At 31.7% G+C, this 60801-nt stretch overlaps 5 protein-coding genes and 2 non-coding genes across 11 annotated transcripts; 4 read left to right on the top strand and 3 right to left on the bottom strand.

The window, feature by feature from the left end:
* The first annotated feature begins 4656 nt into the window (after nucleotides 1-4656).
* LOC132934293 (mediator of RNA polymerase II transcription subunit 10) lies at nucleotides 4657-6695 on the top strand. Of its 2 annotated transcripts, XM_061000578.1 has the most exons (5): nucleotides 4657-4767; nucleotides 4848-4995; nucleotides 5079-5162; nucleotides 5440-5630; nucleotides 5700-6695. In XM_061000578.1, the coding sequence occupies exons 2-5, from the start codon at nucleotides 4859-4861 to the stop codon at nucleotides 5939-5941; spliced, it is 654 nt and encodes a 217-aa protein (XP_060856561.1). In that variant the 5' UTR covers nucleotides 4657-4767; nucleotides 4848-4858; the 3' UTR covers nucleotides 5942-6695. The 2 variants fall into 2 exon arrangements, with proteins under 2 accessions (XP_060856561.1, XP_060856560.1); XM_061000577.1 differs by having other exon boundaries at nucleotides 5440-6695.
* A 5413-nt stretch (nucleotides 6696-12108) lies between these two features.
* LOC132933623 (wee1-like protein kinase 2-C) lies at nucleotides 12109-16244 on the top strand. Of its 3 annotated transcripts, XM_060999889.1 has the most exons (4): nucleotides 12953-13285; nucleotides 13364-13499; nucleotides 14394-14530; nucleotides 14809-16244. In XM_060999889.1, the coding sequence occupies exons 3-4, from the start codon at nucleotides 14408-14410 to the stop codon at nucleotides 15778-15780; spliced, it is 1095 nt and encodes a 364-aa protein (XP_060855872.1). In that variant the 5' UTR covers nucleotides 12953-13285; nucleotides 13364-13499; nucleotides 14394-14407; the 3' UTR covers nucleotides 15781-16244. The 3 variants fall into 3 exon arrangements, with proteins under 3 accessions (XP_060855870.1, XP_060855872.1, XP_060855871.1); XM_060999887.1 differs by lacking the exons at nucleotides 12953-13285; nucleotides 13364-13499 and adding an exon at nucleotides 12109-12819; XM_060999888.1 differs by having other exon boundaries at nucleotides 12953-13499.
* Nucleotides 16245-17586: 1342 nt separating this feature from the next.
* On the bottom strand, nucleotides 17587-21476 carry LOC132933625 (ras-related protein ORAB-1). Of its 2 annotated transcripts, none has more exons than XM_060999891.1 (6): nucleotides 21083-21476; nucleotides 20877-21015; nucleotides 20626-20746; nucleotides 20292-20339; nucleotides 18817-19044; nucleotides 17587-18640 (listed from the first exon to the last, which is right to left on the bottom strand). In XM_060999891.1, the coding sequence occupies exons 2-6, from the start codon at nucleotides 20888-20890 to the stop codon at nucleotides 18425-18427; spliced, it is 627 nt and encodes a 208-aa protein (XP_060855874.1). In that variant the 5' UTR covers nucleotides 20891-21015; nucleotides 21083-21476; the 3' UTR covers nucleotides 17587-18424. The 2 variants fall into 2 exon arrangements, with proteins under 2 accessions (XP_060855874.1, XP_060855873.1); XM_060999890.1 differs by having other exon boundaries at nucleotides 20877-21018; nucleotides 21083-21475.
* A 5390-nt stretch (nucleotides 21477-26866) lies between these two features.
* LOC132937667 (U5 spliceosomal RNA) lies at nucleotides 26867-26990 on the bottom strand. The gene has a single exon (XR_009663769.1). It is a non-coding gene; the product is annotated as a U5 spliceosomal RNA (small nuclear RNA).
* Nucleotides 26991-27804: 814 nt separating this feature from the next.
* Nucleotides 27805-27928, top strand: LOC132937666 (U5 spliceosomal RNA). Its single transcript, XR_009663768.1, has one exon. It is a non-coding gene; the product is annotated as a U5 spliceosomal RNA (small nuclear RNA).
* Nucleotides 27929-32638: 4710 nt separating this feature from the next.
* Nucleotides 32639-45755, top strand: LOC132937111 (uncharacterized). The gene is made up of 13 exons (XM_061003935.1): nucleotides 32639-33221; nucleotides 33505-34086; nucleotides 34163-34365; nucleotides 35522-36058; nucleotides 36451-36639; nucleotides 36753-36886; nucleotides 37598-37791; nucleotides 37900-38121; nucleotides 39011-40144; nucleotides 40675-40992; nucleotides 42620-43027; nucleotides 44429-44876; nucleotides 45002-45755. The coding sequence occupies exons 1-13, from the start codon at nucleotides 33140-33142 to the stop codon at nucleotides 45372-45374; spliced, it is 4824 nt and encodes a 1607-aa protein (XP_060859918.1). The 5' UTR covers nucleotides 32639-33139; the 3' UTR covers nucleotides 45375-45755.
* Nucleotides 45756-45892: 137 nt separating this feature from the next.
* On the bottom strand, nucleotides 45893-57985 carry LOC132937112 (uncharacterized). Its single transcript, XM_061003936.1, has 3 exons — nucleotides 56667-57985; nucleotides 49061-51226; nucleotides 45893-46342 (listed from the first exon to the last, which is right to left on the bottom strand). The coding sequence occupies exons 1-3, from the start codon at nucleotides 57121-57123 to the stop codon at nucleotides 46263-46265; spliced, it is 2703 nt and encodes a 900-aa protein (XP_060859919.1). The 5' UTR covers nucleotides 57124-57985; the 3' UTR covers nucleotides 45893-46262.
* Nucleotides 57986-60801: the final 2816 nt, after the last annotated feature.

Genomic DNA, 60801 nt, shown 5'->3' with positions numbered 1-60801 from the left:
TTACATTTTTGTTCATTTTTTAAATATTATAGTCTTATTAATTATTAATATACGCTATTTATTAATTAAATAACGTTATTAATTACTTTTAGTCATTTACACTATTTTTATTAATATTTTTAATTAATTGTTTTTATTTATGTTATTATACATTTTTTTATATTATTTTATTCATTATTAGTTTTAGATAATATACATTATTTTAATTAATTATTTTTAGAAATCTTTTTTGATAATTTTTAAGAAAAATAACTCAAACATAATGATTATTATTTATTATAACAAAAAAAGCAATTTATTAAAATAAAAAATTAGTTTTTTTGTATTTATTAATCATTATTTATCTTAAGAGGATGTCAGCGCACAAAATGAATCTGCGCAGAATCATTTTTTCTATGTTTCTAAGTAATCTTAGAATAAAATCACTCATTACAAAAAAGATAGAGAATAATATTTTTGAGGGAATGACTATCGATTTCTCTTATTATTGTTTCAAAACGATTTAAACATAATTTAAATTTACAACTTTTTTTTGTTTATTTTAAAGTCGAATACAAAGTCAAATAACAATAAAATATAAAACCGATATGTCATTCCCTCTAAAATATTATTCTCAATCTTTTTTGCTATGGGTGACTTTATTCTAAAATTACTTAACAACATAGAAAAATGATTCTGCGCAAATGCGTTTTGTCTATGTTGCGCGTATAAGTGAGTCGAACAGTTTAGCCATATGGGATAATATAGAGATCGGTCTATAGTTCTTAACGTCGGATTTGTCACCTGATTTATGTATAGGAGAAAGACAACTCATTTTCCATACAGAAGGGTAAACTCCTTCATCTAGTGAGCGTCGGAAAAGTAGCAGTAGAGGAAAGCTAATAGAATTCCGAATATTGTATAAGTAAATGCCAGAAAGCCCATCAGGGCCAACTGATTTTAAGTTTTTTAGCTTATCCAGATCTTCTTTAATATCTACGATGCTAATACTGGAGTTGCTTGGTAAATCTTGTTGGAGAAATGGCATATCGAATGCATTACTAGTATTGGATGTGTAAACAGAGTTAAAGTGTGAAGTAAAAAGATTGGAAACCATTTCGGGGCCGGTGCAAGAGGAGCCATTTAAGTGGACTAAATTTGGTATACCATTTTGTGATTTGCTCTTCCTAACGAAGTCCCAGAAGGAGTGAGGATTATATTTAAGAGCATTTCTTAGATTCAGACTTGAAGCGAGCACGAATATAAGAGAAATATGTATAATCGTTCTGGTTGCATGTTAATTTGTACTTAGCATGCACACGTTTTTTTATCAAATGCCAGCGCTTTTAGGTCTTTAGTGAACCAGGCAGGAAATTTGGAAGGAGTATAAGAGACTTTAGGTACAAATTGTAGTATACAGGAATGAAGGGCATCATAAAAAGAATTTGTGGCAGAATTTACATCGAAAGACAAAAACGTGTCATACCATTTGAAGGATAGTAAAAATTTGTTTATATCTGGATATGATGCTTGGTGAAAATTAAAAAATGTGTGAGAATTTATAGGTAAGGGTACAGCTGGCCCATATTATATAATAATTATTTTACTTTTATGTACCTACGTTTTAATAATTTTCTAGAAATGTAACTATAAAAAGGTGGGTAAGTGGATATCGCTCTGCTGTAATGTAGGTGACAAGTGGGTCACTGTAATGGATGGTGTTAAATTTGAATTCAATGATATAATATCATTGTATGAGAAAAACGAATCTTCGCTCAAAAAGAGTCAAATTATTTTCAAAATTTTATCGTCTATAGAAAATGATAATACAAAAATTCAGTGAAATTTTCAAGTATCTACAGTCATACGTTTTTTAATTACAACAAAATAAGAAAATCGTTACATGAGATATCGAGTGAATATCAAATGTTATAAAAATATGAATTTCAAACGCTCATAAAAATTTAATTTGACTTTCTTGTAGACATATTTTTTTTGGTAAAGGTAGACAAACTTATGAGGAATCTTGTATTATATTTTCAAATCTTATATTTAAAAAGAAAATTTTTTATGAATTTCTAACTCAAAATAATTTGCAAATTTTCTTCATTTTTACGTATTTTGTCAATATTTGAACTTAAAATGCTTATAAAAAAAATTGTGACTATGGATTTATAAATTTTTTCATCTGCCTTTGAAACAATAACCTAGGAGCTGTTTATTAAATTTTCAAGCTTTTTTAACCAACAATTAAAATTATATTGATATTTATAGAAAAAAAAACTAAGAAAAATGGAAACTGAAAATATCCGTAAACAGCTCAAAATAAGTCAAAATATTTGGAAAATGTTATGGTGTATAGAAAATGCTAATATAAACATTCAGTCAAAATTTCATGTACCTACGGTCATTTGTTTTAGAGTTGCACCAAAAATTAAAATCGATTTTCTGGAAAACAGATTTTGCATAAAAATACCCGTTTTTCCTTAATTTTTCTTTTGTTTTTCATGTCGCTTTTGAAAACTACTGGGAAATATTTACTTTTGACCCCCCAAAGTACCAACTAGATTCATTTTCATATCAGAAAAGTTACTGTTGAAGAAAATCCAAGTCTTTTTACTGTCCTAAAAGGTGATGACAAACACAAAAATAAAAAAAAAACACAAATCATTATAAAATCAATACATTCATCGCTTCGCTCAGAATCTAAAATGAACTTGATTAAAAATATGATATTTCACATATTTATTTGTTAAAAAAAAATTGTTTAGTTATTTTAAAGTGGCGCAATTTTGTAGGTACAAGATGGCCTAGATTACATAATGCCCTTTAATTTAGTTTTATGTGGTGCAACATACAACCTTAAAAATTGGCGTAAATTACTAAAATACATTTTTAGATGTGTCGCTAATTTCATAAACAATTTTTTTTGGGGGTGGTTTTTGGCGCAAATTGAATCCGTCCAAAATGAATTAAACCAACATCTATTGATCTCTTATAAATATTAATACTTAAATATACACTTTGACGCTTTATATACAATGTAAAGTATTCACTAACAAAGAAAAACACAATTTTCCTATGGAGAAATAATTGAACAATACTATTATGAATTATGATGCATGTAATAAAATAAATAAGATGTATAACTACATAAACAAATAGTACTCGATCACAAAGTATTTAAAATTTTCAATATATCCCAATTGTTAGAAAAGGTTGCTGCTCTAATGGATGTGTTAAATCATAGAACTTTGAATTCAATATAATATAATGTCATTGTATATGAAAAACGATTCTGAGCGTCAGCCTATGATATAATACTAAGTATATTTGATGATATTATTGTGAAAAAATAATTTATTTACCTATTTATGTGAAGCCTTGTTTTAAATTTGCAATCCTTAACTATAAAAGTTGAATATTTTATAACATTTAACTACGAAATTATTTTTAAATTTTAAGTTTGATAAATGTTGTCAAAAATTGAACTTTAAATTCATATAAAAAAAAGTTGTGAATGTATTTTAAATATTTTTAAACTACTATCGTAACAATATATCAGGAACCTTGTATTAAATGTGCACACCTTTCTACCCAATAAATAAAATTTTATTAACAATTATAGAAAAAAAAACTTACAACTGGCGATATCACTGACTAATGACTATAATATATTTATGTCCGTAAACAGCTCAAAAAGAGTCAAAATATAATTCAAAATTTGATGGTGTATAGAAAATGAAAGTATAAACATTCGGTAAAAATGTTCATGTATCTATACAGTTATTCGTTTTTATATTACAACAAAATAAGAAAATTGCTACATGAGAAATCGAATGATCAATCGAATATCCAATCTTGTAAAAGTTTAAACGGTTATAAAAAATTAATTTGATTTACTTGTAGACATTTTATTTTTGATAAAGGTAAACAAAGTTATGAATAATCTTGTACTACAATTTCTATCCTTAGATTTAAAAAGAAAATTTTCATGAATTCACAACTCAAAATAATTTGCTAACTTTCATGATTTTTTCCGTGTTTTGTCAAGGTTTGAACTTTAAATGCTTATAAAAAAAACTGTGACTAAGGATTTTAATATTTTTCATGTCTTTAAAACAATATAGTAGGAGCCTTGCATACAATTTTCAAGCTTTTTTGCCAAACAAATACAATTTTATTGATATTTATAGAATAAAAAACTAAAAAAAATGGAAACTGAATATTTTCGTAAACAACTCAAAATAAGTCAAAATATTATGGTGTATAGAAAATGCTGATATAAACATTCATTCAAAATTGCATGTATCTATACTATCATTTGTTTTAGAATGAGACCAAAAACCAAAATCGATTTTGCGTAAAAATTCCGTTTTTCCTTATATTTTTAACGCAGTTGTAAGACTGAGTGGAGACAACAAATATCCATGTAGCGTCCTCTTAACTTAACGTTTTAACTTTATTTTATTTTTTAACTCGTTAATGTTCCCCCAATCTTCTCCCCAAAAATTGGCTTTCTTAGTATTATTAGCTGTGGCCACAATATTTATAATTGTATAATACACTATGGCTAACTGGGCCCGATCAATAATGTTTGGCGGGGACGTAAAAAAGAAGATCTATGCCGCGATCATGGAAGTGAATATCTCACCAGCTTCGATGCTTATACCTATCAAATATTATTTGATAACAACAAAGATCAAAACAATGTCTAACCCTAAGTGATTAGTCGTCGTAGTATAGTCGGTCGGCGGATATGTTAAGTACTCAATATTAAAACATTTAGTAAGTATTACAGTTGACATTATTTACTACTATGATGTATGTCGTACGTAAATAATCGATCATCACCTCGTTTTAACCAGATATTGCGATAATGGCTTCGTCGAGTTCATCGTCGCCGTTGGAAGACTTGGAAACCCAGTTGGAAATGTTTGTAGAAAATGTACGGCAAATACGAATAATAGTCGCCGATTTCCAACCCCAAGGGCAGACAGTATTAAATCAAAAAATGTATTTAACATTTTTCGCTATTGATTATTATAATTTTCTGGGATTTTCGTTTGTTATTAATTTTTGTTTATTATTATATACAGTCAAAATGCCGTCACTGGCTTACAAGAAATTAACAAACTGAAATCCAACGTACAAGACATTCATGTACCTTTGGAAGTATTTGAGTGAGTATAATTATATTACTTTTGCGAGTATAGTTTAATAATTTCTACTGTAATCAGTATTACAGGCTTACATCGTATTAGCATCATTAAAATGATTGTTATTTATTACAAAAAGCATTAGGTTTAGTGTAGTTAATTCAATTATTTTTTTTAAATATGTAATATCTTAATCAGTTTTTTTACTGCATATAATCTGAGTCTTATTTACAGAACTAAATATAATCAATTTTCATGATATTTTCATATTTATTGCTTTTGTTTCTTTTTCACAAATTAGGTACATTGATAGAGGACGTAACCCTCAGCTTTATACTAAGGACTGTATAGAGAAGGCATTACATAAAAATGAACAGGTCAAAGGAAAGATTGATGCTTTGAAAAAATTCAAAGCCAATGTACTCACAGACTTGGGACAAACATTCCCTAATGAACTTAATAAGTATAGAGCATTACGTAGTAATTGTTATGGTACTAGCAGTGTTGTAGCACCACCGCCACCACCACCTCTGAATATGTTATCGTCTGTCACTTCATTAGGGGGACCAAATTCTCAACAGCAACAGCAAAGCTTACTTGGAGGATCGAGTTTATCAATTCAACAACAGCAGCAACAATTAAACAATGCTTCTTCCATAGTGTCCTCTGCCTCTTCTTGCTTAACTAACTCTCAACAGCAATCAAATTCCCCAAATATTACATCATTATTAGGCTGTGATGGTATTTCCACTGTATCTGTTGGCAGTAACAGTAACAATATCGGAGGTCCTCCAGGTACCTAGAATTAATTGTTTGTAGCTTTTAAATTGTGTATATACATATATTGTAATGAATAACTTCTAGATTAGAGATCTTAAATTGTGTTTTCGTGAATTATAAACTCGCTTATTTATTATTTTCTACCAATAAGGTTGGTAATAGTAATGAGTGAGGGACAATGTTGATAAATATAGTATTTTTTATATCAATATTAATTACTTGACTTTTTTGTAGTCATTAATTAGTTTAAAAGAAATTACTATTATAGATTAACAATATACAAATTGTATTCTAATTACTGACAGTTATAAATTAATTGTTGTAAACACAAAACAATTGTATAAGTTATTATTTTTTTAAATGTAAATTTAGTTAATTGAAATGTATGTGGTTGAAATATTATTTAATTAATTTAAATTTTTAGTTAATAACATTTTTTATGTGTCTAATGTATAAAATATTTTTGAATAGTAAATAAAATAAAATAAACTAAGTTTCTTTTAAATATGGTACAACCATATACTAGTATATATTATAATTTATAATATTAGTACCGTACCACTGCTTACGTGAGTGTGACTTTTCACTAGAACCTTTGCAGGTGATGTAAAATATTTAAGTAAAATTATTGAAATACTTTTTTAAGCATTGAATACATGGAAATTTTGAATATATAAATGTAATAAACAAATAATAATACCATTTAATTATTCAATAATATTTTTTTTTACTTATATCGGTAATATTTTTTAATAAAGGACAAATTATGGAGAAATATTTAGAATACTTTATTAATTTGAGTAGTACAGTATTCTTCAATTATTGGACTCATGGTTAATGAACATGTTCACCTATTGGACTCAAACAGGCTGGTCCTGATTTACATGTATACTTATGCATGATGGGGTCGATGTATATTTTTAAGGCCATATTTCATCCATTTTCACGATTTTATCGCTTATGTTTTGACAATTAAAACTATTTTCTCTACTTATCCCATCGAAAAGTATTAAAGATTTGAAAGTATTTTTTAATAAAGTAATTATGGAACAATATTTTTGAAAAGATAAAATATTTTATATTTTTCATGTTTTGTTCTTTATGAATGAAACTGTACAATTGATAAACATAAAAATATAAATAATAATGAATATTAATCAGTACATGGCCACATTAAAATTTTAATTATAACACATTAGTGTATAAGTATATATTTTAATTCTTGGACATTTTGCCTTATTGGGTCATTCGATTAATGGACTCATATTATACTTTGGTACCAAAGTGAGTCCAATAAGTGACGATTACTGTATTTTAAATACTTTTAAGAAAATATGATCGAATATTTACAGCACTATGTTTCTCCCTGAATTATCACATTAAACTAATAATTAATTTAGTAGTATTAGGGGTGGCCCAACCGCTACTTGTGTCTTAACATTTTTGCTAATATAATAATAGGTATTATCGTGCCCTTCATAATATTTTTAATTGTATTGTATGGTTTGCAATTTATTGCTGGATACCCCTGAAGTAAATAATAATATGGTCTTTGTACATTATAATAATAACTTATTATATTTTTCTCTTGATTTAATACATTACATACATTATAATATTATATATTATTATTATTTTTATTATTATTATTATTGATTCTAATATTTGTGTCAATTTAAAATTTAAATATATATGTAATAGTGATCATATTACTGTAAGCAATTAGTAACTGGCAACTGCTGTAATGCCAAAATGTTTAATTCTATTCAACCGAAAAAATAACTTTGCTGCCCGTTTTGAGTCGACAAAAGTCTAACGTTGAAACAAAATCAAGGCTAGGTAATAATGAGTTAAAAAGTTAAGTTACTTTTAACTAAGTTACATAACAACTTACTTTTTTATCTATGTTATGTAATAACTTTTAAGTTAATTCATTTAATTATCACGTTTAGTAATTTTTTTCCTGATTTAAAACCCCATATATTTAAAATAAAACCTATATTTAAAAAAAAAATAATAATCAGAAATACCAAATATTATTTATAAATTTAATTATAATGTATGTATTCTAAATAGCCACCTACTGAATTGTACTATCGAAGTATTTTTCACTATGTCTGGACTCAAATTAGTGATCAAAATAACATATATACTTAAATACAAATTTATATAAAATATGTGAAATCAGTAAATAAGGTATAAAGTATATTGTACATAATATATACTGTAGACTGTAGAGTAATAACTAAAAAGTTATAAGTAATAAATAATAATTTGTAATAATACTGTAATTGCATATTCACAAAATATGATATATTATATTATATAGATAAATAGGTAATAGATCATAAGCACACCCCGTTGCTACCACAGCCATGGTAGGCACTTGACAACTGCGTACTCCCACCCCCCCCCCCCCCAAATTGTTCAATATTATCATGATAATTAATCATTTTATTTATAAAATACTTTTAGTATGGTAAATGTAATATTATGAAGTTACCCTATCCAAATAAGTTTTTATAACTTAGGCGTGAAAAAGAATATAATAAATACGTATGCGTGTGTTAATGTGTTGTGTATGAAATGTCGCTATCTATGTCTTGTCGCTTATTTAAATGGGTATTAAATAGAATAGTTATAGGGAGACCGTAGAACTTTCATTGAGAAAAGATAAATATAACTAATTTACCCAGTACCCCATACACATTATGTATACTCATTATAAATTAATAGTTAAATTTTAATATTATATTTTTCTAAAAATAAAAATAAAAATAATAATTTTATGTTATTAATTATTGACTGATTATAAAAGTAAATAGACTGACAGTGGCGTAATTAGGAATTTTTCTTAGGGGAAATAGACATTTTTTTACACACAAAATACTAAATACTTATTAAATAAAATATAATAAATACTAAATTTTCAAGTACCTACAGATTTATCAAAAATCCTAAAACTAATAAATACACAATATTATAAAATTTTTTTTTTGAAACATACGTTTTTCGAGTTAAAAACGTTAGTACGACTGACGATTTTTTTTCTGTATTTTAACGAGCTAAAAATGATGGTAAAACCAGTGGTTAATTTCTGTTTTATCTGACACCCTTTTTTTTGTTTCAACGCATGTAGTTAAGCATGCTGAAAACGATGGTGAAGTCAGAATTTGGCGGTGGAACTTAGTTTTGAAATCTTAGCTAGTATACCTACTTACCTATTAATTAATACATTTCTGTTTTTAGCCGTTTTTATTACACATTTTTAGTAATATTTAAGGTGATATTATTCCGCATATTTATGCAATTTTTAGGGCTATAAAATCCCAACTCTGGTTAATAGGCGTGCGTACGGGGTGAGCCTGCATGGCCCAGACTTGACCGATGTTTTTTGCGGGCATGGTGAAATTTGCGTATATATTTATTATAATGATTAATATATTCGTGAATACCACGAACATTTTATTTGTAATAAAATTAAAAATAATTTATGTACCACTACACCAAACAATTTCATTCATCTATAACAAACATTGTGCATTTGTGCACAATTATAACTAGACATATTATGTTGTTTTCAATATTACACACAACCACGTCCAAATGGTTGAACAAATATTTTTTAAACGTTAATTAGTATCTATAATTACCACATTATTAATATTTAATTACAAATACTGAAATACGCATATTATACTATATTATATCGTTCAACAAAGTAATACATGTAATGCCTACTATAAATAATTTTCAAAAAGTTAACAATAATATTTTATGTGAGTAAGTGCCTACATTCAATAAATTATTATTTGATAATTATTTTATTATTATTATTATTATTACCTATAGGTATTTTATATTATTAATCCGACGTATCGATCATTCGAAATATTTTTATATGCTTTATTTGTGATGGTGAGATGTGATGAGTAGGTACCTACATTATACATTCATTATAATTTTAATTTTAAAATACTGCAACATTATAATTTGCAAATTTTTGTAGTTTAAATTTTACAGAATTACACATAATAAAATTATCGTAATTTAAAACAAAATATTATTTATATTATCATTAATATTGTATTATCTGCACTATATTATATAATTTTTTTAAATAATATAATATAATATACGTATTTATAATTACATATTAATAATGTGGTAATTTAGTAACTATAGATATTAGATACTAATTTAACGTTTAAAAAATATTTGTTCAACCATTTGCATGAGGTTGTGACTTGTATGAGTAATATTGTTGTCTGGGGATTTTTTTCTGGGGTCGTTCGTCGGTGTAATTTTTCCAGGGGATTTTTATTTCGATTACCGTTCATACATCAAGTACCATGTAAGTACATAGTATAGGTACATGGGTACTACCACTGATTATAAATATTTATAATCAATGATATTACATACCTGATACCACGGACCTGCATCATTCTATAATATATGGTGATGGCTGATGCTATTACAATAGAATCTCGACTGAGGACTGCCGGATTGTTGGAGCCTTGGAGGTTCACATAAAAACACATTTTTACTTACTGTAAAACCTGAATACCTGAGATATTGTAATTTAACAAGTATCACAAGTATACAACACAATAACTAACCAATTCACAATACAGTACACAGTATACACACGCACAAAACGTCAACGATGAATAAAAATAAAATATCTTATCGGTTCATTCGGACTTAATCAGTTACTTTTGACCGCGGGTGTCACACTTAATCCGTGGATTCCGCAGAATATAATATCAAAACACGTTATTCGTAAATACACGAGAATATTCAATATTAATTAATAATATACTGGAGCGGGAATTCGGCGCAGTCAAAATAATTCCGCAGCATATTTCGATGTTGCGGAAATTCTGCGGCGGTATGTCCGCTGTGAATATCCGCATGTGTGACACCGGGCGTCGCCGGCCTTATCGTTTACGATAGTAATTTTATGGTTATTATAACAAAAATATAGCCGGATTACTGGACGTACCGGATTATTATTTATTACCGAGAGTCAACAGTAATAAATTATTAGGTTTAGATAGGTACTAGCTAGTTATAACTAAGTTATAAGTCTAGAGAGCGGATTTTTAGGTTTCTCATATAAGTTTAAAATATGATTCTAATATCTAATATGTTTTTAAGACATAAATTATTAATTAAAAACTATTTGTATACTCATAAGACATAATATTTTTTAGAAATCATCTACTTGAAAGTTGAAATACCTTAGAGGACGCTTCACACTTCACAGACATTTGTTGTTGTTGTTGTTTCACTCTTACATACCAAAATTATGTCTTGAGGGGGCTTAGCCCCCTCCTTTTTTTAGTTTGTTAGATCGAAGCTCTCCGCTCACATTTATGTAAATAATGTAAGCCGCCCTAGAAATTGTAATGGATTTCCGCCTAAGCATTTAGGTACCATTTATTAATCTCACATCATGTAATAATATTATACTAAAACGTTAAAATAATTATTGCACACTGGTAAATTATTTAAATTCATAGTCATATTTGAAAAATTATTAAACAAATTACACAGTCAAACGATTTTCCAATTTAATTATAAAGTTCTTGAACAGTTTTTATAATTATTCATTTTTAAAATATATTCTGAATATTCTCCAATCTCCAAAATATGCTTTAGTAGCCACCTATGCTAAAAAAAATTTTTTCTACGAATTCTGTAACGGGTAAGTCGTCTACATTTTTCACCCCCATTTAGATGCACTAAGTCAATAATGAATACATTTATGAAAACCCTAAAAATCCACTCACTATTTATTACGTTGATATTTAATGAATTTATCATTATTCATTAGGTAGGTAGGTAATTAAAAAACAGTTGATATATGTGGCCGCCCTCCAGACTTATAATAGTTTTAGTGACCCAATGAAATTAACTCATCAATTCATAAAATATTTTTAAAAAAAATCCAGAGCACAATTGAACATTAATTGAACTATACTGCGTAGCCATAGTGCATAACATATACTGCCAACCATGACAAATTATAATTATAATTATAATTTGTTATGCTGCCAACTACTTAAATATAATATTATAGGCAGTTGAGAAATGAGAATCCCGTTATTTTTGTTCGTAGACTGTGGTACGAACCATGAACTAAGAAGATGGTACGAACTAATGCGAATGGAGCTGATGGGGAACTAAACGACGTATGCTATAATGTCACGCATGACAACAGTCGTGATCTCGCGTCCCCGAAATGTAATCGTGTTGCACCATGTTGCCACTTGCAGCAACGGAGAAGGGACAACGGCGCGGCGTAGACCTAATCCTAAAGGGATGTATTATTATTAAAAAATCTAAAAGTTATGACTAAATAATGCAATTGAGAGAATGATTTGAACAATATAGTGTTTTTAAAAATTTATAAAAATATATAATAAATATTTAAAATTTTTCAAAATTTAATCATGATCTCCCGTACACGTGCGTGATAAGTCGTCAACAATACCACATAAAACAACAGTATTAACACTGTCTAGCATAACAGTAACAACGATAATAAGTAATAACGGCCGTGCCGTGTCCGCTAAAAGAGTTTGAATTATTAAATAAGAAACCGCGATCCGTCGCCGACGATGTGCGGCTTTTTTCCGTGATTCATCTGTTCCGTGAACATCCGTAATGGACAAGTACGTGAAGCGCATCAAGAGGAAAGAAGATGACGGTGGAGACTACACGGACGCGGACAAATTCTACGTACCCTGCGGCCAGTGGATGGCTGCGGACGCTGATGTGGCCTGTGCACTAGGCGTTCAACAACCTGCGGCCCCTCAAAAGTCCGAACGACCAGCCACTCCGCCTTCGCCGATTTCGTCCGTGTCCCCGGTATCGGAAGACTTATCGAGAAGTACGTACTAGACTGTCATTGTTGAAATTGTTGAAAACAACAACATATTTATATGAATCGCTAACTGCAGAAAGGGGACTAGTCCATTTTTATCAATTTCGATTTTGTTATCATTTTTCATTACGTAAATACTTCGTTTATTGCAGAAAGGAGTCAAATCCCAAAGTTTTTAGATTATAGACTATAATCTAAAAACCTTGGTCAAATCCGACTATCCAAACGCTAAATATAGTGTTTGGAAATTTCAGTTTACTACAGAAATGAGACAGAAATGTTATGATTTCGTTTTTTGTCTCCTGAAAAGTTATAAAAAATGGACCTATCCCCTTTCTGCTGTTAACGATTCAGAGTCTTCACTTTGAGATTATCGAATAGCGCTTACATGAATATTATATGACATCCGTAGTAATATCATTGCTCGTGGCGTAAATTTCATCAATCTATTACAAAATCAACGCTCACACAGGTATTTCCTTGATTCAAATTTAACTTGAAACCAACGCTACGGTTGACCAAAATGATCGCCTAATATTGCATTTTCTAGGGGAGGGTAATAGTGGTAGATTGTTGAATTTTGGGAACATTATTGATTCCGTACCCAAGTAAGTCCCTTTCAAATTTCAGCCCTGTCGGAGAACAAGGAGCCTGGGTTGAAGGATTTTGTTCCGGTCAGTAAATTGGTATGTCCCCTATTTGTAATTGGCTTTATAAAATATAACTTTGAAGGTACCAGTTGTGAAACTCAGAATACAATTTTTTGTTTCAACCATCGTGTTGGAAGATGAAAACAATTGGGTACAAGGGCTCAGCTTATTTTCCAAATCTCCGGGGTGTGTTGACGTTGAAAATTAACTAATTTTCTATAAATATAATCATTTTGTTATAAAATGACATAATTTGGTGTTAGTTCCTTAGTGGCGACTTTGATTCCATTTTGATTTTATCCTGCTATATTCAGTATATTATCAATCTGTATTTTAATTAGAAATTAATGTTTTTATTGATAGCTAGTTTATAGAAAATAATGTGTAATATTATCTACTAATACGTGTATATCATTAATTACCAGGCTAAAATTTCTATGCATTTGCATGTTTTTTCCTTGAGTACAATTTAGTTGTCAGATGTGTCCACAATTTGGATTAATCTCGATTCAATAGAAGAACTTTTTTTTGCATATTTTGAACATCTTATGAATTTTAAATGGTGTTTATCAGAATATTTATCTATTATTGAGTTGTTCATTGAATTTTCATAAATTTACCATCTAATCTAGGCAACTGACAGGATTATCTATACATTAATTTTGTTTTTCATTATTACGATAAGTTTAAATCAATTTGAATTCATATATTGTTACAATCGACAGTCATTTGTGTTTTAAAATTTGAAAGAACATAATATCATTAAGTACAGCAATATGCAATGTAATAATAACTACTTATAATAAAAAAAAAAGGTTCTTGCAGATTTTGGTAAATTAAATGCATATTTTACAAATTTGTATTGCATATTAATCAAAACCCTAGTTATTACTAATTAATATAGTGATAATATCTTTCTTTATATTACAGAATCAATAGGACGAATGAAACGCATTTATGCTTCTAGACGTTTGCTGTTTGATGATGAAGAAAAAGTCAGCGTAAACAAGGCAGTTAATCAACAATTGATCATCAACTCTCAACCAACTGATGTAATGAAAGAAAAGGTAAGAAATAAAATAATTGGCTTACAAACAGCACCGTCTTAAAGAGGGGATGATTAAAAATGCTCTTATCTGTTTCTTTTTAATATATAATATTAATTATGTATTTTATAAAATTAATTATTTCTATTGTAATTAAAATTGCCATAAACCTATAAATAATTAATTCATTTGGGACAGTGGGACTTAAATTTTATACTGCAGTGTAATACTAATTTTTATTGTCACCGGTACTTGCTTTTTGGGATGTTTATATTATAAAATAACGCTTTGTATTTCAGATGACTTCAGAAGACGATTCTTATATGACTATCATCGACTCTCTGTCGACTCGTGGTTTTGTCGTAAACAATCACAGTCCCTGTGATGATAGTGGTGGATCACTTGGACAATCTGAACTCCATATGTCGGCCGGCACAGATCTGGAGACGACAGACATGACTAGAGAAGTTGGTGGTGTACTGACGTCGTTGTCACCTGTTTGTAGCCAGATTGAATGTCTGTCAGTGTTTGAAGGCATTGTTTACACTGTGCGTGTTGCGGCCGTCGGTCCAGCAGGGGATAACTTAGTTGAGACAGCAAAAGTGTTAGCAACTGTCGGCCCACACCCGCACATTGTTTCATACTTCTGCAACTGGGCTGACGCACACTACCATTACATTCAAACAGAACAGTGCCAATCGAGCCTGTCGTCACTGCGTATGAACAACGTTGCTGACTGCCGGACGGTGTTGGAACACATTTCGTGTGCGCTCCACCATTTGCATAATGGCAAGATGTACTCGCACAATCGCGTCAACCGCCCGAACATTTACTTGGCCTTGGATGGTGACCGCGTTGTGTACAAGCTAGGTGGGTTTGATGCGGCCACAAAGATTTTAGTGGATAGTAGTGCCGCCGCGGCTGATGTTCAATCTTTGTGTTTGATGGTGTCGGAGATGATCGAGAACGGGGACGGGTGGTCCGCTGATGAGGAGGATCTTCGACTGTATCTTTCAAACATGGCAGAAACAGTAAATTTGTGCGCTGCAAATGCTCTATCCGTTTGGCGTTGGTGTTGTAGCGCCCGACACCGGCCACCACTACTGCAATCGCGCCAGACCAGCTTGTCGGACATTATGTATCATAGCCTCGGAACAAATAACAAGGATGGAGTAGGTGCAGCCGATCAAACGGCAGTAGTGTCATTACGCAGAAAAACTGACATGCGTCGAGCTTCAGAAATTTTCGTGGCAGCCACTCCAAGAAAGTGATAAGTATAAAAAAAAAAATTTTTAACAGTAAAATTACCATGGTCGGTGCTATTTGTTACGAACTAACAAGTTTTAGTTTTCGTGTTATGTTTGTTTAAGTTATTGAATTATAATATTGCCTATACGTAGTTACTTTTTGTGTGACAAAATTTAAAAATTTCGCGCAGAAATGACATTTTTCTTTTCTTTGAAGCGCAGACTAAGTAGTTCCTGTTGTTTATCCATTACATTTACTTTTATTGTTGAAAAATCTAGTTTATTGATTTTTTATATAAGTGTACCTACCTATGAGTAGTGTTTCTTTTTTACTATTATTATTATATATTTTTTTTTTATTTTGAGTATTTTGAACTAATACTATATTCTTTTGTGTTGTTACTGTGAATCTTTTTGAATTGTAAGCAAAAGTTAATCAACTAGGATATTGATGTGATAAAAGTTTCTAATAAATTATTTTTTATTTATTTTTGAAAGTTTATTTCTAATACCTAGGTCACCAACCTACACAAATCTTAAGTGTTGCGTAACTTGCTGTAAGAGGATTAAATTTATTAATTGTTATAAAAATATATGAACTACTAATATTACCTTTCATTTGATAATTGATTGAATTTTAAGACATTTTATAACAAATTTCATCTTAAAAAAATATTATCATGAAAATTAAATCTTAATTTATGCATTAATATAATTAATCTTTGGTCATTGATTTATTGGATTAAATGTTGCAAGTGAACTTTGTAATATTTAATAATATAGCAGTATACAACTTTATAACTACAGAATATATAAATATATATAATTAAAATTATTTAAAGAGAAAATGTAAAAAAAGTACAATTGTTTCCTGTTCTTTGTTTAACTCCATAAAGAGTTGTTATTTAGATCCCCAAAGCTCCATAGAACTAATATCAACATTGTTTTTGAAGTTTTGTTATTCTACTATTAATTAGCGAGGTACTAAATAAAAATTATTATTATATTATTTCCTGATTGTTTGTTGAATTTAGAAATTTATTGAAAAGTTGCATCATCCCATATTCAAACTTCATATCGACAGTGATTTGTTGAAAGGGCGTAACCCACATAATTGAAATTGTTTGAGGGACCTTTTACTTAAAACAATTTCTAGTGGTAAAAGCCCTTTATGTATTTTTTTTTCACAATTCATAAAATATTAAAATATTACTATTTAAGCAGGTGTAATGGGACCAATAGACTTTTACTTAATATTAATAACAATAGCATTTATTATTATTATATTTAACACATTTGAAGTAGAAATACGGTTATTTCCACTTTGTTTTTTAAAATATAATATTATACAATATTTATGTAGAGTAAGCCCTTTTTGTATCATGTTTTACTTTTATTTTATTAAAAGGGTGCCTCCATTCAGTATAGTTGTTACCAGTTAGACATATTTCTTATCTAATAAACACCCTTTTTACAGACTATTCTCTTAATTTTTCTGAAAATGTTGATACGAAGGTTGGATTTTGATTAAAAACCAGACACCATTAGACAATATTACAAATATTTCAAGTATTTGAAATTTTTAACAAATGAGACTTAATATTAAAATATAAATAAAAGGTTCCTTGTGTTACTTGATTTGACATTTAAGTGTTTTATCTTGTAGTCATTGTTATAATTATGTTTCTATCAAGGTTGACTACACACATAAAACCAAAGTAACGACGGTCATTTTCATTTATTAATTTCTATTTCTTATATTATTGTATTGTATTGTATTATATAAATATATATATATTTATTAATTGTGTAACAAAAAAAGAAAAAAAATCATGAGAAAAAACTATATATAATAATAATAATAATATATAAAAGTACATACATATGTATACAGATAATATATGTTAATGAACTGTTAGCTGGCAGGCAGATAATATTATGTAGTATATTATATTTAAAAAATGTTTTGTTTCGCGGAGTGGTTTTTTGTAAATTCTAGAAAATTAAGATTTACACAGTGTGCAAAAGTGCGGAGGGAGGGTTCGCATACAAATCTATGTAATTGAATTATAACAGCGTGTAAGTGTGTTGTGTTTGGGATAAAAGAGATTCATTGACAAGATGACAATAGGTTGATGTCGAATTATTTTCTAGCTTTTTTTTATCTGGTTGAGCACGAAGGTAAGGAATGTTTTTGGTATGTTGAAGGAGGTTGTATGCGAATAACATTAATGATTATTATAATAATATAAAGAAACGGAATAAAAATAATAATAATAATAAAGAACAAACCACGACTGATGCTACTACGATGACGTAATTAATAATTAAAGGTAATAATAATAATAATAATAATAATAATAAAATATATAATATGTATATGTACACAAAATAAACGCGTTGAAAAATAATAATAATTTAAGACGGCAATGGGTAGAGGTGAACTGGCGGTGAGCATGCCAATGGCACACTTCTCCTATTATATATTTTTTTAAATGTATTTTGGATTCAAAAATGTATTTTCCCAGCTTAATTTTTGTTTTAATTAGTAGTTGTAAATATATATATCATCTATCTCCGTCTGTGGCTCGGTTCTTCATCATCAGCAACGATAGTAAGTTGTCCACAAGTGTGTTGCAATGCTTACGACGACACTTTCATGTTATCATTAACAGCAACCACCTGACCCACCAGATGTGTCTGATGATTTTGAATCAATTGTTACTTTTCCAACCCCATCAGCTGCACCTCCTGGTCCTTGACCATCTAGTGGTCCAATACGGTTCTTGATCTCGGCAGCCATAGTTAAAAAGGCCAATTCAACGTTAGTAGCTTGTTTAGCAGACGTTTCCAGGAACGGGATTTTCAGATGGTCAGCATATTCCTGTGTGTGCATATAAAACATTCATGAATATTTTTTGTGTTATTTTTGTACATTCATTATTAGTCTTATTAGGTTTATACTTTTGTGTTCATCAACAATAGTTAACTAGTATTTCGCTATATTTTATAAAACTATGACTATTATACAGTAGAGCTATAATTAACATGTATACTAACTTTGGCTGTTGCTTCATCCACAGCACGCTTGTCATGCAAATCGCACTTGTTACCAACCAGTAGTTTGTTGACATTATCACATGCATACCTAGCTATTTCTTCTAGCCACTGTTTAAGATTAGTGAATGTCTCCATATCGGTGCAATCGTAAACAACAATAATGCCATGTGCACCACGATAATACGATGAGGTAATTGTACGGAAACGTTCTTGCCCGGCAGTGTCCCACTAAATATTAAAAAATCAAATATATATTACTGATAGTTTAATTAATAATAAGGTAAAATGTTTTCATAATTTGTGAATATAAAGTTTGGTGTATACGAAGACATATTAGAATTTATAATTCAATTAAAATCTAAGCAAATATGTTATTGAGAGACTCATATATCAGTAAAACAATGTGTGTGTGCAGTGTTCAAAAGTAAAATATTTTTGTTTAGAAATAACCCCATTTAAGTCTAAAAATGGTTGAAATATTTTTATGATATGATTGAATGAAAATATGAATAAGATCGTTAAACCTTTTTTGACATATAATAGTTTGAAACATGCATAAATATTAAATACAACAGTTAAAATTTAACAAAAATATTAAACAAATTGAATATATGCCTATTTTTTAATACAATTGTTCTTCAATGTGAAATACTAAAGCTATTAACCAGACACGAGGAGAAGAAGAAAAAGATTACCTATAGCCAGTGGCGCACACTGGAGGGTTTAAGGGTAGCCTGCAACCCCTGATTTTATCGGTAGGTGGGTGGGTGGACCCCCTGGCTCCAAAATATTTACATCATAAAAATTCTACTACGTATAAAAATATTGGAGATAATCTATTGAATAATTATAGGCTATAGCCATTAGCTTATTTGCCAATTTAGAGATAACCAATTCAAATTGCTATTTTCCTATTTATTTTTGAGTGTGCGCCACTGCCTATAGCTATGTGTGTATTTAACCAACAAATGTAGTTTGGTAATCAAGTGTTTTTTTATTGCAATATATTAGTATTGATATTTATCTTTATAAAAGTTATTTTATTTATATCAACTGTCAAAAAATAAAAATAAATATTTATACTGAAAAATATGTTATTGCGAATAGTATTCTAAAACAATAAGTTGTAATATTACGCACAACTGTTAATCTTATTAAGAATGTAAAATATATAAATTATTAAGTATTATTCATAAACTTATAAATATTTTATGATACCTAGGTAGGTAGGTATCATTGCCGGTTATTATTCTTATAGAAATGTAATATATTTTTTTTCTATTATATCATTGACCTATAATCATCATAAATAATAAAAAAAAATTCAAGGTTGTTAGGGTTTCAGTATAATGTAGTACTTAGATCTTTTGAAGTTATTGTTTTAACAATCTTGATTTACTGAATTGTAATGGAAAATTTAACTCATACTTATTATTCAAAATATAATTATATAATATAATAAATATAATACTCACAATCTGAAGCTTCACAGTCTTATTGTCCAGTTTGATGGTGCGGATTTTCTGTACATATACAAGTTTATATATTATTGTCATAAAAAAGCAGTTATTAATTATCATTGTAAGTAAACAAGGTTTTGTAAAATAATGGAATATTATATCTATCATTTTTGATAAGTTAATATTTCAAGACCTAATAAAAATTAGCATAAATTAGATAGAGAATAGGATGTTCAAGTATGCATTAACAGTTCAGTGGCATATCAAAAAGTGTAAATATATGTACATGCCACAAACAAGTAGGCTCTGGTTGCCAGCCATTATGTGCGCTAATTATAATTGAACTTACGAAATCCACGCCAATGGTGCTTATGTACGAATCGGTGTATGTGTCGTCAGCAAACCGCAAGAGCAAGCATGACTTGCCAACGCCCGAATCGCCAATCAGCAGCAGCTTGAACAAGTAATCGCTAAAAACACAAATGGACACATCAGCAACGAAACGATCCGAATGTCGAACACGAGTGGGTCGTGTGGCTGGACATGGGGTGTAATGACAAAATCACATCCCCGAGATCGTGTTTAACGCGAGATACTTACTAATCCGGACTCATGTTGTCAGGTTTTGTTGGCAAGTTTTTCAGGGATGACGACGACTACGACGGCGGCGATTGCTTGTGGCGGAGGTTTAGGGGCGTTCGCGTAGATACGACAACGACGACGAGTGATAACAAACCGACTGCTGCGAAATGTTATTGAAATATTTATTGCCGTGTGCTTAATTGCGTTGTTATAATAATACCTACGTTTTGAGTAGAAACTGGACGAGAACGGTCACGAGCGACGTGTATGTGTGATATGCGCCGTGAAAACGGATCGTCGGGATGCGGAAACACAATAAGTGCGATGTCGTGTGCACTGTGTAAAGACGCAATTGTTATAGCTAAATACAGCGACGGCGGTGACTATGGCGCAATGGGCGGGTGGATGTGTGTATTTTTTTTCTCTCTTTATTTCTCCCGTTTGATAAAACGTCGATGATACACAGACACGGCGGCAGACGGTCCCGACACACACACGTCACACAATAACCAAGCTGATGGGCACGCGGGGTGGGGTGGTGTAGGCGATATCGGTGGTGGAGGGGAGCCGATGACGACGACGCTTGAACAAATATGGCCGACGGACACGACGGCTCTCTTTCGAGTGTCGTGCACGTAACCGCATACCCCGGTCCCCGGGACACCTCCCATCCACCGAGGCTGGCCGACCGACGCGATAACAGCGGGTACATTCATCGACAGCGCGAATGTATGTGCAACGTCATCGCTGTACCGGCTTGGAGGTGACGCGACGCCGCGACAGACGCTGGCCAACGGTACCGATACGTTCCGTTACGCATCGGTACACCGTACACGTCGCCGGTAGTGCTGCCGGTGACCGCCGACCGGTGTGCGGGTGATGGAGCCGATGGAGGTGAAAATGTCCAATGATATTTTTGTTGACATTGCATTTATAATTCATTTTTATTTCATCAAATTAAATCGTTCCGGTACAATGTCAATACTCAATACTCGTTATACATTATTGTTTGACCCGTCGGCCGTCACGGTCGTATGCATAATATCGATAAATGTATACTTTTAACACGTACAATATAAATAAACAATTTTATTGAACACGAAACAACGGTTGAGAACAACTGCACTAGAGTAGAGGTTTAATAAAAAATCCGCATCATCCTCATCCATCACGATTCACAACACCGGCCGGCGGTCATTAACGACATACTTACATGGTACAACGACGTTAATTTCTATGTTCCTGCAAAATTCCCTATTTTTGTATTTGTATATTGTATAAAATTACTGACTATTTAGAAGATAACTATAATAATATCGGTTTATATAATAATAATATATAGGTAGAGATATTATATGTGTTATAATATAATATAATATTATATGTGTATAAAAATCGGTAATATTTGTATCATACGTCAATACTCAGTATATATCACTAAAATAATAAACAACGACCCTATTATTGTGTTTATTTGTAAGAATAATCATTAAATCTAAGAGGACGCTACACCTGCGGTATTCGGAAAAAAAAAAGCCCCACACCAACTAAATACAGAACACCTTTTACTATAGTGTGCAGGTACATTTAACATTTTTTTAAATTTTTTAGCTTTACACATTTTTTAAATTATAAACAAACAAATTACAATTATTTAAAATGTTATACCTTTAAACATTTTTTAAATTATGGACAAATGACAATTATTGACAATGTAAAATGCTGATTGCAGCTATACTTGTAAATCTCTATGTATAAAAATGGATCCCTGTTTCCCTTGGTCATTGCATCACGCGTGAACGGCTGGGCCGATTTCGCCAATTCTTTTTTTGTTGTGTTCGTAATTGTCAGGAGAAGGTTCTAATGTAAAACAATTTTAGGAAAATCCACCGAAAGGTAGAATATTTGGATGTCAAAAAATATAACAGTGGCGCCAAACTGATAATATACTGTTGCGAATCAGAATTTTAATTCCGGGCAACGGAAAAGTTAAGATTAATTTTGAACACCATACACCGAATATTAAATATCGATTTGAACAAAGTTTGAGTCATATAGAGTTGGTTCATTTAACGGGCAAAGAAGTGCATGGATTCAGCTAGTATTTTATAATAAAAGTAATACATGTTAAGGAATGTTATTGAACTATTTATTATATATATTTTGATTTATGGTTTATGTTTTATGATTTTTTAACTGTTAGATAATTATTTATTGTTTAATGTCATATACTAGATGTCTAGATGAAATTTTTTTTTATAGTTACCTTTAAATAAAATAAATGTATTACCTAGTATAATAAATTCGGTGCATAGTAATATAATAAAGTTGTAGTTTGTACAGTGTTTTTTTTCGATGAATGTTGTTAGGATAATTTTTTCCCGATTTTTTTTTTATAGACGTGTTGTCTCCGTCTTAAAAATTATGTACAACATGGCGAAAACATGAAGAAGGAATGCAAGAAGACGAGTGCGAAGTTGATGATTAATAATAATTAAAATGTAATATTAATTACTTTGTTTTGCCTATTAGATAACTTTACTATGATATAGTTGTTGATTACATGGATCAGGCCTAATGGGGAACCACGAAAAAAACGCGCTGTGCTTCTACCTCAATAACCGTGTGGAAACGAATGCATTCTTATTATCGTTATTATATTATATACATATATAATAAATAAAAAAGTGGTGTGTGTCAGATTTTACATCTGACACTCAATGTTGATGTGTCAACATGGCTAGTCTTATTTTTTGTGCGTTGACGCTCCCGATATGCCTTCACCCTTTTTAAGTTTGTTATGGCCATGTTCTAGAAAGAAAGAAAATTCAGAAAGTATAGTTATAATTGTTGCGCGGACGAACTCTTACTGGGTGAGAAGTTAGTCCGATGACTTGCGCCTATTGGCTACTAAGTTGAACGATTGCCCAACTTCCGTTACACTACTTCGTGACATCAAATTTACCAATTTTACACGCATTCTTTTTTTTTGGGAGGGGGGGGCATAAAGATGTTAAGAGGATGTCAGCGCACTATTTATTTTCTTTCCCTGACCCACGCGCAACATAGACATAACGCATTTGCGCAGAATCGTTTTTTCTATGTTTTTAAGTCATTTCAGAGTAAAATTACCCATTACAAAAAAGATAGAGAACAATATTTTAGAGGAAATGACATATCGGTTTTATATTTTATTGTTATTTGACTTTGTATTCGACTTTCGAAATAAACAAAAAAATTTTGTAAATTTAAATTATGTTTAAATTGTTTTGAAACAATATTTAGAGAAATCGATATGTCATTCCCTCAAAAATATTATTCACTATCTTTTTTGTAATGAGTGATTTTACTCTAAGATTACTTAAAAACATAGAAAAAACGATTCTGAGCAAATGCATTTTGTCTATGTTGCACGTGGGCTAGAGAGAGAAAACAAATCGCTGACATCCTTAAAATTAGTATACCGCAAGTATGGTTAGATATATATATAACCATCTTGTAGATAATTTTGTCCTCTACAATTTTTGTTTGAAACTTTTTTTTGTACATCCAGTATAAAGTGAAATATTAACGCAAATACTACTTGTTTTTAGGGAACAATTCATATTTCATTAAACGTATACATTTTGATGGCCTTATAACCCAAAAACTATAACTTTTACGTAAAAATGTCACAAGACCTTTTTCGTAGACAATTACTTCTTCTACAATTTATAACTTGAATATTTTATTGTACGACTCATAAAAAGCGAGATATTAAAAAAAAGACCAATTTCGTGACTTTGGACCTCGAATAACCTTTGACGCGTACATGTTATAGATGACGACATTTACATATTGTTAACAACGATGGCATAAAGGTGTGTACCAAAATTCAGCTAGGTGGGAATTTTTACGAGCTGAACCCTTTTTTTCGTCTAATTTGACTGGACTATTAGAAATTTTAGTATGAACAATATTATTATGGGTAACAAATGTTAAAACAACCGCCCAGACGCCCAATATTGTAGTAGGTAGCATAGGCGGAAATCCATTAAAATTTCAGGGGGGCTAACATTATTAACATCAATGTGACCAAGGGGCATTGATCCTACCAAACTATAAAGGAGGGAGCTTGACCGACTTTTGCCCCCCCCCCCCCCCCGAATTCCGCCAATGGTAGGTAGTACCTAAGAGAAAATAGACGGGCAAATGTGTTTGGCATTGACAACATATTTTATATAGTTGAGTCAACTCCAAATGTCTATGTTACTATGTGTGTGGGATAAAATCACAAATGACACAAATGTTATTAATTGATAAATCGAAGCAGTTAAAAACCTCTGATTATTTATACAAACATCGAAACATTACTAATGCATGTAACTATCAGAATAATATTAATATATGGGATAAAATAACAAATTACACAAATAAAATTAAGTGATAAATCTATGCTGTTAAACACCACTGATTATTTAAACAAACATAGTTATTTTTAATTTATTCCTGATTATAATTATTAATCTTTTAAATAATCTTTAAAATATAATAATGTAGTTGTTATTTTTTTTTATACTCTTATATTTATATCGATTGTTTAGAAAGAAAAATTAATTTTGAATAATTTATATTATAATGACTTCTAAATGCCAGCTATAAAAAACAATTTTACCAGTCTTATGACCGTTGTCAATGATGAATGATGATTATTATTATTTTTGAGAATCATTATTCGGATTTGTATCACATCTCTGATGACTATAGAGAGCGCCCGCAGAAATTCAACGGGAAAGTTTTTTATTATATTTTAGTATACTACATGTAAATATATTATATCTATAATATAATAAGTACCTTGTACCAATTGTACCTATCTCTATTTTAATATAGCATAGGTACTACTCACATTATTTTTAAGTGAACGGCATTTGTTGTCTCCGTCTTACAAGTATGTAACATTCAGAGTTGGTGTATTTTTTGATTTTTGAAAAAAAACTGTATTTTTTGTAAATAAAGTATCAAAAAAAGACGGGAAAGTGGTTGTAGCTCTGCTGTACAGTTAGTAGGTTACAAGTGGGTCACTGTAACGGATATGGCGTTAAATTTGAATTCAATTATGTAATATTATATTTATATTGATTAGATTAGTATCAATGAAACAATATAGTATATATATATAAACATTCAGTGAAATTTCCATGTATCTACAGTTATTCGATTTTGAATTACAACAAATTAACAAAATCGCTACATGAAAAATCAAGTGAATATTCAATCTTGTAAAAATAAGATCTTCAAATGCTCATAAAAATTTAATTTGATTTGCTTGTAGACATTTTTTTTTTTGATAAAGGTAGACAAACTTATGAGAAATCTTGTATTACTTTTTCAAATTTTAGATTTCAAAAGAAAAATTTTTAGGAATTCTCAACTCAAAATAATTATATAATTTTCGTAAATTTTCCGTATTTTGTCAAAATTTGAACTTTAAATGCTTATAAAAAAACTGTGGCTAAGGATTTTCAATATTTTTCAAATGTCATTGTAACAATATAGTAGGAGCCTTGTAATAATTTTTCACGCTTTTTTGCAAATTTTATCGTGAATAGAAAATGCTAATATAAACATTCCGTCAAATTTTCATCTATATCTACGCGGTTATTTGTTTTAAAGTTACACCAAAAACAAAAATCAATTTTGCGTAAAAATTCCCGTTTTTCCTTAATTTTTCTTTTGTTTTTCACAGCGCTTTTGAAAATAACAGGGATTTTAAAAATTTTACTTCCCCAATGCACCAATATTTTTTCTATCGAACGAGATTCTGAAGTCGAATTCGAAGTATTATTTCGACTGCTTATCGTGTACACAGAGACAAAAATAAAAAAAACACACATCATTGTAAAACCAATACATTCATCGGTTCGATCAGAATCTAATACTATTAGTATATCATAATCCATAGTCTAAGATATTATCAATGGACATTGAGTATATTATTATACGCAAAATCAAAATTAAGTATTAGAAGCCCGATCAGAAAGGTCAGACAATTGAAAAAATTAAATTTCTAGACTCCTTTGAGTGCTCCCCTCCACGAAATCCTTAGTAAAAGGCGAAAGATTTCTACGATATGAAAGGGAGTCGGAGTTCCTTGAAAAATGGTGTTCGGTTCCTTATATACAATCGGTGAGGTCACGACGCCGTTCAGTCAGCTGGTCTTCACATAACACCTTCTGCCGGTTAACAAGTCGTGGTTGGGGTCTGCGCGCGCCCGGAGTAAACTGTTTAGTACACTGGTAAACGGGTGCGACGGCCTAGGTCGACCTCAAAAACTTGTGCTCACAGCACACCCGAAATGCCGGGCCGCCCGCGTCACGACCACGTTAGCTCACGATTATGCTCGCCGACGCCATCTATCGACTGTTTTTCGAAACACCAGAACTCGAACAAATATTCCTGATCAGTGATCACCGCCGTCTAAGGACGTTTCCTGTTGAGCCACACCCACATGCGTTGTCTCTGTCTTACAAACTCGTAATATACCAAATTTACACTCAACAGTTCACGTTCTATGCCATTAGCTTACAAATTAAAAGGAATCGATCTATTATAAAACTTGAGAGTAAGAATATTATCTGTGTTTTAATGGAAGTTTTTTTACGATAATTCAGTTTTTAAGTGAATTATGACCATTTTTAGTTTACATTTAAATACACGCATAACTCAATTAAAAACTAAATTATCGTAAAAAAACTTCCAACAAAACACAGATGTGACCACAAGTTTTTAAGGTCGACCGTCACACTCGTTTACCAGTGTAAGTACTAAAAAGTTTGCTCCAGGCGCGCGCAGACCCCAACCACGATTTGTTAACCGGCAGAACGGTGTTGCGTGAACACCAGTCGACTGCACGGCGTCGTGACCACACCGATTGTATATAAGGAACCGAACATCATAATATCAACAATTCCGGTTCCCTTTCAAATTGATAAAATCTTTTGCCTTATACTAAAGATTTCTGTGGAGAGGAGCACTCAAAGGAGTCTAGAAATTTAATTTTTTCAATTTCTTGACCTCTCTGGTCGGGTTTTTAATACGTAATTAGATTTAGTTTATAATGATACATTATATACACATACAAATACCATGTACGATATAATAATATAGTTTAAATTATCGTATTTAGTAGGACTCATGTATAATATCTTTGATTATAATATACTACTAGTTTTAGATTCTGATCGGAGCGATGAATGTATTAGTTTTACATTGATGTGTGTTTTTTTTTATTATTGTATCTGTGACACTCTGTGTACACGATAAGAAGTCGAAATAATTGTTCGATTTTCACTTCAGTATCTATTGTTTGATGGGAAAGTGAATCTATAGTTGGTGCATTGGGGAGGTCAAAATTACAGTCCCATATTCTCATTAGTGTTCAAAAGCGCCAAGAAAAACCAGACATTTATAAACAAAAAGGTCCATCGTAAATCTCAAAATCTCCGTTTTAAAACCTCTATGGGTTGGACCTCTTATTTACCTTTTTTTCGCGACAAAATGTAACATATTATCTTCTTCGCCAAGTTTTAATATATCTCCGTAGGTAACAAATTTCATGGCATCGGATGAACGGTTTAAGAATGCACGTAGGCGCAAATTGACTAAATTTTTTGGGGGGACTCAAGCCCTCCACCCCATATGCCATATTTGTTAGTACTACAGAATATAAAAATTAGTACTAATTACTAGATTTTGAACTGGGGGGACTTAGTCCCCCCCTTGCCCCCCCTCCTATTTGCGCCAATGAGAATGCATAAAGGACACAAGACACAGACAAACATTCATTTTTATATAAGCAGATTATATTTGTTTTACACCACGCTTTTATAATAATATTATAATATGGACCCTAAGGTAATAAGTATGAATTTATCGTTAAAACAATAGAGCCGAAACAAATTATTTATTTATGTTGTCATAATGATTTGAACCTAGATTAAAACGATGACGAACTATAATATACGATTATTTGTGTAATTGTATTATACCATTGTAGTACTATAAAATAAACTAGTATTTATAATCAATGATTATAATATGTATAGTATATAATATTATGTACATCCATTATCCACATACAGACACATCGTACATTCTACATTAATTATAGTCTTCTGCAGTTGTGTACATATAATTAAAACACATTATTATACCGCTACAGTTAATCATAATAGCTTAATAGTTAATACATATTTTAAAATTGAAAGTTAGTTTGATTTTTTTTATGGTTCGTTTTTAAAATAATAATATGGATAATATTTGTTAAACTGGAATTGGAGTAATCAATTTGTAATGTCCTTATGCGGCTTATTTATTTATGAATAAAATGAGGACATTATGCATTAAAAAAACTTTAATCTATCTCTATGCTCCATACAATTTTACAGAATATATTATTATTATGCTTATCTGTATTCTGTATTACTATCTCGTCTAAAATAACACATTTTTTAGTAATAATAACATTCGTTTAAGTTATACCGTGAAACTAAAGAGCTATTTTTTTGCTGCTGAATGCTAATATTCAATGATTTAATCTTCTATTTCTGACTATATAGGTTTCTACCTATGCAATTGTTCTTTTTCTTTTCCTATAATGTTTTTGTAAATAAATATTTTTCTTGTAGAAAAAGTAATACGTACCTAGCAACTTTAAAAATCAAACATTTAGTTTAGTCTATTAAAATGATAATTTTTATATTTCTATAATAATTCAATAAATCATTTCAAAATTTTTTTTTTAAATGTTTCCTAATATTTTTAAAATAATGAGTTATTTTGTGTATAGTCTTGAGCACTAAAGTGAAACAACTCCCTCCCAGCAGCAACTTATAATTGAAGCATTTGAGGCAACAACGAGACATCTCAATATATTGGTTAAAATTAGTTTTTGATTGCACATTATCAAATAAAAACTGTTTCGTTTGGGGCAAAAACAAGACATCTCCTCATTTTTAATATTATAATGGAGATGTCTGGTTTTAATTTAGGCAACAAGACATCTCCAAGTATTTAATTACGGTGCAACAACAAGATATGTCCAAGCAATATTGCATTACGGTGCAATAACAAGAGTACAATACATGTCCAAATAAGTTTTTATTGCTTCCTTAACTTATCATTAAAATTAAAGGAATATCTCTAAGTGCATATGTTGTATGTGTCCTAAAACTAAAATCAACCATTTTTCAAAAAATTCCAAAATTTTTTTTTGGAATTTACAATGTGTTTTTTGTTTGTTGAACAATTTCAAAAAAGGATATGTCTGGTTGATGCCTCCAGGTCTTCAATTACTATTAATAACAAATTTAAATCATTTATTGTAAATAGCAAATGCCAAATGGCATTTGGTAGTCCTAACTCCTAACCTATTTCCCTACCGGTACCCCTGCGGCCTGCGAGCATCGTAACTATTATAATACTATGTTCGTGCCTCACTCCCAGGGTGGGCAAATCGGTCTTCGCCCAAAATCGACCTTTTGGTTTTTGCCCAAATGACCTTTTTTACCCAAACACAAAAATGAGTGATTTGGTTTTCGCCCAAAGAAATATTATTTATAGTAAACGAAAAAACATTTTGGTTACCACTGTCTATTAATATAAAAAAAAAACAACAAAATGCATTCCAGTTAAAAGCTCCATATTCTAAATTAAATATATGTTAGGTAAATGGCGTTATTTGGAAAATACCAAATACACAGGTAATTAATGTTCTCAAATACTACAATTTGAAAAATGATGTACCTATAGGTACAAAAAAATGCATTATTATTATTTATTTATTATTTACTATAATCTTTAGTAGACAAAAAAGAGTTATTACCATCCCGTTTGTTCATAAGAATATTTTTAATTTTCCAGTTGTACGAACAGTACAATAGTCATTTAAAATTGGTACATACGACGACAATGTTATAATATATTAATATGTATAGGTACGCCTTATCTGTGCCCGATAAAGTTTAATTGGTTTACCCAATTAGTACCACAATTAGTTTAGCGATCATCTTATCATTACTTGCCGATAAAGATAAGTTATAATCGATAATTGCACTGAATGTACGGATACAATATTCCAAATAAAATCAGTCATGATGGCGAAGCATACAAAAATTTGGTTTAGTCAGTGATTACAATGATAGTTCATCAATTATTGGTACATGGTTACATAGTACATTTGGTTTAATATTTTTAGAGCCTGAAGAAGTTTCTGACTGTTTTGTTGAGGATTTAATGGAAGATTGTCCAATTGATGATAAATTAACAAAATACTGCGATTATTTAACTGAACATTATATTTCAGAAGACAGTACTTTTCCTCCTAAGCTTTGGGCATGTAACTCTTCAAGTCTTAGGCTAACTACGAATACATGTGAATCATTTCACTCGCACTTTAATAAAAACTTTAATACAAAATTACCGTCTATCATGCCATGGTTGAATATTACTCTACAAGTTCAAGTTGACATTTATGTTAAAATTAATAGTGCATATTTTTTGAAAATTTCAAAAGAATACTAGCGACAAGAAATTAACCAATCAAAAATTATGAAATACAAATCTGGTCGACTCACGCGATACGAGTTTATAAAATCTATGTGCCATAACTTTGACAAATAATTAGATTTTTATTATTATACTATTTTTTTTTAAATGTCTTACACTTATATATATCATTTAAAATCTGTTTTCTGTGTTTTTACATATATTATTTACATTGACTATTTTTTTGGTTTTTTTTATAGTATGTTTTACACTAATCTATATCTGCCATAACTTCGACGAATAATTAGATTTTTATTATTATACTATTTTTTTTTTTAAATGTCTTACACTATTATATATCATTTAAAATCTTTAAAATTTTATTTTTATTATTATGCTATTTTTTTTAAGATGTTTTACACCTATAAACTTATGTTTATTAAATATTATGTAGGTATACGTATAGTCATTTAGACACATTTTCAATAAAAAAAAAAATACAGTGGTAACCAAAATGTTTTTTCGTTTACTATAAATAATATTTTTTTGGGCGAAAACCAAATCACTCTTTTTTGTGTTTGGGTAAAAAAGGTCATTTGGGCAAAAACCAAAAGGTCGATTTTGGGCAAAAACATGTACGGCCCCCAGGGTTGCCACCATTTTATTTTTAAAATAAAAAACATCATGACTTATAGAGATTTTTTACACACAAAATAAATTGCGAAAATACTGAACCAAACCAGTAATGAGTAAAGTACAGAACAAAAAAAAAAACAATTATTTAAACAACAAAATAATGTGAATTTATTGATGTCATACAAACATCATAGAATTAAAACAGTATTAAGAACTAAGCTTTTTAACAAACTTATAACAATATTTTATTATTACATTATTTCTATAAATATATTATAAATTATTTTTACTAACGATATTTTTAAATGTATACTTTTTACTACTTTTTGCAGCTTTTAGTAATTTTTAATCTTTTAAAAAAGTATCTCAGTGAGTCACTCCTCAGTGCATAGGTGCCGGGGCAGGGCTTCGCTAGCGGTTGCCTCCACACCGGTTGTGGAGGTGACGCTGCTGCGCTAATAGTGATTACACGACGATTACAACAATATAATAAATTATAACAACAAACGCTACGCCGCGCCGCCGTCGCGTACTCGCGTCGTAAACCGCAAAACAGCAGCGTGTTGTGCCGTGTGTTTGCGCGTCCGTGTGTGAGAGTGTGTGTGCGCTCTCGTGCGGCGTGTATGTGTGTGAGTGTCTGTTTGCGTGCGCGCGCGTGTGCGTGTGTGTGTGCTCTTGCTGCGTATGTGTGTGTGTGTTTGTGACGTGAGTATGTGTGTTTGCGTGTGTGTGTATGTGTGTGCAAAGGATAACAACACCAACGTCGTATGTACGTGTTAGTTTGGTCATCGCCGTTTGTTTATTTACAATCGAGTATTGTTTGTGTTTTCGTTGTTCGACACAACAGCGTAAATTGCACCGCTCGATCAGCGGTATTTGCACGTCAATAACGTCTAAACATTATACCGGCCGGCGGCGTCGGCGGCGGCGGTTCGCTATACACGACAATAAGATGCCCTAAGCGGCGTCTGCGGCTTGGTGCAGACAGTACATATTTTCAATTGACCTAGCCGACAGCAACACCAGTCTAACGTCGAATTCCCGTTCGGGACGAAAAGTTATTTCGTGTGTCAACGAGCAGTAGAATACGATTCGTGTCTGCAACATTTGTCACTCTCATGGCGGCCATCAACAGTGGCAGTAACAACAGCAATACCAACAACTCGAGTGCCGGCGGCAGCAACATGTACCGCGTTGGAGGTGAGTTTCGGTTAAATTTGGGTAGACATATTGTCTACACAGTTTATGTCGATGTCTGATGTACTTGCTTCCAGTATTAGGGCTGTTTTTACAATGTCAGGTTAAGTGTCTGATAACACCAACCGGCAGAATTTCTTTTATGTTACCGATAGAATTCTGCTGGTTAGTCTTAATCGAAAATTCGTAAGAACAGCCCTTAGTTGTATTTTGTCCCGATATCCCATATAGGTAGATATGTGTATTTGTGTATATTCTGTTGTTTACAAACACTTATTTTTTGTAGATTATGTATACTTTGAGGCTCAACAGCAGCAACAGCAACAGCAGCAGCAACAATCTATGCATCATCAGCAGCAGCCGTTCCAAATACGTAGAATTGAAGAGCTCAATAAGACTGCTGGAGGTAATGTTGAAGCCAAAGTCATGTGTTTCTATAGGAGACGAGACCTGCCAGCTCAACTCGTCGCACTGGCTGATAAACACCAACAGCACCAGCAGCAGCAGCAACTATCTTTGACTTTATCATTATCTCCTGGTGGAAGTAGTGCTATTAAAGGTGGTGGTAAGCAGTCATCTATAATTAAATCCTCCTCAGCCTCTGATAAAGACGCTAGTACGGATAAAAAAGAACAAGACACTAGTGCTGGTGGGGCCCTACCGGTGGTAAAAAAAGAGCAGCAGAACGAAGAACAAACTGCCAGTAAAATAGAAACATCTGAAATTAATGAAACTGTGAAAGAAGAACAGAAACAACAGCAGGATGTTGAGATGTCAGAAGAAATAGAAACTAACTCTGCTGTATCCGCGGTTGTCAAAAGTGGAGATGCTCGAGTAGATGGTGATGAGGTTGAAACCAATGATAAATGTAAATATATTCTATATTGTTGTGCATTGTGAGGATTAAAATACTGTGTACAAACATTAATTATTGTATGTAATAGCTTCAGATATCGGAAAAGATGAAGATAAGACAACACAAGGTACACAACCACAACATGACTGGTGGCGTGGTGAACAGCTTAAACAAAGGGAGTTGTTCTTAAGCAGACAGGTAGAAACATTGGCAGCAACGCATATACGTGGAAAGTGCACAGTAACATTATACAATGAGACTGAGTCATTGGACAGTTATTTAGAAAGAGAAGTAAGTACTGAAAAAAAATCTTTTATGCGACTGCTTGGATATTATTAAAATTATATAAACTAAGTATTAATATCAAAATTAATTCTTATTGTGAAACTCTTAAATTATTATATTTGATGATTTATACACTGATGATGTGAGTATATCACTTATAAACTTTTATAAGTTGTGTGTCGTATTAAAAATTGTTAGGTATGAATATTGATACATTTCAATGAACATTTCTGCTATCACACTAAATTAAAAATTACAATTAAAAATTTTTTGTGTCTCATAAAGTATATTATTTTTATTTTCAAAGTTTTGTACAAATATGTATTACAAACTAAAAAAATAGGCATATATTTAATTAAAAATGTAGTGAATTATTAACTGATACATACTAATATTTTTAATTTAACAAGTAATAAACAGTTGGTGCACATTATTAAATAATATTATAAAACTGCATTATTGAATACTACTACATTGTAGGGATATTATTTGGTGTATCCTTGGTAAAATAATACTTTTAATATACTCAAATATTATAATATAACAGTGACAAAAATTTAAAAATAAATTATGGATACATTCTCAGTGGTAATAATTTCCATTTTTATTGAAAACTTGATACTGAATAAATATCTAAAATATTGATGTAATACCTATTAAAAAAATACAATTATTACTTGATGTGAAGCATACCATTTAAATATTATAATATATAAGCGTTATAATAGATTAATATAACACATTAATGATAACTATTTGCAAATTTTTCAATCAAACATTTCTGGAATTTAAATTTTTAAAAACTTTTTTATCAATGATATTAAACGGTTAAATGAAATACCTAAACACTGTTTGCCGTGAATTATGTCATAATTAATTTATTATTATTAATCTTAACAAAATGTAGTATCTTACCTAAATTTTATAAAATAACACTTACCATTCACTGTGTGGTTAAAAAATAAGGTAGGTACCTACATATGAGTATGACGAGGTAGAATATTAATTGTTTTACATAGTTTTAGGATGGAATCTATAGAGCTAAAGAATTATTTGTAAAAAGGGTTGCTTTTTACAAATAATTCCATAGCCTTAACTCGTATTTAACAATTTTGTATAATACCTTCTTAAATAAATAAATAAATCAATTTAATCTTAACAGGACACGTTCTTCTATTGTCTGGTATTTGATCCGGTCCAGAAGACATTGTTGGCCGACAAAGGAGAAATTCGTGTTGGCCATAAATATCAGGCTGAGGTGCCGCCAAAAGCTCTTTTTAATCGTAGTAGTGGTGATGTGAATGCAAAGGATACAACATCAACACTGATAAAAGGAGAAATAGTAAAAGAAGAACACACTACTGATGGTGATGGAGAAGAGCCTATGGTTACAGAATGCAGTCGAGACAATGGCGACGACGATGATAAAGATGTTGATGAAAAATCCTCTACTGCAGTGACTACAGTGACAGCAATAGGAACAGTAACAGCTGTGACAGTGGAAAGCGATACTGATCTTGAGACTTTGATATGGACATGTCGGCCGCAGTGGAATCGTTTAACTGATAGACAGATTGATCAGTTTTTGGTTGTTTCTCGATCACTGGGCACATTTGCCCGTGCCTTAGATTGCACCAGTTCAGTGAAACAGCCTTCTTTGCATATGTCTGCGGCTGCTGCATCACGGGACATCACATTGGTGAGTTTTTCATATCATGTCAAAATTGGATGCTACACCCACATACGTTGTCTTCGTCTTACAAATGTACAGCATAGCAAAAACTGTTTTGCGGAGAACAACATTACTCCCTGTATTTATAGTAGTATTACCAAAATTCCACAACACATAGGGAAGAACTGTATCTGAGTCTTAGTGTTTTATTATTTGAATAACATAAATACAATTAAAGTTATAAGTTTGAGAACATAAGGTTTTTTTTAAAGAATTATTAAAGAATATTAAAATGCAACAAGTCCTGACAATTAATTACATTGTATAGTTTTATGTTTGTTTTAACTTGATTAGTGTTGTATCAGGTTAATTTTTTTATTGCTATTAACTCTACATGTATTTTGTTATTAAAACAACAGTTTCATGCAATGGACACACTGCATAGGCATGGTTATGATCTGGGCACTGCCACCTGTTCCCTAGTGCCTAGTACGGGACCTGTATTATGCCGTGATGAAATGGAAGAATGGTCAGCGTCTGAAGCAAATTTATTTGAGGAAGCGTTGGAGAAGTATGGCAAGGACTTTGGTGACATACGTCATGATTTTGTTAGTATATCATACTTTTATTGCCTCTATTTCAATTCTAGTAGTTATTGCTTATCATATGTATTATGTACTACTTGTGGTTCAGAATATCAATATTAATCATGGTGTTACAGCTTCCATGGAAAACGCACAAAAACATAGTTGAGTACTATTACATGTGGAAGACAACTGACAGGTATGTGCAGCAGAAGCGTGTTAAGGCCGTAGAACAAGAATCCAAGTTGAAACAAGTGTATATTCCTTCTTAGTGAGTATTTGTTGTAATATATGTTTATTGTTTATATATATAGAGTATGTCGTTAAAAGCTTTTACATATTAGTGGATAACATGACTAAATAGTACCATTTACAGACGTAGTGGATAATAATATCATTGGTAAATCAACTTTCACATGATACTAACACTTGATAGTTATCTGTGTAAAAAGCTCTCGTGTTTACATTTGTATTTCGTTGTTGCTTGTTGAGTTATTTCCTGGCATACTATTGAGTATTGACACATATTAGTGTAATAAGCAAGCACACAGAATTTTTGTTCAGGTGACTAACAAATTGTCCTATTTCTCCTTACACAATTACCTAATTCAACTTTAATAACATTGACAGTCAACAAAAATTATGATTTTTATCCTTGTTATCGATCAAAGGTGACAGTCTACACTGTCCAACCTTACTGCCAGTATATAAATTAAAAATAATTTTTCAACAATATAATCGATTGGTGATTTCCACAACCTTTATCATATTTAATTATTAATTTGTGTCCAACATAATAATCAAATTGAAAAAAAACATTACAATTGTAATATATTTGTGACAAAATAATATACTCTAATAATGTATAATCCAATATAAAAAATAGTTTTAAGGGGACTTCAGCTCTTAGCCCCCCACTCTGGTTACGCCACTGGTATCTACAACAACAGTTTTATGATCCTCAATTTTTTCTCCTAAATAGTAATGGAACAACAAGTGGTGGAAAGCAGCAGGCTATAACATCTGGTCTAACAATAAAATCGTCACAGCAGCAACAGCAGCTTGTAAATGGTAACTCAGCAGCTGTAGAGCTGTATTCCCCCAAAAATGGCAGCGGTGGATTGTCTATTACAGGAGAGGGACCATTACAACCTGGATTGTGCGATCTATGTGATGGTAAGAAAGCATTTATATAGAACACATTTCTGTGTATGTACTAATACATCATATAGACAATACTTAAAAAATAAATAATAATTGTGTTACTTATAACTATGAACATAGTTGTATCCTCACAACAATGGTATCCAAACACCATAGGAGCCACAACCGGAACAACAGCAATATCTTATCATCAACACAATGGTGGATTGTCTTCAGTGATACCAAATACATTATGTCACGAGTGCTGGACTCATTGGAAAAAATATGGAGGTCCCAGAACTGCTACTTCGGATAAAAAAGTTATTGTGGCAGCAAGAGGAGAGAGCATGTCCGGAGATGAAGGTAGTAATAATGACATATCTTAAGTTTTATGCTTAATACTTCTTAGCAGGAACAAAGGAATAATGAGGCAAATCTCTAAAGAGTAGATGACAAGTATTAATACTTTACTTAATCTGTATATATTACAGTAAATTTAATGTGTTTTAGATACTATCAAAATTATTTCTATTTATATAAGATATTAAAATTCAATAATGATATCAATTTTTAGATATTATGAACACGCACTTAGTTAATGTAGTATAATATAATAATATCTAGTGATAAGTCAATAACACCAGTTCCCGTTTGTTTAGAGTTACTGTAACATATAATATACATGGATTATGAATGCATGCCAGGTTCATTTTCAATTAAATCCTTTAACGTGGTTGTCATTACAAGATATAAAGGTGTATATTATTAATATAAAAAAATTATTAATTTATAATTCTCAGGCTTGATCTGCAGCTCAGTGATGGCCCTCTCATAGTCGAGGTCAAAATGAGAGATGCTGAATTTTCTTATTCAAAATATTTAGGTACACTGCTTTTGTTAATTTTTCCATTTTTCGGTGAATCGCTTACTCGATATGAAAACTACTACAGAGGCTCCTTTTTAAGTTTTAATATTAAAATAAATCAATTCAATTTTTACTTGCATTTTATCTTTGAGTTTTGTTTTTGTCCTGACTACTACTACTACTACTACTACTCCATTTATGTTAATTCTCTTTTGTGAAAGTACTGCAATTATTTTTTTTACTTTTTTGTTTTCTAAATTGAGAATGTGACCATACATTTTGACAAGTCAATGAAATAAATTAAAAATATCTTTTTTTTTTATAAAATATTAACAAATATCTATTAAAATATATTTTAATCAATTTGTTTATCATGTTTGTAAACAGATCGACCGCATTCAAATGCATCATCCAGTTCTCTGGCAGCAGCAATGAACTTGAATGTATCAGCTGGTGGTGGTAGATCTTCATCACACGGACCAACCATGTCAACTCCACCCCATCACCACCACCACCTTATGCACCTTGGTGGTAGTGGAAGTAGTCACCATAGCAGTTATCATCATCAGTCGCAGCACCACCACCATCAACAGCTTCACCATCAGCAACAACAACAACAGCAACAACAACATATACAGCAACAACAACAACAACAACAACAGCAGCAACAACAACAGCAGCAACAGCAGCAGCAACAGCAACAACAACATCAATCTGCAGCCTCATCACCAGGTGGTGGTGGTGGTCTATTACTACATCAACCACATATTAACTCATCTGGATCAACAACAACTGCTCATAGGTGCACTATTATTGGGTGCCAAGCAGCTCCATTCAAGAGTAAGTCTCAGCTGCTACGGCATTATAGTACAGCGCATGGCATTGGGATAAATTCCAACAGCAGCAGTAGTCCTAGTGCTATCATCACATCAATTGGTGGTAGCAGTAGATCTTCTGGCAGTGCTGGAATTGATGGCGGTGGGAGTGGAAAATTATCACCACAGCCGCCACAGCAGCAGCAGAATATTTCTGGCGCTGGACTTCTCCACCACAATTCTGGAGGGCCTTTAAACTTGAACAGTAGCAATTCGATTCAACACTCCATCGGAAGTAGCTCTGCCAATCAAGTAATTAATCTCATTGCATCTTCTTCTTCACCTCAACAGCAGCCCAATAACCTATCTACAAGTGGAGGCATAACAACAACTGCGGTTATTGGAACAGGAGGAGTAGCTACTGCCACTGGGCGGCCGGTTATGAAGACAAGAACAGCATTTTATTTGAGATGCACATCGTTGGCAAAAGCAAGTAGGCGCCGGTCTGCGCAACAAGCAGCTGCCGCGCTATTACAGCAACAGCACCATCAGAAAAAAGCTTCATCTAGTGGATCACAAACAGCATCAGTGTTATCGCCAATAGCTTCAGCTATGGTACAGCCTGGATGCTTAGCCCGTCCTAGGAATGTAGCTCGTAGACCATTCATTTGCGTTCCACAAACGGCACACTCTTACAAACACGAATGTAAATATATAATATGATGGCATTTTGTTTAATGTCATTAACTGCCTAATTTAACCTAGGTATTTTAGAGTGACTAATGCTTGGGAAAATTAAAAACTAAAAATGTCAATAGGAATTTACATTATAACTAATTTATTTAATTTGTATATACTTAGGTACTTGTTTTATTTTCAAATTTGGTACATACAGTTATCTAAGATAAAGTGGGAAGACAATGAATGGCCATTTCTCTTGATTTAGTCAAGTTTAATAATACTACTTTTTTTAAACTGTGGTCAAATTTTATATTTAAACGAATTAAAACCATTGATGGTTGTTTGGAGAGATCATTTAGATTTTTGAGAATTTACCTGATATACTTGTTTAACTTTTTTAATTTTAATCCAATAACCCATCAATCTCACAGTCTATTTCACAATATGTTTGCAATATTTTTCTTTACTATATAAACAACATTTCAGATTGAAATAGCTATATACTGGGAACATATCAGTATATGTGTATGTAATTTGGAATATTCTATCTTTCAGGTATGCTTTCAATGCAACACGCTCCAGTTCATGAACTAAGAGCGTACTTGAGGGCTGCTGCTGTTAAAGCACATGCCCGTCGACCAGGAGTTACTCGAGTAGCCAATGCATTAATAGCAGCTAGGAGAGGCCGTGGTGGAATGAGTTCAGCAACCGCTGCTGATATTGCTGTGCCAGATTGGCTGTCTCTGCCATCCCAGCAGCATCAGCATCAGTCGTCTCATCATCATGTTTCGTCTTCATCAAAACACGGCAAACATTCTTCAAGAACATCAACGGGTGGACGCGTTGCGTTCCCCAAGCCACCAAAAGCACCGGGTCAGTATTAACTGGAGTCTATAATATCTTTGTTAACAATAATATTATATATTATAAAAAAATAATGATGTTTAAATTATTTAAATTTTAATAGATTAAAATTGAAATAAATCAAATAACGCTTATTGAATATTTGAAGTCTAAGAAAGTTATTGTAGACTCATTAAATTAAAGGTAAAGAAATGACCAAGGATCGTTTTAAAACAAATTTAATTACTATAGATGAATAATCAAAAACATAATTTGTTTCCTCCTTATAACGTAAATAACTAAAATACTAAAAATAATAAAAATAAAATAATTAATGATAGAAATAATAATATAATACACAATTGTTAAAATAGTTTTCCTTCAAATTTAACTTATGTAGATGATTCTAATTAAACTTTAGGATCTTAAGATGTAAATCAGTTGAATTAAGATTAATTTCATTAATTGTTATCCATTTTTCTTTCTGAATCTTATTTACAAACAATTTATCATATAGGAGGTTATACAACCTTATCATTAAAATATGTGAGAACGCCTTAATCATATTTATAGATTAACCAATGTGCACCAGGGTATATTTTATTTTCAAATTAATTTTTATTACTAGTAAATTAACTTATTTACAAATATGCATACAGCAAAGCAAAATATTCAATTAAATAAGTTTGAGAAGTTGTAATATGTTGTATGTTGTTATCAACATTTCATGTGTCTTTAAAATATTTGTATGAATAACAAATATTTAATAATAGTTACTATTAAATCATTATTAACTTGATTAAAATTGAGGTTAGCCATGGCTTAAATATACAAGGTTATTGCACATAGCCCATATTGTTATCAAACATAAATAAAATTTCAGCGTAAGGGTACAGTCCATATCATAGTATATAATATCATAGTTTAGCCAGTATAGCTGCCATTTTAATTCCTTAACGTGATAAAATGATGTAGGGGGGTATTATTGCAATAACTTTGTATATTTAAGCCATGAGGTTAGCGTATATTTACTGATATTATTCATCAGCTATTCAAATGTATAAAGATTATTATTATAGGCAATATTAGAATAATTAAATGTTTAATTATTTATATTATCTTCTTAATTGTAAATATTGATGTTTAAAGATTTTCCAGAAACAAAACAGATTTTAAACAACTATTATTCGTATTGATATATTGTTACATACTTTTAATAACTTTGTAACATTTTAAAACAAAACACATAGTAAAATAACCTCAACATATTAATATAAATACTTAATACAATAAGCATAGGTACCCTTCAACTGCTTATGGTTAAATATAATAAAAACTTAAATATTACTAAATTAAGGTTAAATAAATTAATATTATTGTCAACTTTTATATTTAGCATACCTCTGCAAATTCATATTTAAGTTTTATGATTTCTTTGACCATCTAAATCTTTTATGGATAAATACTGTATAATATTGTGATGATTGAGAAAAACACGAATGACATATCAGCATAATATATATTATATAACGACCACCATAGTACATATTTTTTTTTGTAGTTTGAAATGTGGTTATTCCAAAGAATAATTAAAAAAATATACTTCATTAGTCATTATAATATAATTTTATTAATATATGCGGATGCGTAATTGTAGATGGCAGTTTGCTATATGAACGAGTGCCTAATAAGCAGGAAGCTGCTGCGGCTGCGGCAGCTGCTGCTTCTGCATTGAACAATCCATCTACGGCTGCAGCTGCAGCAGCGGCTGCTGCAGCAGTTGGACTGAATCCAGCTGCGGCAGCCGCAATACTCGGAGCTTTGGGGCCCCCAGGATCGGTCAGTAGTGGTAATTCTGCGGGAGCATCTGGTTCGTCTAATGATCAATCGGCAGCGGGGTTTGATGTAGCAGCTGCAGCCGCTGCTCTCTACCAACAGCAACAACAGCAGCAGCAACAACAGCAACAGCAACAACATCAACAACAACAACAACAACAACAACAACAACTACAACAAGGCTCTTCGTCGTCGACCAACAAGAGACGGCTTTACGAAACAGATGGCGGTGAGTGTCTTCAGTCTAGTACACATATCTTACTCAACGTATACAATAGTAATTAACTCATGAATTATTTTTGTGATTTCTGTTAGATTTGATTAATTAATCTGTTTATTAACTTAATTATTAAACCAAAGAAAAGCATAAATCACAGTGATCTAAGTTTGTGGTTCTCAACATTATTTTGGGAAAACTTGAGGCACATCTAAGGTACACCGGTTAAGAACCACTGATTTAAACTCTAGATTCACACAATGTTAACTAGTGATGGGTCGTTACTTTAGTACTTGTTCCAAAGTAACAAGTAGAAACGAATCTGATAGTTCCTTAAACGGTTCATCAGTACATAGTATCAAAGTACAAAATAGTCCCCAACGGTAGGGAAACGGGTATATTTCGTTATTCGTTCCATCGGTACAAACATTACCATTGATTATAAATACTATAGATTGCTCAATGGTGAGTTTTTTAGTGGCACGAAATATTTACACCTAGTAGATCTTTCGTGCTACCGAAAAATCGGCTAATGAGCAATCTAAAGTATTTATTATGAATGTCGGTACAAACACTTTTAATAATGTAATATTTTATTTTTATCCATATAATTATTTAAGACTTAGGCAAATACCTAAGTTAATTTTGGAAGTTTCAGTTTATTTATTTTATAACAATAATTATATCATTTTTATAAATTTCTATATTTATTTCTGCTAAAAATAAATTTGTTAGTACATTTATATTGTGTAGTAAATTGTAAAATTAGTTTGTCCTGCAGTAACGCGACCAGTGCAAATAGTTTGGTTTGTGAAGTCCGTGTACACTGTATTGTTTGCTACAATGCTAGGCGCAATGTATTAGTTTCAATCGAGATTGGAAAACGAGAACCTAGTAACCTACACACTACACAGTACATGTCTTGATCACTCAATCGTTCTGTGCATTATGAGTAGTGTTGGCAACTAATCCAAGTACATATTGTGGTACTAAAAATATTGTACTGATCTAACGAGTTTTTTGGAATTGTCTGTACTGATTGGAACAAATCCAACAAAAATTTCCATCACTAATGTAAACTTGAAATACTGAGTTTTTAGTTTGAGTATTTAATTATAGTAGTAGTTTTTGTTTGAGTATTCATCTGTATTTGAATACCACCACTACTATTATTTTTTTTATTTTATTTCATATAATTAATTTTAGGCTCTTTTAGGCCTTTGCAGCTCTTTTTTTTTTATTAAAATACAATTTTAATGGTATTTAAGGTAATGGTAAATAGTATATTAAGTGGTATTTATAAAGACTGATAATTTTTGTTATATAATTATGTGCAGGTTATAAAGTAGGAGAGTAGGAGTGGAACTATTTGTACAAATCTTAATGTAATTATGAATGTTTTTTTCTATGCAGCATCTATACAACAGCAACCACTACCACAAGCCGGGCCACCATCAAAACGTATGCATCGGCAGCAACATCACTCTCAGCAGCAGCAACAACAGCAATCCACTGGTCACCACCACCACAGTCAGCAGCACCAACAACCTTCATCAACGTCACAAGGGGGTAGCGGAGCCGGCGGAGGTGCTGTAGACGGAATGCTGGCATCAATCGTGGCACATCAACAACAGCAGCAACAACAGCGAGGTGGTACATCAAGTGGAGGACCTTTACAATTGACCGGCACTGGAAGTGGTGGTAAATCCAGTGGCTCGGCCGGCCACCACCAATCACAACAACAGCATCAGCAGCATAATCATTATAGGACACCGTCAATGGCTCGGACCGGTAGGAAGCATGTAATTTCGTGGACAGACGCTCCGGATGACCTGTATTATAGATGCACTACATTGTCTAGGTACGATAACTATTATGGCTCTGTGCGGTATTGTAAGAATGTTAACTTAATTTTCTGTATTTAGATAATTCTCTATTATTCCTATTATTATTGTTAGTCATATTATCAAGTATTTTATTATTTAGATCGTTGCGGAAAGCCAGAATGACAGGTAAGGAACTAAGGCGGTCAGCACGCAAGCCTTGGCAGCCGATTGCTGCGCTTCTCGGTATATCGTTTGCAATGCCGTCTGCTGCAGCATCATCGTTAGCGACACCATTAGGATCAACAGGGACCACGGGATCCCCAACTCCACAAACCGGTAGTACATCAGGAAATTCATCATCTATAGTGTCGGCTACACCATTTGACATGTCCACTGGTGGCAGCGCCGGTAGTAGCAATAGACAACCATCTGCCATGTCGAATCAGTCTGCAGCACCGATAGTAGCACCATGTATTAGTGGCGCGCTTTCAATGTCATCACGTACCAGTGGTGGCGGTAGTAGTCATCACTAAGTACCCCGGTTTTGTGTGGACTTAGGTGCTGTTGGCGGCAAATACCAACCAACCGCCTGAACGACAATTTAGAATTTCAATTTTTTTTTTTTCATCATCGTACTATTTTATTTTTATACATTAACAATAATCATATTAATTTTAATCCGAATCCTTTCTATAGGTTGAACCTAAATATGCTAAAATTATTTTTATTATTTTTTTTTTTTTGTACTATTATTATTATTTTACTATTACACACACTATGATTATCGAACTTTATTATTATTGATTACATAATACTTGTAACATTTTTAATTAATTAGGTGATTTTTATTTTTATTTTTTTGGCTACACTGAGTATTTATATTATAATTAAAATACATATGATTATTACTTTGATATTGACTATATATTGTAATAATAATAATGAAAAATATTGTAGCTTTTAAGGTGATATTTTTACAAACGACATTAGCAGTCTAGCAGCCATAGATTTTAGCTTAATTAGTAGTTGCGATTTAAAAAAAAAACAACCGTTGTATAATTGATTGTTTTTTATTTTAACAAATAATCTTCTTATGACTACACGCACATGCGACTTTTCTTTTTGTTTTATGTCTATTTACAAAATAATAAAACAATAAGACGCGACATTTGAATAAACGATTATATATATATATATTATAATTTTACATAATATATATGTATGTATATATTTATGTATGCATGAATATGTATTTACAAATTAAAATATTGTTTTTTTTATATTCATACATACATTTTCGCATATTCAGTACATATAGTATTTGACACGATAATGAAATAGTATACTCAGTTAGCCTTTAAGAAACGGCCAAACAGTCTAATGCTAATAGCTAGTCTATTGTAGTAATTTCCGCTCGAGTGTCACCTGACTCTTGCCGTTGGACTAGTACCACTGACATTTTCAGCTATAGAATCCTTGGATAGGTTGAGCGGCACACAATCTACGAGTAAAATGAAAATATTTTTTTTATTTAATTATAATAATATATATAAATAATATGCAAGGAAGTTAATTTTTATCAGTTCAAAAAAATAATATTTTTTTATATGTGTTTACATTTTAAATAATTGTAGTTGATGTAAAACGTTTGTGGTATGTTCCAGAGGATTCAAATATTTCATAATTATATTTGTAATAATAAATAATTATATGGCTGCCTAAATTACTTCAAACTGCAATACTGGCATTGTATCTTGAATATTGAACTGTTATATTTTGACTAAAATATTTATTTATTTAATCTACATTGTAGATATTACAAATTAAAAATATAATGTAATGATGATGACAAGTTAATTATTCTGTGATTGGTTGCTGTCGGCCGGCTACTGTCGACGCCGCTGTACGATAGCGGCAGAAACAGTCTAGAGTGAGGTATACATGTGCAAGTTTAACCGTTTTTCGTTCACCGTCCGGTGCGGTCTTATTTAAATAGGAGCATAAAAGACAATACTCTATTCAGAATAAGAGCGGTACCGGGCGGCGACCGCAGATGCTTCTCCCACCAAGTTCGACATTCAGAACAAAGCCACGCCCTCGCGTACAAGCTGACCCCCCAGCACCGCTCTTATTCTGAATAGACTATAGAATCTACTTAATCACTTGAATTTCTATCGAGCCGGTAAAGTTCGGAATTATTAAAAATTTGAACAAGCCACGTTACATAATAATAGCAAAAAAGAGAAGAAAAATTACCTAAAATGTATTAGTGAGATTCTAATAAAGCCTCTAACATATTGATAAATAATATTTATTTAAATACATTAGGCACATGATGAGTGGAAATGTGGAATTATTTGTTGCATCATGAGTCGTGACAAGAATCTATCCTATATATAAAAACATTTTTACAGTAATAACTAGAAATAGATAACATGTATACCAAAAAAATTTTGAAAGATGGATACATACTAAATCTTTTTAAAAATCGAGTGAGGGAGATAGTAGTTTTAAATTTAGTTTACAAGAAATCAAAAAGTACCTCTTTGTGTCTATGTACCTTGAATTATTGAGAGTGTAAGAAATCAAGTTAAGTTAAAAGGACGTTATACCCGCATGTGTTGTTTCCGTCTTACAAGTGCAAACACTTGTAGCTCCGTTAATTTAAAAATTAGAGTAAATTGACTTCTTATAAAATTTAAAGGTAAGACTATCTAGGCACCTCATGGTTTTTTTTTTTTATATTTTAATTTAAAAGCGAGTTATGAGTATTTTAAGATGTACAAATAATTTACAATTTTAAAGTACTCGTTACTTGCTTTAAAATTAAAATATAATAAAAAGCCCACGAGATTGCCTGAATAATAATCTTACCTTTAGATTTTATAAGAAATCGATTCACTCTAATTTTTAAACTAACGGAGCTACCCGTATTCGGCTAAGCGTGAAATTTGCCATGGTACGCACTTGTAAGACGGAGACAACACATGCGGGTATAACGTCCTCTTAAATTCACCCCTAATTTCTAACGTTGGTCCAATTCAGCATAGCATGCTCAAGAAAAATCTTTAACCTAACGAAATTAATTGGCTTTAAATTTAACGAGGTTTAAAAAGAAAGGTGGCGAAACGCAGTAAGTAACTAGGTTGTAACTGTTTTTTAGAGAAGATTATCATACGTTCCGAAGAGGTATTGTAATTTTTCCCAAATCGGGAAACTTTGTGTCAAAAGGAAAATTATAGAGATGACAATATATCGGTTGAAATTATGCCCCCAGTATTCAAATCCATTATAGAAAATTCCGATATTTACGTAGGTGCTTTAAAGCAGCTATCGGAGCAGGCAACGACAGATGTGTGCGATTAGATTCAATGGCAAGGAATCAGTATTATAAGATTAGCACTATAGCACTAGGATTCGAGTGATTTAACCCTATACTCTGTTCGCCAAAAGACTCGAGAGAATACGCAGTCACGCTGAACGAACCAATTTTCGTCGGGCCGCGGCGTATTTTCTCGCCGAACAAAGTATGTGTCACTAATTTGTGTCAATGAGTCATGTATTTTATGAACGAATTTTTCGAACTGAGTGTACTGTATGGCCTTGAATTGAGCAAGCGTACGTTCTTGGGTTACTTCTTGCATACGTGGCTATATAAAGATCATAAATCTTTTTGAGTAAAAGAAAATGAAGAGGCCACGACTACCTAGTCACGATTCATGCATTAGATATTGGGAGTAATAGCATTAATTTCAACAGTGAAAATAGAACAGAAATATAAAGCAAGTAATAGATAAGATAATACAGAGACACTAGGTAGGAAAATAAACGTACAACAGCAATAATGCGTAGTGCTCTGGTAGAAAAACACCAGGAGAATTTTAGTTAGAAACTCAATAGACTTTTGTTAACCAGTTCCGATGGCTAGGGTTTTAACAATTATTGCCGATAGCCATTTTACACTCACAGATACCAGTTACCAAACGGTCGTATTTTAGTGGATAAAAACTTGCGACGGATACTCGAAAGTTAACATTTGCAAGCGGCGTGGGTGAGAAAATAATAAACATTACACTATAAACGGATCCAAGATGGTAAGTTAATGAACAGAATAAAAATTACACTGACATCACTTATAATTATAGAGAAATAATTATCTTGTAACGTAAACGTTGGCGAAATCTCCATACAAAGTAATTGTAATTATTGGTACACTTACCGGCAGAAGAGGATGACTCTTCGTCTGGGGTAGCTACAACTCCCGAGTTATTTTCTTCTAAGCAAACACCATATTCAGTATCACTAATTGCCCCTCCACTTCTTTTTTTGACGCTACTACCCTGTTGTCGATGGTTGTGTTGATGGAACGACGATGGTTGTTGTTGTACCGTGGGTGCTGGTTGATACTGCTGCTGATGGTGTAACAATAAATGATGACGGTGAACAGGATGAGGATGCAACATTAAAGGAGGTGGAGGCGACGGAGTAGCAGGTGGCAATAAACTACTGCCATTGACAGTGGCAGCTACCAAAGGCGAAGAGTAAGGTGCCACGACCGTCGATGTAGACGAAGAGATGGTGGTGTTGGTAACTCCACTTCCAACAATAGCTTCTGATGGATGCGGCCGCCGGTTCAGTTGACGTTGCCAAGTGCTACTGGCACCACTGGTGGTGGGAAATTGTGAAGATAACAAAGATGATTGTTGAGATTTAGGCAACTGCTGAGGCAGTTGTGCGTGGGTTTGATACGCCATAGCAGCAGCCATTGCGGCTTGATGGTACAACACATTAAAGTAACCAGCTGCGGCCAATTGCCCAGCAGCCGGGTGGTGAATAGGTGGAAGTTGATGAAGAGCAGTTAGAACGGCAGAAGCATTATCTGATGCATTAGCACCTACAGATGGTATTGCAATGGTTGAAGTTCCGAGGCCATTTTCAACTTTAATGGCAGCAGCGTTAATAGATGGTATTGATGAAACAGTTGTCGATTCTGATGATCTTTTTCTGCTACCATTTGTGTGATGCCTGTATCCAACACCGTTTGTACTAGCAGCAATGGGCGGTGAACCACTTTCACCACTGGGACTCTTGAGCAACGTACGCAATAACGATAGCGGCGCAGGTGACGGCGTATGAAGGTTTTTATGTGGCGACAATACTGCACTAGTAGTAGTGGTTGTGGTAACAATGCCATTTTCTAATTCCATTACCATAGAAACAGCACCACTACTACTAGAGCGTTTTGCACCTGCCGCACCACCAGACAATATCGCAGTTATGCTGTGATCGTTGGTAGAAATCACTTGTGGCGGAGGTTGTGGAATCGATTTTTTTACACTTTTATCAACTACCACCCGTCGCTGTGGAGGTAGAATCTGTTCCTGTGGCTGCTGGTGTCCCAATTTATATTTTTTGTGAGGGCTACTATTGCCACTCTTATTACTAATGGTCATAGCAGTGGCGGTGGTGGGAATTAGGATAGCGGTGGAGGGCGATAGAGAAACCATTGATCGCCGCTTGCTACCTCCCGTATTTGGACAAGTGGAATCGACAACGCTTGCCGTAGAGATAGAAACGTGACGAGAAACCACTGTAGGGGTAACGTCGATAACAGCGGAAATAGTAGCAGCAACATTATCTCCACTATTGTTGATCGACAGTTGCCTGCGCAACAACAATTCCGTTGTATGCCGCCGACACCACAGGTTACGTACAACACATTCTAAATTTAATTGTGGGGGCTTCAGTTCTTGTAACAGGGAGTTTCTAGTCATTGATTTTCTCTTTCGTTGACACCAGAGACGCTGCTTTTTTGGCAACGACAATAAACGCCTCTGAACCTTAATTGACTCAGGGGCAACCATCATGAACGCCTGATGTTGGTGTTGCTGTGAGCGTCTTGGTAAACCTCGTAGTTGTGTTAGTGGCTGACAGCGTTGATGCTGAAAATCATTAATATTTTCTGCTGTTACAGTAGTTGAACACTTTCTAGAAGGTCTGCGCACAATATTTGTTGTCGTTGCAACTACTATTCCGCCAGTATGAGTAGTTGTATTAACAGCAGCGGTGATGAGAGAAAGTGGCGGGGGCGTCGTCCTGTGTTGAAATTGCTGTTGCTTCCGTTCACAAATTCTTGCTGTTGGTGGTTGTGATTGCTGTATCGGTTGAGGTGAATTACTGTCAGAAGCAATATTGGTAACCGAGTAAGGCCATATTGTTTTATTTTGCTGATGTTGTGACCATTCACCTATGCACTTAACATTATTTTTGTGCTGCTGTATCACTGTCGGAACTGGTACCCAACGGCATGGAGATGTCAAAGCGGATGGATTGTTGTATGAATTTTGTTGGTGATGTGCTGCTAATTGGAATATAAACTTTCCATCTGTAAACATGAAACCAGAAAGCTTAAATATATTGACATACCTATTGCAATAGTAGAAACTAACGAGCTTGCATCCATTATTAAAATTCATTCTTATACGAAATTAATACTAACCTATCAAACTTAATTTATTTCAAAACCTTGAAATAATACATTTTTACATTACAACCAAATTTTATATTTAACTTATAAATATTTAAATATTTCTATATCTAACCACATTGACCATTAAATATAATATAGACATATCGTAAATTGTAATAAACACGTATAATATAAAAAAATTATTTTATTTTTTAATACGAAAAATAAAAAAATTAAAATTTATAATTTTTTTGGGTTAATTCAAAAATTTGTTTATAAGAATAATTTTAATGGAAAAAACATTTATCTAAGTCAAGTAGCTTATTTTTTCGATTTTTTCTAAATATCGATATTTTTTGATTAAATTAATTTGGAACGTAATAACTTTTTTCAAAATATTATTTTTTGAAATTTGCTAATATGAGTATATATCTTAAATTATTTACTAATCATATAATTTTAACAAATTTTGTCAAACGTTTAAATAGCACCATATTTATTATTTTTTTTTTGTAAGGTCTTCCTGTTCCTGTATGCTAATATAAAATTATTTTTAAAATATTATAATAATATTGTTTTTTAATTAATTATGATCATAAACTTTCAATACATACCAATTCTAAACATGGGCAAAGATATAATTTATCTTACTAAATTTATTTATTCAAAATATTTATGCTAAATTTTTCATGTTTAAGACCATTTGCTTAAAAATAATATTTTATAATATTAGTACAATTTTAATTAATGATATTGAATATGAATGATTTGATATGAATTCACTTACATAAAAAATTGGTTCCATTTTGTTGCATTTAAACTGATAAAAGATATAGTAGTATTTATATTTAGATCTGATAGCATGATAAATCATAATATTATAAAGTGCAATGTAAGCTTAGGTATTATAGATTTACTTTAATAGATTTTTTTGGTAGTCCAATACAAAACTTCAATTCAAAATTTTTTTTAAACTAAAACAAAATGTAATTTGTTAAATTTAATTTTTCACAATTTTTTTATAATTATAAACTTACATATACAATTTATTTTACATGTTGAATGCATTTTTAAAATATTTTTAGCGCATTTTTGTTAGAGGGCATTTAAATCCGAGCACTAATAATTAGTTGTTACACAAATCACATTTTTCAAAAAATACTGATCAATTATTAATATCAAAAATAAAATATGTACAATGTTTTAATTGATTTCCTAATACTTATACTGTAAACTTTTCAAGAACTAGAAAAGCTTAGCCAATAGAATAAATACTAGTATTATAAGTCCAGCTTAAAAACTACTAAGAATATTCTAACATATTTAAAAACTAAAAACTTTAAGATACATAAGTTAATAGTTTTTAAGATACTAATGCCAGGTTGCACTAAACATTAAATTAATCAATGGTGAGGTGGTGGTCCCTAAAACAAGATTTAGTGGCCCATAATTGGTTCATTAAATGTAATACATTTTTTATAACACAGCATTAGTCAATTAGTTAAAGAAATGTCTACCAGAAAGTCAAATTAAATTTGAACGATTGTTTGAAGTTAGACATTGGATATTTTCCCGTAAACTAACAAATTCTCATAGAACGATTTTCTTATAACTAATAACCGTAGATATTTTAAATTTACATCATAATATTATGTTTATTTTATAATTTTTTTTACTTGATATAATTTTCAAAATATTTTGACTCTTTTCAAGTTGTTTACGGACATTTTAAATTAAAATTTTTTTTGGTTTTTTTTTAATAAATGTAAATTAAATTTTATTAATTTGGTCAAAATGGTTGAAAATGTAATACGATTATAGTTGGTACATCTGTTTTTCCTAACATAACGACCATAACGTGTTTTTACCTGGCCGGTCAATAATTTTTTATACACTTACCAATATAACTTAGTTATATATAACTGTTACATGTATCTAGTACCTTGTAATTAGTTACATAGTTTTTAAGAAGCTTGTAACTTTTAACCAGTTACAATAAATTGAGTAACTTTCTTAACCCTACTTATTCTATAATAAACAGGATTCAAAAAACCCAACCCGGTTGGGTTTAAATGGGTTTTAATAATTTGTAAATGAATGTTGTTTCCTGTCACTTGTTTACTAGGACAGTTCCCTACAAACGAATTACAGACATTTGCTCCTGACCATTTTTGGTGTAGTAAGACATTTCCCCCCATTTTTTTTTTTTGAAGTTTTCTATTTAATATTATGAATATTATATTTATGCCTATTGTCTAATATTTTCAAAAATGTTCATAAATACCCATAGTAAATTATAGATCTATATTTTTGATCAACTGAACTACTTGAATCAAATTCACAAGCAATTATTAAATTGTTAAATATTCAAACTGGTACAGTTTTAAAAATGTAAGTTTAGAAATAACAAAAGAATCAGAATTCATTTTACAAAATGTATCATTTTTATGTCAGATTTATCAATTATTTTTATTAATCATTAATTATATTTTATTTTATGCCTACTTATTATTTTTTTTTTTTTTTTTATTGTTTCAAGTAAGTAGTTCAGTTGATCAAACATATACATTTATAATCTATTATATATATGAAAATAAAAACTATTTTATATTTTAATTTTAAAAAAAATTTCATATTAAATAATAAACTTTAAAAAAAAATAGGGGGAAAATTTCTGGGGGGGAATATCCATTTACCCCTACAAACCTAACCGATAAAAATATATAGCAAAATGCTGTTTAAAAGTAAAATAACATGTACCTATTTTATCATAAAAGTAAATATTTTTAAATTTGTTTTTAAATTGTTACTAAAAAGTAATAAAAATGCAATTTAAAGTTTGTTGGGTTTTATACTGGATTATTCCGATTATTTCTTACTGGGTTTTATAACTAGGCCCAACCATGATGATAAAGTATTAGCTCTTTTAAATAGATTACCAACAAAAATATGATAAGATACAATATAAGTAATGAAAGAATGGAAAATTATGTACCTAAGACTTAGGTACAATACAATTGTAAATTTAATGATTATTGATGTGTAATCTCTAATTTTATTGACAGTTATAATAATAAATAATTAGGTATACCTAATATAAATAATACCATTAAAATGTATTTTAATCTTACTTAACCCGTCAGTGGTCGCGATGTGAGCGCGGCGCTCACCTCATTATTATTTTGAGAGCCACTTATTTATTTATTACTTGATTCGTCTGATATTATTTATACCTTCAATCGAAATATGAAATATACTTTTGCAAATATAATAATTTTATAGATAATTCTCGATTAGATATCGACATGCAATGTTGTTAATATCCATAAATTGAGCATTGCACTCACTCAATAGATCGACCTAATATTATTTCGTAAACTCGGAACGTTAGACCTATTTTTAAGGAGCACACAATATTCATATGCGTATACTGTATAATAATCAGCAAAATATTCCAGACAACTAGGGCCAAGTTGAATGATAATGATTATATTATGTATAAACAATTATAAATTAATTTTTAGTGGTGAACAATTTAAAATTGAGAAAAATTGTAAGAACATTTTTTGTAAAAGATTAAAATTTAAATAATTGGTTGTTGGTTTCAATATTTAATGTTCATTGTATAATAAATAATGATGAAAAAACAACGAGGTGAGCGCAGCGCTCACTCAATACCAATGGCGGGACTCTGCATAGCGATATCAACGACGGGTTAAACTAATTATGTTTATTGGTATCTTACAATTATAAAACTAATGTTTTATAATATCTATGTAATTTAAAACATATAGTAAATATTTCCATAATATCATGAAATAGATAAAATATCATTAAATTATTAAAAAAAAATTAGGTAGGTAACCTAGATGTTATTTGATAGGACATCAAAGTTCATAAAAATGTTAATAATGATAATATTGTACAATATTATACACATTAAAGATATGAATATCTAAATACCCTTTACATACTTTAATGTCCACTTGGCATTAAAGTAATTGCAGATTAAAGAAGTTTCAGATTATCTCACAGCTGGATTACTGAGAGTATACAATATTTTATCAGTAGTTATTAATAAATTAACAGATAAATTAATAAAATACAAATGTTTTGAAGAAGTACATCTATAATTTTTTTTATACCATAAGAAACAAATTTAATACCAATTATTGTCTGAATTACTGATATAAAATTGAATGATAGGTACTTATACCTAATATTGAAACACTAATATTTTACAAAACTCTTGTTTATCAATTATAATCGTAAATGTTTATAATTAACTAGGTACCTAGGTCTGTAATAATAAATAACAACTTATTTTTGAATACTATACTTTTAGAAAGAGAAACTATTTTATATTGCATATTATAAATTGATTATTTAAATTTTAAATTTATTATTATTAGTTATAGGTATAATATTTTAAATGGAATTTTTACAATGCAGCATGATATGAACTCAATTAATTATTACCTAGAATAATAGGGTTAATAGAGATATCTAGGATGGCTGGCTTAGGCTGGTCCGAGAAGAGGGCTCACTGAATGGAATGTCTCTGGTGGCAGATTACGGTTGGTCCGAGAAAAGGTGATTGATGTTAACGGTATTTGTTAACCTAAATAATTGTATGGTCGGTAAGGGGTTAGGCAGGGCTTTCTTGTCTATCTCCTCCGGGTATAGCCAAATGCTCTCAAATTGTGCACTCTAACAAAGATTTGAGTCTATGCATACACACAAGAACATGCCAAGGGAAGTCATCTTGGGCTCTTTAAGGGTCAACTGTTGTTGTACCTATATACCTATTACTGTGTTAATCCTACAATCCTACATGGGGGTCAAGCAATGTGCAAACAGTTTGGCCTTATTTTAGTGATGCCACGAAAAAAAAAAGGTATTGAAAAATAAATTGATCAACTATGTTATAACATTGACTAACAAAGATGGATACCATCACTTAAGTGTTTTGTGTGCATGCCTACCTATGTATATAAGTTCAAAAATATTAGATTCTATATTTATTTTCTTTTAACAGAATTTAGATTAAGTGAATATCCATTATATAAAATATACCCAGACAGCAAATGTTTGACTAAACATATTATTATTATAACATTATAATAAAATTATTCATGATTATAATATTATTATATTACCTAAATACCTAACGATATTATAATATTATCATTACAAAATGTTGTCTGGTTAGGGATATAGACCTACCTATCAATTGTATCAAATAAGAATGACACTGACAGTAAGTATTGCTATATTATTTGATGAAACAATTATGAGTATGGGAAGTTTGTATTATAACATTATATTATAACTATAAACTTAATTATTAAGTTACCTTTATAAAACGTGAGACGTCCTCCAATACTTGTTGGAGTGGTCGCGGCAGCTTCATCGCTATGACTACTGCTAGAAGAATCTTTATCACCATTTTTATCGTCTTCCATATGTCTGTGTAATGACGGTGGTGTGGGAGTTTTGATAGATGTAGAACAACTGTCATCAATTGCTGTAGCCAACCTGGTAACAGCGGCAGAATCGTCATCATCGCTTCCACTTCTGCTGCTACTACTGCTACCACCACAGCAGCTAGTTGTTGTTGACACTTCAGATGAGGACTTGAGGCTACCACCTTCATCTCCACCACCAACGTCATCATTGCTACTTGATCCGCTCATAGCAATACTGTTTGTCATCAATGTTGAGGCATCGTCCACTACGTTGGATGCCGCTGATATAGGGCAGCGGCGGCGGCGGTCGTCTAAAGCGGCGACCGCCGCCGAATCTCGTGTCATGGTTATTGCCACCACAACTATTATAAAGGCGACGGCAGCGATTCGATACAGATAGTGCTGGTGCCAAGGGCACTGCTGTTGCGAGCGATTGCGGAAGATTGCAATGTGTTGTAGACTCGACAACTGCGGCGACAGCACCACCACGGCTGTGTACCATGATATCCAAAAACCATTTGATATATTATATCACTGCTGTCCACGGTCGGTAGGTACGCATAAATAATGTTGGCAGATTATAAGCAGACTTGTAGGCGAATATCGTACTTTACACGGCGGTAAGACGACTTTACGACGACGCGAATAACGCGCGTTTCCGTCGCCGACAGTGGACGACGCTACCGCTGTAAATTGTGGCTTTCGTGGACGTCCGTATCAGCATAGTATTCGCGATCGGTAAGACATACGGATAGTACAACGTAGGTAGGAACAACAACTACACTATTGTCCGTAATATAAATACGTTAGTGTTTCGGATGGCAATAGGATTCTGAGGACTAAGTGCAGTAAGAGGCCAAACGACGGTGCGGTGATATCGTGACTTTTGATAAAACAATATGCGACATTTAGTGACAATGACGATTACCCCGATCGCCGGCAAAAAAAGAAACAGAAAACGAAATCGTTAATTAAATTATTATGAATCTCGTTCAATTGTATTCATCCGCGACACGCGTGCACGATGGTCGATGGTGGAAGTATAAATTATAATGCAATATATTATATTATATTTTATCTATTATAATATTTTAGTGGTAGTAGTAGTCGTAGTCGCATTTGTAGATCTAGATATAGTAGTAGGTAGTAGAAGTAATAACAAGTAGTAGTTGTAGTCGTAATTGTTATAGTATTGTTCACTGTTTAGCAGTAGGAGTAGACGTATGTAAAAAAAAACTCATGACAGACATTCGCCATTCACAAGTCACAACTACTGTCTGGCAGATAAGTGAATAATAATAATGGAATGGACATACTACGGAGGTAACTACAACGTGTGTGTGTGTGTTTGTGTGTACGACATTAAGTTTGCGTGATGTAATGCGTACGCTCGTCTCCGTTGGTGACCAACAGTGGAGGTGAAAATAATAAATATACGCCGATAAATTAAATTGTTTGTAATTTGACTTGTCTGAGGCTTGTCTTGTCAGTTTTTAGGTACTGAGTGGTGACAATTGACTATTGTTTATTCGTTAGCTGTGGGATTATTGGGTACACGGTATTATAGAAATCAATTTAAATTTTAAACGTAAGGCACTCATTATTTTAAAAAGCACTAACCTTTTTGAAAATACCTATTTCTTTTGCATAGTTTAAAATTTTAAAGTCGTTACAAAAAAATGTTTTTTGAAAAATTTATATTAACCACTAATTTTTATCGTTATAATTTTTTAAGTTTTTACTTAATTGAATATTGAACGACATAAAATTTTTAATTCTATGTTTGAAAACAGAATATTATTCTATTATTTAGAATATTTTTATTAACTTATCCCATATTATTTTAAGAAATATTTTAGAGTAAAAACAAATTAAGGTTTGTACCTAATATAATTTTAAAATATTTACAAACGCAATTTATTAACATAAAATTATTTTTAGAATGTTTTTTAAAGTTATATATTATAACCATAACCAAAAATTCCAAATGGGTATAGGTAAAGTTTTAATTTATCTTACTACATTTATTTATTCAAAATATTTAATATTCATACTAAATTTTTCATGTTTAAAATATTTTGTCCTCAATCAATATTTCATTTGTTTAAGAATTTGATTTTGTATTAAAATTTTCAATTAATCAGAGCAAATACAAAATACTTACGGTAGAAAATGCTTCCATTTTGATGTACCTCCGAAACAATACATTGTAGTATTTATATTTAGAATATGATAGCTAAAACTTTTGGGCAGGTTTTTGAGTTTGACATACTTTAATTAGTTATAGTTGAAATTTAGATAAGATATGAAGGAATAGCAGGGTGTGTAGTTGGGTGTGCTTGAAGAGCAGTGGTTGGGATTGCCGGGTAAATACAGTCGAGCTATGTAACAAGTGTTGAGTAAAATGTGCATTTGTGTAAAATTGTTTATGTGTGGTATTGTGGTAATAATAATTAATGGTAACAATAAATCATTTGGATGATTATGAGTTGCTGTAAAATAACTAATTAAAATACACAAATGTTTGTATTTTTCAACTTTTTTCAATTAAATAGCGTACCCAATATTCGGTCATGCACTAATGTCCTTGATCTAGTGTTCTCTAATAAGTAATAACCCAAACACTTGTGTCCTTAAATTTGATAATGTTGTTGTACCTACTAAGTGTTTCTTACAACCTACCATTACCTTTGGATATTATATTTACTTCATGGACTAAGATATAATGGACTGAAAACGACAAGGTGGGTGGGGAACAGCCTGCAAAAGGTTCCTCTGTTATCATCAACACTCATAATTTAATGTTTTCAGCGTTACCAGTGGTTTTATTTAACGTCACATTTTGTATCTCAGTCCGTGTTTTATACAGATAGCGCTGTAAACTCTTGTACATACTTTCGAGGCCATTGATAATCTGCTAGTTCCCAGTCCATTATATCTTAGTCCGTGGTTTACTTTTAATCATGGTATATCACTTGCTGATAACTCGCATAAATTATTTGACTACCACCAAGGTTTTATATGGAGAATTGCTAATTTATTTTCGTCATTTAATTGGCTTCTAATTATTACGTCAATTGACATTAAGCAACGCTCACGATTAATGACACCTAACATTTTGGTGTGCTAAATTTCGTTCCAGAAGTTGAATATAATCCATCTAGATTCCCTAGTTTTATTACTAGTGAATAATAGTTTATTGTTATGAAAAAAATGGAGGCATGAAAGGTATAAAACAACGACAAAGTTGTTCAATGAACAGGACTTGACGCGGCTACGGCGGTGATGGTGTGGTGTCCGCGGTAAGCCGGTCGTTGAATGTTGATGGTTGTGTTGTTGACACTCACAAAAGAGAAAGAACATAAAAATGAGAATATAACGCAGAAATGGTTCAGACGTTCAGAGTGCCGGTGTGGCTATTTATTGTGGTGAAAAAAAAAACAATGTGTTGTTTTATACTGTGTAACTCAAAGATCGAGACGATGACGGTCGGTGTTAGTGTAGTCGGATTGACGGTACACGGTCGGTGAACGAGAGAGCGACCGCCGGCGGCCAGTACTCGCTTTGCGCGACTTGCCTTCCCGTCCCACCCCGTGCCTTTTCGGCGCGGTGGGGGAGTTGAATGTGTCGCGGTGTCGTAGTCCATGGTGGCGGTTGAAAAAAGTGTAGACCGGTCGCTGCGGTATCTGTACTTTGTACTGGTTGCCGCTGCGTACCGTGTCATACTCCCCCGCCAAACCGCCACACGGAACACACTTGTACCGGTGTCGGCGTCTCGTCATGGGTAGAGCAGCTTGCACTACCTCTTGCTTAGGCTTAGGCTTGCCTTTCCCGTTCCATTTTATGTCCGGTTAAGGGACCCAACCGGGGTGAAGAACGCGGTTGTAGGTACACGCTCTCCACATCCAGTAGACCCTCTACCAATAGGCCCGGAGCCTTCAGCCATGCTTCCACGGATTGTGCGTCCGGGGCAGCGGTTTGGCTGGACTGCTCCTGGCTGGCGGATGGTGCCAGATCCTCAGG

Source organism: Metopolophium dirhodum, chromosome 1 (assembly GCF_019925205.1).
Source record: "Metopolophium dirhodum isolate CAU chromosome 1, ASM1992520v1, whole genome shotgun sequence".
In the NCBI taxonomy this organism is placed as follows: Eukaryota; Metazoa; Arthropoda; class Insecta; order Hemiptera; family Aphididae; genus Metopolophium; species Metopolophium dirhodum.
The sequence above is the reverse complement of the archived record's forward strand: the minus strand, read 5'-3'. Positions and strand labels throughout refer to the sequence as shown.

Excerpts from the sequence above, each read along its gene's own strand:
- LOC132933625 (XM_060999891.1), bottom strand. Across the intron at positions 20,340-20,625 it reads GCACCATTGGCGTGGATTTC|AAAATCCGCACCATCAAACT; the intron begins GTAAGTTCAATT and ends GTATATGTACAG. Across the intron at positions 18,641-18,816 it reads TGGATGAAGCAACAGCCAAA|GAATATGCTGACCATCTGAA; the intron begins GTTAGTATACAT and ends ATGCACACACAG.
- LOC132933623 (XM_060999887.1), top strand. The coding sequence starts at position 12,594 with ATGGACAAGTACGTGAAGCGCATCAAGAGGAAAGAAGATGACGGTGGA. Across the intron at positions 12,820-14,393 it reads ATCGGAAGACTTATCGAGAA|AATCAATAGGACGAATGAAA; the intron begins GTACGTACTAGA and ends TTTATATTACAG. Across the intron at positions 14,531-14,808 it reads CTGATGTAATGAAAGAAAAG|ATGACTTCAGAAGACGATTC; the intron begins GTAAGAAATAAA and ends TTTGTATTTCAG.
- LOC132937112 (XM_061003936.1), bottom strand. The coding sequence starts at position 57,123 with ATGACACGAGATTCGGCGGCGGTCGCCGCTTTAGACGACCGCCGCCGC. Across the intron at positions 51,227-56,666 it reads ACGTCTCACGTTTTATAAAG|ATGGAAAGTTTATATTCCAA; the intron begins GTAACTTAATAA and ends TCATGTTTACAG. Across the intron at positions 46,343-49,060 it reads AGAGTCATCCTCTTCTGCCG|ATTGTGTGCCGCTCAACCTA; the intron begins GTAAGTGTACCA and ends TTTTACTCGTAG.
- LOC132934293 (XM_061000577.1), top strand. The coding sequence starts at position 4,859 with ATGGCTTCGTCGAGTTCATCGTCGCCGTTGGAAGACTTGGAAACCCAG. Across the intron at positions 4,996-5,078 it reads ACAGTATTAAATCAAAAAAT|TCAAAATGCCGTCACTGGCT; the intron begins GTATTTAACATT and ends TATTATATACAG. Across the intron at positions 5,163-5,439 it reads GTACCTTTGGAAGTATTTGA|GTACATTGATAGAGGACGTA; the intron begins GTGAGTATAATT and ends TTCACAAATTAG.
- LOC132937111 (XM_061003935.1), top strand. The coding sequence starts at position 33,140 with ATGGCGGCCATCAACAGTGGCAGTAACAACAGCAATACCAACAACTCG. Across the intron at positions 34,366-35,521 it reads ACAGTTATTTAGAAAGAGAA|GACACGTTCTTCTATTGTCT; the intron begins GTAAGTACTGAA and ends TAATCTTAACAG. Across the intron at positions 36,059-36,450 it reads CATCACGGGACATCACATTG|TTTCATGCAATGGACACACT; the intron begins GTGAGTTTTTCA and ends TTAAAACAACAG.